General features: G+C 39.1%; 1 non-coding gene and 1 pseudogene across 1 annotated transcript; both read left to right on the top strand.

Moving 5' to 3' along the window:
• Window positions 1-10028: 10028 nt before the first annotated feature.
• On the top strand, window positions 10029-10102 carry TRNAI-GAU (transfer RNA isoleucine (anticodon GAU)). Its single transcript has one exon. It is a non-coding gene; the product is annotated as a tRNA-Ile (tRNA).
• A 19321-nt stretch (window positions 10103-29423) lies between these two features.
• On the top strand, window positions 29424-30006 carry LOC134381788 (divergent paired-related homeobox-like; annotated as a pseudogene).
• The last annotated feature ends 31885 nt before the right edge of the window (window positions 30007-61891 follow it).

Raw genomic sequence — 61891 nt, 5'->3', positions numbered from 1 at the left:
TATGAATCTCCAGAATTTGATGTTTTCCTCTCCACACCAAGACTTCCATGTAAATGCCCTCTGATCCCCTCTTTTGTTCTGCTTCTCTTCACTTTCCCCACAAGCCTTTGAGTAACATGTCTGGCTTCTCCCTAACCTTTAATCTCATTTCTGAATGTCCATAAGTCTCTGGGTCATGAGGCTCTAGTGGCTGACTTCAGGAAAGCCCTTCTGATTACTCTAAGTGGCGTGGTGGCCCAGGGGCAGCAGAATTGTAGTGGACGAAGGTCGACCGCAGATCTTCTCCATCCAGAGATTTGACACAGAGTAAGTACAGGGAAAAGGGACTAAGCAGGTTGAGGGTCGAGAGTAGGGAAGCTGCCTGGAGCTGCAGCTATAAGGTGCTTTAGTGGTGCAACTTTCTCTTAGAATGAATTTCTGACAGCAGCTTTTCACTCGATAGAACTTGCAAGATGCCTTGGACTAGGGCGAGCCCAAAGACAGATCTTTCTGAGTGAGTTTCCTTCTGACTCTCTACCCTCCGCAACATCTAACCCACAGAATACACATGCAAGAGCACACGCACAGATATGCATGCACACATTCAATTACACAGAAAGCAGGTCTTACTAATAACTGTGAAATAATATCCCAGAGGTCCCCAAATTGTCTTCACTACCCCTCTCTGACAGTACCCAAAGGTATTTAAACTAGGAACAATTCACTGGGCAATAGAGAGCATTAGTTTAAAGTGCAAAATTTTTTTCAAGGGTGAACAGCGTGACTAATTCTTATTCTAAAGGATAAATAATTAAAATCAGGCTCTTTCCTATTTAGCTAGGGGAAGGGATTAGGAAGTAGAAGACACAAGATATCTCAAGTCTTGATGGAAAGAGACGTAGTCAGAATTTAAAAGACAAATTTTCTCCTACTTAAAAACATGTCAAGAGGGAAGAGAGATGATATCGTGGGGAGATTTATTTCAGCAGGGCGGTGGAACAGAAGCCAGATTACAGACAGTGAAGGGCTGTGAGATGGAAGCAAGCGCCTACTCACTGGAGGAGCATGGCACTGGGAGGGAAGAGAGAAAGGAGGAACGACTGCAGTGCAGATGGGGGCCAAGTAAAGGGTTTTTCAAGAAAAAAATTAGGAATGGCTAACTTTTGGTCATATTCCCATGTCTATTTTACTGGATTTAAATTCCATCTCTTTTGTCAAAGGGTGTTCAGCCCTGTAAGTAACTCTAAAAATATTTTTTATAAATGTGAATTTTCTATACAATGATGCAGTGCCCTACAATAGGAAAAAGAAGTCTTATAAACCAGTTGGCTTTAAAAAAAAAGGTTGAAAAGGTGTGTCCATTTTAGGAGGAGACCTTATAATGAAATGTGTATCAAAATTCCACTTTATCTCAAATCCGGCCCTTGCCAAATATAATTACTGGCAAAGGCCATGTAATCGCCCATGGGACAACTGTGTACTATAGATCTCTGCAAAACAATCTCAGGCAGATTCCCTCGGAAGCAAATCACAAATTTTCAAGTGATGGTCTTTCCCCCTGAAACTGACACGTCATTTGTATTCCAGAATACTTTAGATTGATACACTGTCTTTCCTTGCCCTCATTTCCTTCCTTCTTTCTGTATTGTAGCAAGCTCTGCTGAGAAACACTGAGCTACAAAAAGCACTTCAGCACTTAGCATTTAAATGAGGATTCTAACGGCGAGTAAGCTGGACTCACTTTCCTTGGTCTCTAAGTGAAAGCTGCTAAGGAACAGTTTAAGCCACTATTCTCAGAAAGTCTGGCATCACAGGAACTTCTTCCACAGCCTTTATGGAGGCAGTGAATTTCGTTTTGTTTTCTGATCTTGTTACCTTGGTTTCTGTAGTATAGACTTTAGAAAATGTTCATGTTCTCAATTGCATTGATAGATGCAAACCAGTTTATTTCAATACTTTCAAGAAGGTGGGCGTATATGGTAACCCTGAGAATTCTCCTGTAAAGCAACTATGTGAGCAGGTCAAGACAGAAAAATTGACAGGCTCTGGCACTTTAGTACCACTTACACTACTTAATGGAACTAAATCCAAATGCATGGTACACATTTTCTTTCCCCAATCTGATCCAACTATCAATTTCTGTTGCCTTTCCTAACCAGCCATAGCTCAAACAGAAATAAACTCAAACAAGTATTTGAATGACTTATCTCTTTTTACTAATTTTCTTAATTTTTTCCCCAAGGGCAATCATATTTGTACAATGTTCCCCAAGATTCATTCTAATTACTGGCCCTAGATTTCTCAGACACAAGATAGGAGATTCCTTTTACTATCCCTCTTTTTCCTACTTTGTATGTGGAAGATTCAGACGAAGGGAAATATGTGCAGTTGAAACAGCTACAGAAAGTGTAGATGGAAACTCATCAGGAATTGATAATGGCTGAAGCTGAATTACGAGGGCTCATTATATATGCTGTTCTCTCCATCTTTGTAAAAACAATGAATTTTTTTATAATACAAAATTTAAAAACAAACAAACAGAATGCTCCTGAAGCAATAATCTGTGGAATCCAGGATCCCTGTTTTAAGGTGAAGAAATGCCAGACAGGAAAATGTGGACCATTTATTGCTTTACTGTTTATTATCCTGGACATTGGTATGGAGTGGAAACTTCATAGTCTGATATGGTAAACCTGAAGAGCCCGAGTACAGGAAAAGAACTGAGATTTACAGCAGCAAAAGGTAATTGCAGTTTTGAGTGAAGGAGAAATTCCTCCTTATGCAGGATGGTTTAAGTTTGGCCTGGAGAATATAAGAATTTCATTCATGGAGTTGCATAGGAAGATTGAACAACTGCCCTCTTAATTGGGTCTTACTGGGGCTACTGGAACATAGTCTCATAACGTGCTGGTACCAGAAGATGCTAAAGTTAGGAAAACAAGCTATTTTAAAAAGTAGATTTGGACCGATCAGATAATGATGAACTTAAATGATCCCCTTATGGTCTGAACTTCTCTTGGCCTGGAGAAAACTCTAACCTAAAAAGCATACAGAGAAATGATATGATCAATAACAGGGGCTTACAATAAAGACTGAGAAAAACAAACCATAAAAATTTGGCTCATTATGAGACTGGAGAGTCTGTCCAAAGTGGATGGTAGTTTGTTTCGAGAGGCCCTTGGGTGTAGCTATATTTCTGATAGGAGATATGGGGAGTGTTATTTATGTGAACCAAGTTAGAGTTTCCCCCAACTGTTAACCCAGCCTGATCCTTCACCTAGTAATAAAAATCTGCTTTCTGAAAAATAAGAAGTTATCCTGAGAAAAATTGCCTTGACCTCACTCTCTAAGCTATATAAATTCTCCTCTGCCTTGTGGATGGAAATGGAAAAGAATCGTTGGAGCCCAGGAAAAAAGAATTTTATGAATAGTCCCAAGAGAGAATAGCATTACCCAATATATAGTAGTATTAAACCAATTGTCCCAGCTGGGAAAAAGAAAAAAAAAAGTAATCTCTTTCCATGGAGGAGAGTTTGGATTAAAACTCCTTTTCTTCTGGTCCTTTTTTATGCCCCGTTTCTTTCTATGGAATATCACAAAAAGGAGATCTTTCCTTGTGTCATATATACACGTGCACACACACACACACACAATGAAAATACAACTCAAAGCATCCTACTTATCACTTATACAAACTGATTTCATAAGAAAAGCTGCAAAGTGTCTCTTCCCAGGACTTCATAGTACCTGTTGTTAATAATAACAATAATAATTGTCTTTTGTGACAAGAAATAAGAGATTCTGAAAGGAAAAACATAGGGCTCAAGTAGTTGAGGAAATCAGTGATAAAACTGAGAATTAAATTTCTCTGGTCACGTCTCAAGTCCTCAGACCTTCCTACGGTGCAGCGGCTGATCTAGTCCACCTCAGAGTTACTCCATGAATTCCAAGCTTTTTTAATGGATCATGAACTTTTTTTATGGGAAGCTATTAGATATGTGAATCTTTTATATTGGCATATTATTTCTCAGATCCCAGAGCAGTTCCTCAAACCTTTCTTTTTATTTCTCTAAGTTCAGAGATTTCTAACCTCTCTGAGGATGAGAATCTCTTTCTAATGCGACCAAGTCGAGTGGACCCTCGCCTGATTGTACTTGTTCTTTCTGTATCTCTTAATGAGAAAAATTCAATGTTACGAAAACTTAATATGACAAAAAACTATCATGAATTCAAATATTTTTAAGTGAGCTTGTATTTCATTGTTTGCAATATACTTTTGAAAACAGTAACACATATATGTGGAGAACAGTAATTTTAGATATACACGGTGCTTGGTGAGAATATAGATTCAAAGACCCTTCTGTAGTAACTGATTCCCTCGCTAATCAGGGGTCCCACATGTCATTATCAGATGAAATGTCAAGAGACATAGAAGCATTATTCTAAAAACATAAATGTAGAGAGCCAAAGGATGATGTTTTTCAAAAGCTGCCTTAAAACCCAAAGATTTCAGATAAATTCTCACCCTTCTGCAGAAGAGAAACTGACCTTATTTAAGTCTCTACTGGAGACCTTTGGAAAGAGGGAGAAGTAGTGAGCTCTGTTGAATGAGAGCAGAGTGATCGTTCACCTCTGTGTTCCAGAGCATCTTTCTGATTTGGTGATGGAGATAGGCAAAGAGAGAATGAGAAATGGGCAGAACTGGGCAAGACCCAGTGTCATTATGAGACATCATTTGGAGTAAAATGGAGTCAACAGTTAAGGAACAGCATTTTCTAGGCCTATTTATTCCAGTTAACGTACTGAAAGTGAGAAATTAAATTGTCTCATCTCTGGCCACCATTCCAACCATCAACATCTGCTTGGCTATATCATGCACTCTCTTTTTTGGAGCCATAAGTATTAAGAAAAACACATTAAAAGAAAATATTTTTCTCAAGTTGCTAAAGGATAATTCTCCTCAGAAGTATCCCAACAATAAGAACTGTGGCAAATTCTTCTTAAAAAATTTCTCTTGTACTGATTTACCTAGTGAAACTGCATGTTGTAGGCGAATGTCATCAGTATTTTTTTTTTCAAGCCCAGGAATTTCTGTTGACAGACTCTTTTAGACAGCAATTTCAGGAGGGCCCACAATTGAACAGCCGAGCAGAAATTGTGGTTCTCTATTTGTTAAATACTTTTCAGGTCCTTACATAAAAGGTTGATAATGAACTATTAAGAGAAACATCTCACAGGCTGCAGTTGGTCAAATTTCTCTGCATGGTTCAGAGGGGAAGATGGCCTTATGCAAAACCCTGATAGTTTCATTATAAGAATGATCAAGATTTAATGTTAAATTTAAAAATCACTTTTCAAATGCTACCAAAACCAGACTCTTGGCAAAGCATAAATGTTAAATTCAAACTGGGGCTTATAGGAAAAAGCAATTAAAATCTCATTGCATTGTAAAAGAGATTTGTACACTTTCTCCTCAAAGTCAGGCAAGACGAGAAGGGGTTCTTAAACTCTGTTTTTAAATTAGAACTTTCTTTCACATCTCTTTTTTCTTTTTTCTTTTCGAATCCAGACACTTGAATTTGGACAGACAAGCAACGCAGCCACCTTTCAGTGTGGCTGTGTCAGTATCGGAATGAAATGAACATGACCCCCTCCAGCAGGGAAGGGAACACACAGTAAAGGTATTTTTTTATAGAACAATTCTCCACACTGCCCTGGTGACTAGGGAAAGGAATCTCGTGTTTCTCTTTTGCTGATACTGAATCAGCTGAAGAATACCATGAACATCAGTAGAAATGCTCTGAAATAGTCTCCTCTCCCTTTTGTCTTTTTGTTCTCATGAAGGGGAGAGAAGATTTTTTTTTTTGAATGTTGAAATATTTAATTAAAATGCCAATTAAAAATTGACCAATTATTTGGTGGTTCAGTTTATCATCAGAAATGTTGCAAATTATTACATTAACTTGCAAATAGTTGTTTTAAGTTAGCATACTTCTTATCAACACTCCAATAAAGATGTTTAGACTCATTTATGATAAGAATACACTCTCAATTAGCACACGATGCTTATTTCAGCAAAGAAATTCCTATTCTTGCTTTCTTAATAGTTTATGTAGCAATTGAATTCATATCTCAGTTAAACAGATGGTCAAAATGAGAACTGATAAAGAGAGACTGAGTTTATATGTGAATTGGGGAGAAACTCCAGACACCCTAGCAACCTGCACTTCCCAGGCTGTATTTCTGCATGTAATCGTGTACTTGCTTTCTAACGATTACATGTACAGGTACTTTACATGATGTGATTTCCAAGAGCTAAGTAAGAATGATGCTAATACTATCTATCATTTGTACAATGGTTTACAGTTTACGAAGCACTTCCACCTACTTTATCTTGTTCTCTGAGTGATTTAAAATTTTTGTAAATTTAACAAATCAAATTAAATAAATTTGTAGAGAAGTTTAGATTTCTAAAATATCTGATTTCAAACATGTTTGTTAACCCAATACCAACTGAGTAGTTCAAATAAAATTTTAATCTCTAGGAAATGTCAACATAAGCAGTTCCTTAGAATAGTCTGAAAAAATTAAAGTTAGAAAGTGCAACATAAGATCCTGTTGAATTTCGTCTCCAGCCTTCACCTCAGACCAGATTCAACACACAGTGGAACATGCTTTGAACCACCTCCTCTTCTTCACAATGCTGATATCAGGATTTGGTAAAACGGTTACTGTCCATTTTCCCCCAAACCACTTGGAATATTTGTGGTAGAGCAATTTATAAAAATAGGAAAGTTTTCTCTTTTAGCCCATTCCTTTATTGGTAGGGGTTTTTAAGATTTATTGAAATCAGCCACAAATTTAGGAAGAGCCCTACTCCATAGAATGTTTTTTCCCAGGAGAGACGTCAAGGCTCCCTACATTTCTGGAAATGAAAAAGAGCTGTCTCCAGTATATTACCTACACTTACCTATTCCCAGTTCCAGGTAGGAGTCCAGGTTACTTACCAGGTGTAGCTGAGTTGGAGGACACAGGTGAAAAGAAAGATGCACACAGAAGACTTCCTAAGAAGCATAATCCTCTGGAGCACAGAGAGGGAAAATTCTAAAAAAACTGGGAGACAGAAATAAGATGGGGAAGTATTCTCCTCAGTGACAGGGGGATGGAGTTCTCCTCCAAGCCCAACGTCCTTGGTGTGTAAGCGATCCCAAACAGAGTTAAGGGGAGGTGAAATGGAGCTGCCAAACTTCCAAAGAAGAGATTATCTACTTAATTAAAGTTTTTCTTCCCCCTCTAAGTCCTTCAGCCAATCAGCACTCAAGTGCCAGAGAAAGATTGAGTCGATCAAAAGAACACTCCAGGATCCTCCCAGACAAATGCAGAAGAAGGGGACGAGGAGAAAGAGGACAAAGAAAGAATGGGGGGGGGGGACATAGCAAATCCCCTCCACATAATCACTGCGTGGAGTCTGTCTTTCCTCCCTCTCGCCGATCCCCTCCCACCACACCACAACCTTCCCACCCACGCACACTTGCACACAGACACACGCGCACACACGCACACGCACACAGAGCCTGTCGCCAAAAGGAATTTAGAAGGAACTGTGCTTTCTCGGTTGTCCTTTGTAGTGCTATGAGACTAAATTTGCATTCAGGATAGTTTTTTTCCAGAAAAAAATATACCATGTACAGCTGAACCTCAGGCCCTCTGATCTGACAATGTGGGGATACAGCCCAACCCTCTCACGCATTCTCTCTCTAAGTTAGAAAGAAGGTCAGGAAAGTTCGGGAAGCCTAGTGGTTTCTTCCTTTCAACTTTTCCATCAAACATTGACTTTCTGAATGCCTTTATATTTGCAACCCTACACTAGGCATTATGGAAATTTTTTGAAACCAAAATATGATTTTTGCCCTATAGACATTTACAACCTAGTAAGGTGATAGTGTTAGAATTCAGTTTAATAAAGTATTATACATAGCTACAAATGGACTAGAAATTCTATAGGCTTATTTAGGGGAGGTTTTCTGAAGAAGGTAGAATTGGGTTTCAAAGAAGCGATGAGATTTTAATAGGCAGACAAAAGTGACCTCAAAATCCCTTCCCTCTCAAACTCAGATGGTGGAGCCAGGAGTATGCCCAAGCCCTCGCTCACGCTCTCTGAGTTGCTGTCCCTTCTGCTCGCCTAGGGACGAAGGGTTGCCGCCATCATAGTACAGGTGTTCCTCAAAGGGCCCCAGACTTCCTTCCCTATGGCTGCATCTTCTATTTTAGCATCCATGTCACCATTCTCAAGGGCTCCCCAGAGATAACGGTCTGTCTTTGTTCTTTCTTTATCCACGTTCCTCTTGCTTCAGGACCCTCTCTGACCAGATCTACACTGGCAAACTGAACCAGAAAATAAATAATTATTAAATTATTATGGTCTAGATTATACGAAACAGATGATTTAGGGGTCTTCACCTTAACGTTCTGACTATGTAACTTTGCTGTGTCCACTTGGAATCTTCTAGAGCAGGCCTGTTATTTGGGATGCCCAACCTTCTTGTGAGATGAGTTCAGTTAGTTTTGACCTCCCCACCCCCAAACAACTTCTGTCTTTTCATACAGAAAGGGAGCAGCAGAGTCTATTTCAGACCAGGAGTCAAGTCCTAGGAAGGCCAGGAGCGCTGACTCCTGAACTTTAAACTTGACTTCCCTGGCGACCACAGGGGCAGGGTTCCTGCTAGTTACTTGACTCAGGAATCTCTAGCGGGTAGAAAAACTTGTAGGAGGTAGAGCAGATTTGGGTGCTTTTTGTGTGGAAAGGGAGAGCTAATTTAAAACAAGTTCCTTGAGGCACTGTCCTACCCCCTCAGAATTTCTTCCACAAAGGAAAAATGTAATACTTTCATTGTTTTGTACAAAGTTAAACGTTATAGAAAGTTAAACATGACAGAAATATGGAAAGTAGAGAAGGTGGGTTTCATGACCCTCCCTCTCCCCTCCAGGATAACAACTGTTAAGTCTCGGATGGTCTTTCAGGTTTTTTATTCCATATATGAATATAAGTAGGTATACAAACATTTTTTACAAAAATAAGATTATATAAATTATATTTTGCAAATCGCTTTTCTAATTTAATAATACATTATACAGCTTTCTATGTTAGGGCCTAAAGATCTCTCTCTCTGTTTTCCTAAATAGTGAGATTGTATTAATTGTCGGGTGTGATCTTATTTTGTTGAATATTTGGGTTGCTTTCAGTCTCGTACAGGAATTGAGGGGCTGGCCGTTTAGCTCAGTGGTTAGAGTGTGGCGTTGCAACACCAAGGTCAGTGGTTTGGATCCTGTACTCACCAGCCTCCAAAAAAAATTGGAATTGGCAACTTTTAAATGTATTTCAATTCAGATTTAAGTATCGCTATTTTAATCACTTTGATACTGGAGAATAGAGTCTCTGTCTCACTGTCTCAGGTATGATGGATTACATGTAAAATTATACGTTCTTCCCTACTTTTTCATTGTTTTCAACAGTATAAACTTCTTCTGTTTTTTTAAAACAGTACAACTTTCTTAATTTCCTCTCATTATCTCCAAATCCTAGGTCTGGATTTTCCTCTTGGTGTCTTCAAATCAGGGGTCCCAATTAAAAATTAACTATATTTGTATTATCCCTCTAAAAATGAACTATATGACATTCTTCAATAACTTTCGCTATTATAGATATTTGAAAAGAAGATGTTCTTGGATCACCTAGGATTTTTGCCTGCAGCTGATGTATCTAAGCATTTTACAACCAAATTTCTTTCTCTTTTTTTTTTTTTTTTTGCGGCTGGCCGGTATTGGGCTCCGGACCGTTGAACTTGGTGTTATAACACCACAGTCTAACCAACCGAGCTAACTGGTCAGCTCAAATTTCTTAACCTTTTTCTATCCTAGTTTATCATCTGAAGGTGTTTGCTTGGTAATATTTTTTTAGATCTAAAAATGTGGAAATTAAGGTAGAGGGCAGAAAAGCAATATAGTGAATACTCCTAGTGATATTACTATTTTAAATTATTATTAGGGCTGGCCGGTTAGCTCAGTTGGTCAGAGCATGGTGCTGATAACACCAAGGTCCAGGGTTCGATTCCTGTACTGGCCAGCCACCAAAAACTTTTAAAAAATAGTAGAAGTAATGCCCTGATACTACAATATTGTTTAATCTCTATTTAAAACTTTCACAGTGGCACAGTTGCTTTGTTTACTGAGAAAACATGGAAATATTAATTTGCCTATATATTTAATTGGCCAAACCTTAACAGGCCCTGCTTAAGACCCTGACAGAGGAGGCTGCCACCACACTTTTGGTCTTCTGCAAGAACAGACTAGTAAATACTGGAAAGTGCCAAGGAGGAGACATGCACAGAGCCCTATGGGGGTATGGATGTAGTATACCTAAAGGAGCAGGGGAGAGAGGCAGAAGGCTTCCTACGAGATGCAAAGCCTTAGTAGAGTCTGAAAAAAATTGAATAAGAGTTCAGTAGTGAATAAGAGGAAGGGGGTTCCACGTAGAGGGAATATCAAAAGGTATCACAAATCTGTGAAGCAATAGGGTACTTCTGGAGAATTATAATTAGTCCATTGTGGCTGTAATGTGAGTGACATAGAGATAGAAGGAAGGCGAGAGAAATTAGGTAGGATGCAGATGGGGAAGGGCCTTGAGCTAAAGAATTTGGATTTTATCATCATGTAGGCAACTGGAAACCATAAAAGGGTTTAAGCAGATGTGTAACATAAAATTTGTATATCAGAAGTCTTATTTTAGGGCCAGCCCGTGGCTCATTCGGGAGAGTGTGGTGCTGCTAACACCAAGGCCATGGGTTCGGATCCTATATAAGGATGGCTGGTTGGCTCACTGGGTGAGTATGGTGCTGACAACACCAAGTCAAGGGTTAAGACCCCCTCACTGGTCATCTTTAAAAAAAAAAAAAAAGAAGGGCTGGCCAATTAGCTCAGTTGGTTAGAGCATGGTGTTGATAACACCAAGGTCCAGAGTTCGAGCCCTGTTACCTGCTAGCTGCCAAAAAGAAAAAAGAAAAAAAAAAATTAGTCATCTTCGGGCCGAGCCTGTGGCGCACTCGGGAGAGTGCGGCGCTTGGGAGCGCAGCGACTCTACCACCGCGGGTTCGGATCCTATATAGTAATGGCCGGTGCACTCACTGGCTGAGTGCCGGTCACGAAAAAGACAAAAAAAAAAAAAAAAAAGAAGTCTTATTTTTTGGCAGTGAAGAAAGATGGCTTAGGTGACAATGAGACCAGAGGCAGAGACAATTTAGGGTTAGTTCCAGAAATCCAGGTGAGAAAAGACGAAGGCTGAACTATGGTAATGAATAGAAGAATATGGAATTAGATAGCTAATTAGCTAATGGAGCTGCTATGACTGAATGTTTGCTTGGCACTTCATACTCACTAAGGAGTCAAGATTCATTTGTTAATATTTAATCTATTGTTCTCTAGAGTATTTTTTAAAGTCTGTAACTAAAATTGATCTGAGGACAATTAATATCCCAGTAAAAGCATCATTGTAAATTTAACTAAGCATCAAAAAAAAAAAAAAACCTTATAAAAAAATAGAAAGACTAATAGAAATAGTAATATTTTCAATATATATGTTATATGTTAAAAGTTAAATATCTTTAATATATAAAGAGCTATTACAAACCATTAGAATGTAAAAAAAGTCCAATTTAAAAATGGCAATTCCAAAAAATTAAAAAAAAAAAAATAACACCAAGGTCAAGGGTTCAGATCCCCAATACTGGCCAGCTGCCAAAAAAAAAAAAAAAGGTAATAAGTCCCTTAAACTTAAGGGCTGTGAATTTTTCATCTTTGTATTATAGCACCTATCACAATTCTAGGTGTATAACAGCCTCAAAGTTGTTTATTAAATGAAGTTGAATCCAAAAAAATAATAATAATAAAAATGGCAATTCCATATGGATAGACTGTTCAAAAATGCAGAAATAAAGATATCCAAGAAATGGATGAAAATATTTAGCTTTATTGATTATAAAAGAAAAGACAGTTTAAGACAATGAGACATTACCTTTACTTATCAAATTGGCAAAGGTTTAAAAAAATGAGGCCCAATATTGACAAAGGTATTGTGCTTTGTCAAATGATCATTTTCTATACTTCTGGTAGGAGTGCGAATTAATCCCATGCTTTTGAGATGAATTTGATAACATGAATTTAAAACTTTAAGCATATTAATACACTTTGACCCAATAATTCCACCTTTAGGAATTTATCCTAAGGAGGTAATCATGTAATGTTTATCAGGATGTATATACAAGGTTATTCAGTGAATTCTTATCAACAAATTGCTTTAGTAGAGCACCTCTGGAGTATCTACCCAGCTCTTACTGACCACTTTTATGGGCTATCTTACTCCCAGTGGGGGGCCTCCAGCAGTGACTTTGTACCATTTGACAGCCTTCCCTCACCCCCAGAGCAAGTGGTTATAACTAAGTGGGTACTCATTACATCTAAGCCAATCAGGTTTCCTTCCCTGGGAATTTAGAGAGAGTGACAAAGAGGAAAATACTATCTCTGTCAAGCTGAGCATTTCAGTGTCTCCTGAATATTCCATGTATTTTCCTTTCCAAAAGGAGAAGAATGCTGAGAACAGAGAGGAGAAGCTTGAGATAGCCAGGTGCTTTCTAAAATAGACGACAAAGGAGAGAAAGACTTAGAGAATCTAGAAGCCCTGTAATAGTGGATGGAAAGGGTCAAAGCTGAGCATAGGACTTTGCAAAACCAAAAGGAATGCATCAACGTCAATAACTGATACCTGGCTTGGACAGTTTAAGGTCGAATAACATAACTTGCAGCAATGATCCTCTTTCACAGTAAGTGACCACTACTCAGAAGTCCCTCTCTTTGTGAGGAAAGTCTAGGCGGAAGTAAACAGTGACTGAGGGGTCCTAGTTAACCTATTCCTCTTAACTTTAATGTTCCAGTTCCACAGGCTTTTCAAGGATGCCGAGATTGGAAAAAATATGCCAAGACTGAGAAAACAATTGATATAGAAAAACTAATTTGTTTGGTGTATTAGTTTCCTGGGGCTGCTATAACAAAGTACCACAAACTGGGAGGCTTAAAACAACAGAAATGTATTCTCTCACAGTTCAGAAAGCAGAAGTTCAAAACTAAGGTGTCACAGGATTGGTTCCCTCTCAGGGGCTCACAGGAAGAATCTGTTCCAAGACTTTCTCTTGGCTTCTGGTGTTGCTGGCAATGCTTGGCATTCCTTGGCTTGTAGACACATCACTCTAATCTCTGCCTCTGTTGTCACATGGTGTTTAGCCTGTGTTTCTGTGTCTCTGTGTTTCTTTTCCTCCTACAAGGACACCAGTCATATTGGATTAAGAGCCCACCCTGCTCCAGCATGATCTCACCTTAACTTGACTAATTATATCTGTAACAACTCTATTTCCAAATAAGGTCACATGCTGAGGTACTGGGTATTAGGATTTCAATATATTAAGGGTGGGATACACAATTCAACACATGCCATATGGTATAAATAACTTGAAATGTTTAACTTTGACAAACCTTGTACTCATATTCAGATGTTGTATGACCTCAGATTTTATCACTTTGGAGCCTATCACTTAGGTGGTCAAATCCCACATAGCAGATGATGGAAAGTTCTGTGATGCCAGAGTCTGCCTTTTGGGTATTGAGCTCTTTCTCATTGACTCATTTGATTTATTTTGGGGAGAACCCTTTGATTATTTGCAGGAGGGGTAAATGCTTGTCTGATGAAGGGAGAGTGAAATTGATGGATTGACTGTTCTGCAAACAGACTTTTTTTTTTTTTTGGTGGCTGGCCTGGTCGGGGGATCTGAACCTGTGACCTTGTCATTATAACACCGTGCTCTAACTAAGTGAGCTAACCAGCCAGCCCAGACTTTTAATTAATAAGTACCACATCTCACTTGTCACCTCTGTTGTACCTGCTGTTTCCCAGTTAAATACTCCGCCTGGATTCTGTGGACTGACCAATGCCCTTGGCTGTATCACCCTTCACACCTATTTTAATCAGTAACTTCCTCTTCCTGGCTTCATTAATTACCCTTTCTTTGTCCCTACTCTAACTTCAAAAAGTTGATTGAAATCTGCATTTGCTGATGGGTCCCCTCATTATTTTCACAACTGAAAGTTGTATTTTTTTGTTTGTTTGTTATTTATTTGTCATTATTTTAATAGGGTAGGATCTCAGTATTGGGAGAAGAAAACTATGTGTGTTCAATTGGCCATCTAAAACTTAAGGATATCTGTACTTAAAATTTCAATAAAAGGGCCGGCCTGTGGCTCACTTGGGAGAGCGTGGTGCTGATAACACCAAGTCAAGGGTTAAGATCCCCTTACCAGTCTTCTTAAAAATAAAATTAATAAATATCACCAAATTACCTTTCCTTTTCAATATTTATATTTCTCAATTCTTTTCTTCTTTTGTTGCACTGACTAAACTTGAACATGTTGGTAGCAGTAGTGGGCCTCCTAATCTTATCCTATTCTAGTGGAAATGCTTCTAATATTTCATCATTAAATAGATGCTTGTTGTGGAGCAATATTCTTTATGAGGCTGACAAATTTTCTTAATATCTCTACCAAGTTTTTAAAAAATTTGTAATGTTTTTTAATCTTATCAAATTATTTTGGGGTAAGCTTCTGGTCAAGATGTGGAATAGACAGTCCCCAGTGTCACACAGTGTCCCCAGTCTCCCACAAATCAACCAATTTACAACCATAAAAAAGCAACAACAGCCAAGCTGGGGCCACTAGAGCTCAGGGGAAGAGGAGGAGAGACCTACTGAGTGCATGAAGGCAGGAGAAGCCATGATGAGAGAAAGAAAAAATTGCTCTGACCATTTCAAGCCCAGGCCATGTCCAGGCTGGAGCTGCTGAGTGCACAGAGCAGGAGCTGGCAAAAGCCATTGCTGTGCCGTTCAGATGAAGTTGCTTGGTGGCAGCAGGGGAGAAGAGGGCCTTGGTGACCCCCAGGCCAGCAAGGCTACTAATAGGGTTCTCATGGACCCACAGAGGAGTGAGGAGCCAGAACAACTGAAGAAAAAGGAGCCACCAGAGGCCAGTGAGTCAGCGCAAGGGACTGAAGCATGGCCCATCCCACAGGAAGTGTTTGTAGCATGGGTGGTGGGGGAAGACAGGTCCACCAAGGGAACACTGGGGCACAGCAAGGACACCTGATCTGCCCCCCAATCAATGCAGGACCACTCAGTGGAGACTGGTCAGGAATACAGAATTGCAGGGGGAGCAGCTTGATGAAAAGACTTAGGCCCAGACTAGAGTTTCTACACAACACAGGTGCACTGGATCCCATGAGAGCCGGAAGTACCTGTAAAGCCAACCATTAAGCCCTGAGCTGCACAAAAAGCCTTCCCTAGGGAATCAGCAGCAAAGCAGCAATTTAGCTCAGCCACAGGGTTCAAGTACTGGTTCCCACGGGAAGTTCCCCCATTTTAGAAGTAAACAAATGACAACAAATTAGTTCCATTGCAGAGTTTAAATGGTGGGAACAGCAAATAATCCAACACAGAAATGAAAGAAAAATCAAAGTACCCATAACCAGAGATGAAGTTTCATATTAACTTGTAAAGGTCTCATTTCAGCAAAGAACACCTAGAACATGTATGTGGGGAAAATAGGATAATTTAGTCAGGCTCCCTCAGCTCAGGTCTGGTTGGGGTCATGTAGCACATTCTAAATTCTTTGTAAACAAGTTGTGTGGGTGGAGTTAGTGCGCATGTGCACCAATGTATCTTTTTCATTAATTGCTATTGTGTGTTCTTTGGTTTGGGAAGCAGAGCTGGCCAGCAGAGCTCAAGTCTAAAAACAGAGCGTGTTTACTCTGCTGGCAGCTGCTCAGTTTTTCTTTGAACTTTGCCAGTAGCAGTTGAGTTTCTGAGTTTCTCTTTGTACTGCTTAGCTATTAGACTTGTGTGTGCTGAATAAAGACTGTTCCTTCTTCAACCAAGGCTCCGAGGGCATTTTTGCCAGTTACCTAGCTCAGGGACCTGTGTGTGAAGGGTTTGTGAAAGGGCTTGAGGGGTCTGTAAATTCCAGACCCAGCCCTAGCTCTACAACCTAGAAGGACTGGAACTCCTCTGGGCTACCAAAACAGAAAGGGGGGAAGGCCGGGGGCCTCAGCAATACCTTCCAACACCCACAACCAATTCCAAGGGTGTAGGAGGAGGGCCTAGGCCATGCCCCCCAACACATGCAGCCAGCCCAGCGACAACCACCACGCCGCAGCAAGAAGGGCCCTGGGTTCCCAAGCTGGGATGGTGGGAGGTGAAGGATTTTGCCACAGCCCCCTGACATCTCCACCCAGCCTGGCAATGACCAAGCCACCACTGGAAGCCCCCCGGTCTCTCCTGTCATGATGTAGTTGTTACTACCTGCACACGTAGGAACTTGGTTGGTAGTCCCCATCTCATTCTTGGACAATTGCAATCCCTTGACATTTCAAACAACCAGCTATTTAAAGGGGGTGTCACAGGCCTCAATCCTGCTCCTCCTCCTTCCTTCTTCTTCCATCCCATTTCCTTCCCCTTTCCCCTCTCCCCCTCCCTCCCAACTGCTCCACAACAACATCCTAGAATGTAAAAAATAATATTAATAAAATTACATTTTCTCTTAAAAAAAATGATTTGGGGGTATGTATTGAAATGATCATGGGTCTTTCCTCTACTATGTTAATGTATTGAATTACATTACTACAGTTCCTTATTTAAAACATTCATGAATTCCTGGAATAAACATGTTTTGGTCCATGATGTGTCACCATTGTACTGCATCACTGATTAGCTTGCTAGCATGTCCTCTCAGATACTTCATCTATGAGTACAGGAAAATTGACCTTCACTTTTTTTTAAAACATTATCCTTGTTTGGTGTTGGCAGCAGGATTATGCTAGACTTTTGGAACAAACTGGATGACTTTCATCTTTTTCTAAGCCCTGATACAGATTATATAACATGTAAATGATCATTTCCTTCAAGATTTAACAGGACTTACACATAAAATTGTCTGAGTCAGGTGCCATTGCCTCGAGGGGTAGAGATTTGGCTTCCTTTTCCATTTCTTCTATAAATATTAGTCTTTTCATATTTTCTACATATTCTTAAGTCACTTAAAAGCATTGTAAAATATTATAAAATATTTATATCATTTAGAACTAAGATATAATAAATACCTGTATCCGTTACCTGATTTCATCAAATCCAAACATTTTGTTTTACTTGCTTAATTTTTTTATAGAACATTCCAGATATATTTCAAGTCCCTGGCATTCTCCCTCCCAACTCTATTCCCATCATTCTCTCCCCAGACATATCACCATCCTTAATTTGATGCTTATAACTCCCATGCATGTTTTATACTCTATATATAAATGTATTCATAAACAATATATAACATTGGCATGTTTTTAAAATTTATACAAATGCAATTATATGCCATATATAGTCTGCATCTTCCTTTTTTCCCCTTCTTTAGATATTTATTTATGCAGAACATGTATTCTAGTTCTTTCATTTAAACTGATGTGTAGTATTCCTTTTATGAATGTAATAAAATGTATTTGTCCATTCTATTTTGGTGGTGTTTAGGTTTTCTTTTATGCAGATATTCTTGTCTCCACAAACTCATGTATCAGAGTTTCTATAGAACATATAACTAGAAATGAAATTGTTAGTCCAAAAAAATGGGCTCTCTATTTTTTAATTTTTTATTTTGGTAGCTGGCCAGTATGGGGATCCTAACTCTGGGCTCTTAAACTTTAACAAATTCAGCCGAATTTTTCTCCAGAGTATTTACAGCAATTTATATTCCCATAAGCAGTGTGAGAGTTCTTGTTTCTCTACATCTTTATCCACATGTGGTATTGCCACACTTTTAATTTCTTCAGTCTAACCATGGAAATGGTCCTTATAAGAGAAAGACAGAGGAAGGTTTGACTGCAGGGACAGAAGGCAAAGGGTGAAGTGACAATGGAGGCAGAGAGAGATTTGAAAATACAGTTCTGCTGGCTTTGAAGATGGAGGAAGTGGCCATGAGCTAGGAATGCATCTCTAGGAGCTGGAAAAGGCAAGGAAACAGATTCTTCCCTAGAGCCTCCAGAGAGAGCAGGGCCCTGCCAACACTTTGGTTTTGGCCTGATGAAACCAATGTTAGATGTGCTATTATTTTACTACATTGCTGATTAATTCTAGCCTTCAGAACTGTAAAAGAATACATGTGTGTTGTTTCAAGCCAACATGTTTGTGATAATTTGTTACAGCAGTCATAGGAAACAAACACAGCATCTCTGATAATTGATGTATCTTACATCCCTGCCAGCCAGGCAACATGTCATGATGTAGTTGTTACTATCTGCACACATAGGAACTTGGTTGGTAGTCCCCATCTTGTTCTTGGACAATTGCAATCTCGTAACATTTCAAACAACCAACTATTTAAAGACTGTATGGTAAAGAACTGTAAGTTCTTTTTTTTGTGACCAGTAAGGGGATCATAACCCTTGGTGTGGTGTCGCCCGCACCATGCCCAGCCAGTGAGCGCACCAACCATCCCTATATAGGATCCGAACCCGCGGCTTCGCGCTCCCAGCACTGCTGCACTCCCAGCGCCACACTCTCCCGAGTGAGCCACAGGGTCGGCCCAAGAACTGTAAGCTCTGATTATTTTCCAAAAACATTCTGTTGACGCTTTTTTGTAAAAACAAGGAAATGTTCAAGCCCAAGACCTTGATGGAAAATATTATAAAAGTTTATAGAAAAATATTATAATATTTTCCATCAAGGTTTTAGATGTATCATGTTAGGTTTATTCCTATGTACTTCATATTTTTATGCTATTGCAAGTGAAATAACTTTTTAAAACTGCACTTTCTAACTGATTGTTCATGGCACAGTCGATGATTTTTATATTGGCTTTTTGTATCCAGAAACATTATTAACCTTAATCCTAATATTTTGTGGTATCTTCTTTTGTACTTCTGTATTGACACATATGCTCTGAAAACACTGACTGTTTCTTCATTTCTTTTTCTTGTTTTACTGAGTCAGCTAAGACCTCTAGTTCAATGTTGAATAGAAGTGGTGATAGTGGCAACTTTTGTCTTGTTAACAAAATTAAAGGGAGTAATGTTAATGTTTCACCATGAAATAAGATATTTGATATGGCATTGTGATAAGCAGTCCACAGAATGGTTCCAAATGATCTTTGCCTAATGATATTCACATCCCAAACCTTGACTGACATCTGTGTTAGGATATGGTGGAAACGAAGCTGTGTGATTTCTGAAGCTAGGCTATAAAAGATATTGCTTTTTCCACCTTGCTCTCTCTTGCTTCACTTGCTTTGGGGGAAGCCAGCTGCTGCATTGGGAGAGCACTCAAGCAGCCCTATGGAAGGGTCAGGATGGCAGGGAGGCCTCCTGCCCCCAGCCAGCATCAACTTGCCAGCTCTGTGAGTGAGCCACCTTGGAAGAGGATTCTCCAGCCCAAGTCAAGTGTTCAGATGACTGCAGTACTGGCCAGCACTCTTGACTGCAAGCTTATGACAAACCCTAAGCTAGAACCACCCAGCTAAGCTGCCCTGAATTTCTGACCCAACTGTGTGAAATCATAAATGCTTTTATTGTGTTAGGCTATTAAGCTTTGGGGTAATTTGTTATACATCAATGGATAACTAATTAGGGAGTTTTGTAGAGCCTTTATTAGGTTAAGGAAGTTTGTGTCTATGTCTAGTTTTATAAGAGATTTTTAAAATAATAAATTGGTGTTGAATTTTATTATATGAATTTTATCTGTGTAGTGAATGAATATATTCTTTCTTTAATATGCAAATATGATGGATTATATTGATTGATTTTTCCAATGTTAAACCTAGCTTGCATTCCTAAGATAAACCCAACTTGGTCATAAGGTATTGTCATTTTTGTAAATTATTAAGTTCAGTTTTATAACACTTTATTAGGATTTTGCATTTATGTTATTGAGTAAATATGACCTATAATTTTCCTTTCTCATAAAGTACTTGTGGAGTTTTGGTATCAGAGTTTTGCTAGCTTTACAAAAGTAGTTGGGAGTGATTTATCCTTTTCGTATTCTGAATTGGTTTATGTAAGTTGGAACCATTTGGCCCTTCAACGTATGTTAGAACTCACTGGTAAAAACACCTGGACCTGATTTCTTTGTAGGCAGATTTTTAACTATTGTTTCAATGCCTTAATGGTTATAGGATTATTTGGGGGTTTTATTTCTTGAGTCAGTCTTACTAAATTGTATTTTTTTCTGGAAAGTGGTTCATTTGATGCAAGTTTGCAAGTTTGTTGGTATACAGTTGTTCATAATATACTCTTATTATCTATTTAATCTCTTCCATATCTATACTGTTCTCATTTTTATATCTATTGCTGTTTGGATCCTCCCCTCCCTTTCTTGATCAGTCTTACCAGAGGCTTGTACATATTAATAGTTTTTTCCCCCTAAAAATCAAAATTTGGTTTCATTAAGCCTTTCTGTTGTGTGATTTTCTTAAGTTAACGAATGCTAAGAATTTTGGTTAGAGCACAGTGTTATAACACCAAGGGCAAAGGTTCGGATCCCATACTGGCCAGCTGCCAATAAATGAATGAATGAATGAATGAATGAATGAATGAATAAATAAATGCTAAGAATTTAGAACAGTACCTGGTACATAGAATGTGCTACGTAAAGTATTATTTTATCTTTATTATTTTATATTTATCTTTATTATTTTATCTTTATTATTTCCTTACTTTTACTTAATTTCTTTGGATTTATTATGTTTTCCTTTTCCCAACTTCTTAAGTTGTATAGCATTTTGTTCTCACTCTTGGATCACTTGTTCTGGGGGAGGTCAACTCCTATGTTGGGAGAACACTTAAGCAGAGCTGTTGTGGCCATCTTTTTTTCAAATTTAAGGTTATAAATTTTCTTCTAGGTACTGCTTTAGCTAGATCACATATATGGTAGATTGATGTCACTCAGCTCTAAGTACTTTTTAATTCTAGAAGACTATATACTTCGTAATTGTTGGGTATCTTCTGGATACGTCTATTAAATCAAACTTGTAAATGATATTGTTTAGAACTGTTCAACCCTCCTGATGAATTAATCTTCTTTATTTCTAATAATGCTTTTTACCATAAAATCTATTTTGTCTGGCATTAATACAGCAAACCCAGTTGTTGTTGTTGTTGGTATTTACCTGGTATATCATTTTCCATCCTTTTATGAGGCTACTTCAGAAAGTTTATGGAAAGATGTGCATTATCTTTGAATTCTGTTTTTTTCATGAACTTTTTGAAGTACACAAATTTTTTGTGTTCTTATGTTTGAAGTGTCTCTTGTAAATTGCATATAGGTGGATTTACTTTTGATTACTCTGTCTTTGCTTTAAATGGGACCATTTAATCCATTTACATTTATCGTGATTACTGACATATTTGGATTTTCACCTACCATTTTTTTTGTGGTTTCTACTTGTCCCAACTTTCCTCCCACCCATGTATCTTTTTCTGTCTTTTCTTGCCTTATTTTTAAATTGATTAAATTCCATTTCATTTTTTATTTTCCTTCAGTAATTTGGAAGTTATACACTCTCTCTATTCTTTTAGTGTTTACCCTTGAAATTTTATTATTCATACTCAATTTTCCAAAGTCCAAGGTTGATTAGTGCCTATACCATACTCCTGACAATAAAGAACTGTAGAAATCTTTTTTTTTTTTTTAAAGGTGACCGGTAAGGGAATCTTAACCCTTGACTTGGTGTTGTCAGCACCACGCTCTCCCAAGTGAGCCACGGGCTGGCCCAAGAACTGTAGAAATATTTAACTCCAATTATCTTCGTCTCAATTTACATGCTTTTATTGTCATGCACTTCAGCTCTATCTTGTTTTATTTAAACCCCACAAGACACTATCATTATTGCTTCATCTACTCATTGCTTGTTTAGGTTCTCCCACATATTTACCACTTTCTTTGCTGATTATTTTATCTTTTGTTTCCAAAAATGGATCACTTTTCTTCTACCCGAAGTACATCCTTTGGAATTTCCATAGTAAACATCTGTTGGTAACAAACTTTCTCAGATTTTGTTTTAAAATGTTTTTTATTTCCTTCTTGTTTCTGAAAGATAGTTTCACTGAATATACAGTTTTAGGTTTATAGATATTTTACTTAAGCATATTGAAGATATTATTACGCTGTTTACTGACTTCCATCATTCCTGTTAAAGTGTTAGTTATAAATATATATATATATATATATATATATATATATATATATATATATATATATATATATATATATATATATATATAAAGAAGAGAAAAAAGAGAAAACAAAACAAAACAAAACAAAACACCAAAGACCAAAAAAGGAAAAAAAAAATGTTAGCTGTAGGTCTAATAGTCCTTCCTTTGAAAGTAGTGGCTTTCTCTGTGACTGCTTTTAAGATGTTCTTTTTGCCTTGAATGTCCTGCAGTTCCATTTTTCTGTTTCTAAAAGTAGTTTTTTGTTAACCTTTTCTACTTAATTTGTAGATTTTCTCAATCTGTGGCTTGATGTTTTTTTAGTTCTAGAAAATTCTCAGCCATTTTCCCTTCACACATTGCATTTACCTCATTATCTCCCTTCTCTTCTTCTATAATTTATGACTGTATCTATATTAACAATTTTTCACTCTATCTTCCCTTACCTCTTTTTTCATCCTTTGCATATCTTTGTTTTCTGTACTGCCTTTTGACTCATTTTTTTTTTTTTGGTGGCTGAGTGGTATGAAGATCCAAACCTGTGACCTTGGTGTTAAAAGACAAGGTTGCTCTCTAACCAACTGAGCTAACATGGCAGCCCCCTGTGTACTGCATTTTGGGTAATTTCTTCACATCTGTCTTACAGTTCACTGGTTCTTTTTTCCTTAGCTTCTAATATGCTATTAAATATATCCATTGAATTTTAAATTTTGATACAGTTTGGAAATGTTGTTCCCCCAAAGCCCATGTTGAAATTCGATCCCTGATGTGGCAATGTTAGGAGGTGTCTGGGTCATGGGTGCAGATCCCTCATGAATAAATTAATGCTATCCCTGGGGGTGGGAGTGTGTGGGTGAATTCTTACTCTATCAGTTCCTGAGAGGACAGGTTGTTAAAAGTAGCCCTGGCATCTCCCCCCTCTCTCTTTCTCTTGCTTTCTCTTGCCATGTAATCTCCTTGCACCTGCTGGCTGACCTGGGGCCAGATGCAGCTGTCCCAGAACTGTGAGCTAAATAAACTTTTTTTTCTTTATGAATTACTCATTCTCACATATTCTGTTATAGCAACACAAAAACAGACTAATACAAATTCCAATCATTATATTTTTCATTTTAGTATGTTTGTGATTATTTTATAATCGTCATTGTAATTTTTATAGACTCTCAAGCCTACTTACATTTTCAATTTCTTTTATTTTTAAGTATATTAAAATATTTATTTTAAATTCTGTGCCAGGTAACCCAAATAGCTAAACGTTTTGTAAATCAATCTCTCATTCTATTTTTTCTTTCTAGCTCTCACTCATGGTGCTTTATTCTCTTATGTGTTTGTGGGTTTTTACTGCGAATTTATACTTCTTGGAACTATATCTTTGAGAAGTCTCTGGGGACTGGTTAAAAGTAAGTCCCCCATAAATAGATTTAATTTTGCTTTTGCCAGATACATGGGAGCACTTTCAACCCAGAGACACTTTTACTTCGGGTTTGTTGGACTACCTGAATAGTGCAAATTCAGACTGCAAACCTATGAAATTTTCAGGAGAATTTTAAAATTTCTCTTTTGAGAAAAAATTTCTTTCAGTCTGAAAAGGGGGGGTTAGTTTTTAGTTCTAGTTAACTTTTACACTGAGAGTATAATCCTTTGGTAGTACCAGCTTTATGAAGGAAGGAGAGGTCTCTTATTAGACTTCCCACCTTAGGAGGCCCTGGTCTATGCATCTTTTCTCAATAACCCCCAAATCCTGAAGAACAAAACTCAGCTTTGCTTAAGTGTAGCAAATGCCTTCGGGGTGAAAGCTGGTTTTATGCTCAACTTACCTTTCTTGGATTTCCTTCCTTCTTTGCTTTTTCCTCGCTTTTTTTTCTTTCCTTTTCTTTCTTTCTTTTTTTTTTTCCTTAGCACTTCCTTACTTTCTGACATTGCAAGATGCTCCGGGCTCATCTTGTATATTTCCTACCCCAGTTCTGGAATCAGCCGTTTTTCCATGCAGATCTGGTTTCTTTCATTGGAGAATATTAGAAATCAAGATCTGACCAGTAGGTATGCTCATTGCTACAGGGTATCATCATTTCTAGGCCCTCTCAGGTCTATGGTCATACTACCCTGAACACACCCAATCAAGTCTAGGCCCTCTTGGCTTACAGAGCAAGGAAATACATGTGTATACACTGACCCATGCATATATATCCACATATCTATAAATATTTCCCAATGTAACCATCTGTATCTATATTAAGCTATACATGAATTTATACTGCTTTTATGTATTTTTAACCTACTTAGTTAAAGTCTTTCATAATGATCATGCAGTCTTTAATTTCTTGTATTTCTATTCCCCTTTTTTTTCTTTATAAATTCTGGTTTTTTATTTGTTTGGCAGCTGACTGGTACAGGGATTGAACCCTGGACCTTGGTGTTATCAGCCCAGCACTCTAACCAACTGAGCTAACCAGCCAGCCCTTTTCCTTTATAAATTTTGAGGCTGTGAGTTAAGTGCATAAAATTTCTTAATGGTCATATCTTCTTAATGATTCAAACTTTTATTAATGTAAAATATCCCTCTTTGTTCCACTTAAAGTTTTTAGCCTTGAAATCTATATTCATCTTGTTAAATTGAATTTGGTCTAAAGGTTTCTTCAGACATAATGAACTTAACCTAACTTGATGTGCAAAAAAACTGTAACCTACTCTTCTAACAACTAGCTGACTCTCAGCCAATTACAGGCAGCCAATTGTTAAAACCAAGTTCAAATAAGACAAACACCAAGCTGTAGCCAATCCAACTGTTTCTGTACCTCACTTCCCTTTTTCTCTCTATAAATCTTAACCAACCACATGACAATGGTGGAGTCTCTATGGTTCTGGTGGCTGCCTGATTCATGAATTGTTCTTTGCTCAATTAAGCTCTATTAAATTTAATTTGCCTAAAGTTTTTCTTTTAACAATCTTATATTAATACATTTAAACTTCTTTCCATAATGATCATATGCTTGGTATATTATTTTATATTTTTGATATAGTAAGAAATATATTTTGTCTTTGTCCCCAGTTCCTGGCACAGAAATCTTAAAGACCTTGAAATTTTGTAAGGGATAGGATGTCTTTTGTTTATAAAAGCCCTGTGATCACACCTGAATTTATGCTAATGAGATGACTTAGGATGGGGCCCCTAGACAGCCTCAGGGTGGCACTGATCACCAGAAAGACCAAGTCTATACTGATCTAACCACCACACATTCTATGCAATTATTGAAAATCAACATTGTACCCCACATGTATGTATAATTAAAAAAAAAAAAAGAAAGAAAGACCAAGTGATTAGAAGGTTGGAACTTTCAGCCCCACCCACCAACCTCTGGGAAGGGGGTGGCTAGAGATTAAGCTCTATAAAAATTCCTGTGTTATAACACCAAGGTCAACGGTTCGGACCCCATATCATCCAGTCACCAAGAAAACAAAAACAAAAACTCCTGAACAACAAGATCTGGTGAGCTTTCAGATTCCCGAATACGGTGGTGCTGGGAGGGCGGTGTGCCCAGAGAGTGATACCAAAAAGCAAGTCCAGCTGCCTGCTGCCAAACAAAAACGAATGACTCAAAAGTCAAATGTTGGCGAAGAAGGAAGTCAATTTATTCAGGAATACTGGTGGCCGAGGGAGATGTTAGGCTGACCCATCTCCCCAGTAAACCAGAAGGAGATGGCCAGACCAAAACCATCTCCTTCTGGTTTTCTAGGGATGACTTTTGAGTGATTTGTTTATGTTTGGCAGCAGGCAGCTGGACTAGGGTTTCAGTAACAAACGTTTTTTGTTGTTGTTGTTCTTTTTAAAGATGACCGGTAAGGGGATCTCAACCCTTGGCTTGGTGCTGTCAGCACCACGCTCAGCCAGTGAGCCAACTGGCCATCCCTGTATAGGATCTGAACCTGTGGCCTTGGTGTTATCAGCACCACACTCTCCAGAGTGAGCCACGGGCCGGCCCTCAGTAACAGATTTTGATGAGCCAAGCCAGGAGCTGAGTGCCCTGGATGGCTTAGGGCCCCCCACTTCCAATGGATGAAGCAATTGGTCGTAGCAGCACACCAAGGCTTACCCATTCATGCTGCAGAAGTGAGGCTGGGTCTACCTGTGGGTGCCAGCTGCCTGTGGCAGGCTGGCCCTGAGGCTGGAATTCTGGGTACTTTTACTCCCTGATTTTCCAGCAGCAGTGCTAGTCACTGATTCCCCACCTTTTGTTTGGTAGGGAAGACAGCATTAGTACGGAGTCAATAGACTCCAAGACTGGGTAAGTCACATTTATGTGCATGCCAGGGCTCTTCTTTCTACAGTGTATGTTTGTTAAAGGTATCATTTTGAGTATTAGAAATGACCCAAGGACTAACCTGCTTTCTCCCCAAAGGAGTTTGTTTGTTTGGGAGTGCTCTGTCTGTTTGGGTTTGAGTAACTGAGTTTGTGTCTTTTGGTCATCAAAGACCTGATGACCAATAATAATTTTTTTTTTAATTTTGCAAAACTGTGTGGCCAATGTATGTGTGAGATTCTAAAGAAAAGATGAGCTATTTTCAGGTTACAGAGCTTATTTAGAAACACTGTTTACAGAACATTCTGAGCTTGTTACTAAAAAATCAAGGCCACTTGGAGACTTCATTTTTCTCATACAATTTAGCCAGTCTTAGCTAAGTGTAAATATTTGAGAATTTAACCCTAACCTCATCTGAAACTGAAGGGGAGAAAAAGTGTAAAAACGTTTTTCTCTGGGGGCCAGCCCGTGGCTCACTCGGGAGAGTGCGGTGCTGATAACACCAAGGCCACGGGTTCGGATCCCATATAGGGATGGCCGGTTTGCTCACTGGGTGAGCGTGGTGCTGACAACACCAGGTCAAGGGTTAAGATCACTGTACTGGTCATCTTTAAAAAAAAAAAAAAAAGTTTTTCTTTGAAAACCAGACTACTATGAAAATTGCTTTACCTAAACTCTGTTCCACAGGCTTTATTAGATTATCTGTCAGGGCAAATAAAGTTTAGCCCTATGAACGGGCCTCATGTTGTCTGAAGTTTAATTTAGATTCAACTGTCTTTTATAAACTGGCGACTTTATATTACTATCTTATGACAAAAACGAAAGCTTAAGGTCTTTGTATGTATGTATATGTGTTTAGATGTGTGTACACATATGTACATGTATTATGCTGTGTGTCGTGCCTTGGCATTTAAAGCAAGCAGTTCCGGTGTGCACACGAGAAATTCCCTTTCTTTGCTATTTGTGCTTTTAGCTGTTTGCTGGTACCTTCTGGTGTGAGTGAAATCGCTGTTGGACTTGCTATCCAGTTTTTTTTTTTTTTTTTTAGTTTTTGTGGAATTCTTTGTTTGGTTTTTGTGGTTGTTTAAATAGTATGCTGAATTTTACAAATGGGATAAATATTCATATGTGGCAGATAATTTAAAATTGTTTGCTTCCTAGGTTTTTACTAAAAATTAAGATTGAGAGTTAAAAGTCTAATAAGTATACATAATTATGTATTCAAAGTGTACCAAAAAATAAGATGTGTTTTTCATGATAAAAATTATATAAGAAAGACATAAAATGTGTTCTTTATTTAAAGGAATAATTTTGTCTAAAGTCAGAGCTTATTAGAGATTGTTTCAAAAGGTAAACTTAGAAGCAAATAGAAACAAGATAGAAAGGAACCAGTAAGTAGGTGATGAGAGTGTGAAGAAAGTTATGGACATGAGGACGTAATTTTGGTTAGGAAGGTTAAAAAGAAGAGAGAATACTTTTATAGAAGAAAGCATCTTGTGCTGTGAACTTTTGTCCTAAACCAAAATGGTTATTTAGAAAGGAGGAAATATAAGACAAAACAGAAAGCCTAAAGAATGTTGTGGAAATGTCTAAGTTGTAATAATGGTTCATGAAGGGTGAATTTATGAAAGAATTTTGTGCGTGATTAAGTTGGCTATAATCAGAAGGGAATTATTTCTAAGTCTTTCTAAAGATTGAGCTTTGACATTAAAAAGATACTGATACGGAAGTAAAATTTCCCCCATGCTGGAACAACAAAGTCTTCTTACAGTACTGATCTGCTGTTAATGAAATTGTAAGAAGTTTTGATTTTTCTCTAAAGGCATCTGCCATCAGATTAATGGAAAAGACTATAACAAGTACTTTTAAACACAGGTTTCAAATAACTTTAAGATTAACAGACAAAATAAAAATTTTTCAGAACTCTAATAAGAAATCTGGTGGGTTTATAAAAGTGCTAATCAAAATCAAGCAAAGCAAAACATTAATTCATGATGTTAAATAACTGATAAAGATAATGCTTTTATGACTTTTACTTAGAACATTGCTGGTTCTTTACTTAAATGTTTTGTTTTCCAGATTTAAAGAAATTATTTTAAGCTATCTATAACTTACAGCAATTCAGTAAAATATACTTTTATGAACAAAGATGGAAGCATGTTTTTCCATACTTGATTCCTACAAAATTTGAAAATTGTTTGTGGGTACCCTTATGATTTTTATGGCAATATGGTTATTTACATAAATTTAATAAGAATTTGCTCTTTATAAAAGATACAATTGGAAACATTGGTTATAAAATAGCATGTCTCTTCTAAATTCCTCACCCCACTTCATTTTGCCCTAATTCGGCTTAACTACTGTTTCATCTTACCCCCACTCCCAACGTAGAACGTGATTACATGGGGATGAACCTTCCCAACACCGAGGGACTTTTCAATCAGGAAGCTGATTATCAATGCTTGCATGAAGAATGTTTTGATCAAATAGGGAGAAATGAGGTCTTGTATCTGACTCAGCTACATAAGCAGTTCTCTAAAATATTCATAGCCTTGAAAGAGGGCCTCATGACTTGGATGAGACATCCTGTTCCTAACAAAGAATTCTTGTAAGTTCTGTTGTTGATGTACCAATTCATGTATAGCTTGCCAACTCTGAGTGATCCACCTGTTGCCAATCAACTGTTAGGACAATAGGTAAACAAATGCCCTTGGTCCCTCCACTACTCCCAAAAGCTATGTCCTCCATCATGTCAAAAAGTTCCATGCAGCTCATCATGGGACCTGAATGTAGGAGTGCATCTAGATGAGACGATGTCGGGCTCAGAGGAACTTCCTAAAGGCAAGCACCAAAAGCGTTCACAAAGGAGACAAACTGTACTCACTGAGAAACAACTGCAAAATTTGAACCTCTTGTTCAATAAGAACCCATATCCAAACCCCAGCCTTAAGAAATAAAAGGCCTCAAAAATGAACACACATCCAGCAGTATTGCAGGTTTGGTTCAAGAAGCACAGAGCAAAACTCAAGAAAGCAAAATGCAAGCCTGTTCAATAACCACAAGAAGCTCAGCCACAAAGATGACCTGAAGATGGAATTAAGACCACTTCCTTCCTAGACAAATATGGACACACCACTCAGATCCCCTAATGGTGCCTATCCCGAAGCCCTAGTTTATACAGATCATCTGGCACCCTCATGCCAACTCAGTTTATGCCTCACTTTTACGGTCCACACAGATCACTCTGGCCACAAAATAGTCCGTTTTGGCTGCTGCCAAGATCCAAACATACACTGCCTCTATTCCATTTTGGAATCCCAAGTTTGTTCTCCAAGCTTTGATTCTGATTCTTTTGGCTCTTCCTCTGTACAAAGTAGAGAGAGAAGCCAGACCTGAGAGGTCACATATTGTAATAATTTGTAATGATTCCCATATAAGAGAATATTTTTTAGCAATAAGGAACAAACTAGAGATATACATGGACTGGCCTATTAGCTCACTTGGGAGAGCATGGTGCTGATAATACCAAGTTCAAGGATTCAGATACCTATACTGGACAGCTGCCAAAATTGATTTTTTTTTATTTTGAAAATTAAAAATAGAGATATGCACAACATGGATGGGTTTTGAAAACATTTAAGTGAAGAAAAAAAGACACAAAAGACTACCAGCTGCATGATCCCATTTATATGAATTCCTAGAGTAGAAAAAACTGTAGTAGCAAAAAGATTAGTGGCTGCCCATGTGGTGGAAAGAACTGAATAGAAAGAGGCACAAAACAAATTTATCGGGGTGATGGAACTGCTTCATGTCTTAATTAGGGTGGCAGTTACCTGGGTATATAAATTCATCAAAACACATAGAACTGCACGTCTAAATTCTGCACATTTTATTTTATATAAATTATATCTCAACAAAAAATATTATATATTTTTAAAGTTTCATTACAGATTAACCTCTACATCATCCTGATTCAGCACAAAGCAGTAAAAATTTTCTTAAAAACACAGTTTTGGGGTTTTTTTAGCACGCATTTCTGAGTTCCCTCTTTCCTTGTGGTTACTTGATATTTTGAACCTTGGCTATTGGGTTATGTACATTATTTACATAAGTGTAAAGCTGTTTTTCGGACCCCGAGAAACCAAGGAAGACATTAATGAGCTAGGCTGACTCCATCCTGAAACAAATCAAAATTCTGCAGGACTAAGGTAACATTAAGTACGAGAACAAGAAGCCAAAGCCTTGGTGGGAATTTGCACCTGGCCCCTTACACGTAGCCCCTGCAGCTGGCGTCTTTCCATTACTCCTTCTTTCCATTCATTTCTTCCTGCTTTCTGTTCCCTCAACTTCCTTCTTAAAAACCTCTCAGTCTGAAGCTTGGGCCCTTCTTACTTAAGGAAATGCTTTTTAGTCAGGGAACCTCCTGCTATTTCCAGGGGAAGAACATGCAGATGTCCTGCCACTGGCCCGCACAGGGGGCCTGGAAATGCTGCGCCTGGGAGCAGGCTCCAGGCTGGACCTGCCCTGTTTTGAAAACAACTCACGTGTTTTCAAAAATTAACAATAAATCATCTCAAAGATGGGGGAAAAAAAAAAAAAAAAACCTCAGTCAATCTGAGTCTTTAAGATGGTTTTGGTGTGGCAATCTCCTTCAGGTTACTGAGGAGATGGCTTAGTTTGCTGTCTCCTCAGGTCTGAATAAAACTGACTTCCTATCCCACTAACATTTGACTTTTGAGTTGTTGTTTTTGTTTGGTAGCAGGCAGCCGGAGTTGGGTTTGGTAACAAGAGGGCATCGAAGTTCCCTACCCCACTCTCCATACCTTGCCCTACACGTGTCTTTCATCTGGCTGTCCCTGAGTTAGTCCTTCAAAATAAACCAGTAAATGTAAATCAAGTGTTTTCCTGAGTTTTGTGAGCTGTTCTAGCAAATTGTCAAGCCCTTGGAGGGGATTGTAGGAACCCGCAATTTATACAGATGCCTGGACTTCAGACTGGCATCTGAAGTGGGGTCAGTCTTATGGGATTGAACCCTTAACTTGTGGGATCTGATGCTAACTCCAGGTAGGCAGTGTCAGAATTTAATTAAATTGTAGGACACCCAGACAGTGTTCGGAGAGTTGGAGAATTTCTTGGTGTGGAAAAGCCCATGTATTTGTTGTCAGAAATGTTGTGTGAATCTAGAAAAAGACTCTGTTTTTTCCAGAATCTCTGTTTTCCTTTTTCCCCCCTCTCATTTTGCTTTATGCATGTATCTTGTAAACACAGTAGTCTCCCCTTATCTGCTGTTTTGCTTTTCATGGTTTCAGTTATCTGCTGTACACTATGTTAAGTAAAAATTATCAGAGGCCGTTGTTTTGGACTAAGTTCCTGCACTAGGTCCCAACAGACCAGACTAAAAACCAAAATGGAGTCACCCCTGCTAAGTTCCACATCACTTAGGTTGTCTTCTGACCTTCCATGAAGTCAGGAGAGAGATAACAGCCAATTTCCCAAACAGGCCAGTTAAGTCTTCAATAATGGCTGGCCAGTTAGCTCAGTTGGTTAGTCATGTTGTTATAATACCAAGATCCCCTACGAGCCAATAATAATAATAATAATAGTAAATCATCAATAGGTATGATAATGAAGTTCCCTCTGCTTTAATCCTTACACAGAAGAGATAGCCTAAAGTAACCTGATGTGAACTAGTTAGTTATTTTTCTACTGTTCTGCCTCCTGGTCCCCACCTTACAAGGAAAGTAACTTTGAAATGACTAATCTGCTTTTTGTTCTTTGTTTCTGTTTTCTTCAGCCTTTTCTATTCTTAAAAGCCTTTGTTATTTGTAATAAACTTTGGAGCACTTCTCTGACTCTGTTGGATGGTGTTTTCCAGGTCGATCCTCTCATTTGGCTCCCGATAAACTTTAAAAAATTATTTCTGCCTCCATAACCTTAACTTTGGTGGACAACTACAATAAGATATTTTGAGAGAGAGAGAGACCACATTCACATAATTTTCATTATAGTATATTGTTATAAATGTTCTGTTTTATTATTAGTTATTGTTGTTAATCTCTTACTGGGCTTAATTCATAAATTAAATTTTATCATAGGTAGGTATGTATAGGAAAAAAACATAGTATATACAGGGTTCAGTACTATTTGCAGTTTCAGGCATCCACTGAAGGTCTAGGAATGTATCCCCCACAGGTGATGGGGGAACAACTAGCATATGGCTGTGAATTAGGATTTATATCTTTAGCCTAATCTGAGAGCCTGAACTTTAATATGGGAATTTAATTGATTCACTTTTTGTGTGGTTACTGATTGATGTCTTCACCTATCTTATTTTATGTTATCCACTTATCATGCACTCTTGTTCCTTCTTCATCACCATCACCTCACTTCTCTCATAAATTGACTCCATGTTTTCTATGTAGTTGTCTTGGGGTTTTTGGGGGGAGGGGGTCAGCTGGCCACTGCGGGGATCTGAAGCCTTGACCTTGGAGTTATTGGCACCATCATCTATCATGTGAGCTAACCAGCCAGCCCCTATCTAGTTGTTTAAAAGTTGTATACCTTAATCCTATTCTTTAAGTGGTTACCTTAAATTTTAAGCTGTATATTTAAGTTGTATTTTTCTATGACATCTAAGGTTAATTGGTGTCTGTGTCCTTTTCCTGAACAAGGTAACAACCTCAGAGTGCTTTTGTTTTCTTCCCCACCCCAACAATCTCCATGTGACTATCTTGACAGCTTTTTATCTTTGCAAATCCCCTAACATGTCTTGTGATACTCTTTCTTGTTTCCTTAGGCTGGTATGGATTTATTCTCCCTCCCCACCTCCCATCACTGCCTGAAATTTTATAAGCATCAGCTTTAATTCTTGCTGAATAAACTGAGATAGCATATAGCTTCAGGTAGGTACTGTTATCTCTCAATAATAAAAAGTTGTGTCCAACTTTTTGTCTTGTTCTTGTTAACTCGGATAGGATGTTTACCTGTTTTGTCATTCTCTTAGCTCCCAGTAGGATTGTCATTTACCGTTAGACCATGAGAAAATTGGCAAACATGTGCCAGAAGATAACAGCATTTTGTTTGCTCTTCATGACTTCTGTTCATCTTTGACCACACTCTGTAACTGATAGTTGTACATACGTTCGTCTACATTCACATAGGGACTTACAAGTACCTATTATACTGAACACTTTTGGTTGCCTTTTTTCTCATCCACAAGTTTCCATGGGCTCGCCGGTTAGCTCACTTTGGAGAGTGTGGTGTTAGTAATACCAAGGTCATGGGTTCAGATCACCTTACCAGCCAGCCACGAAAAATAAAAAACAAACTTGAAATCACATAAATGAATGAATTTAGAGAACATAGAATTCATAGTAGTATCTGGAGGATCTTGGACGTGATCACTGCCATTTTGCACACAATAAACAAAATAGTCGCCAGCCCCTCCCTTTGTAAGAAACCCCATGATTTCTGAGCAACAGAAACGCTTTTGCTTCTGCAAGGGCACAGTTCTCCACCCTGGCCACATAGTTTCCACATGAGCATAATGCCCCTCCTTGATTGTATCAGCCAGCCCTTGGCGCCTAACTTTCTGACAAGTAAAAGTTACTGGGGCTGTCTGGTTAGCTCAGTTGGTTAGAGAGTGGTCCTCATAAAAGTTACTGGATGCTGGGCCAGCCTGTGGCTCACTTGGGAGAGTGTGGTGCTGACAACACCAAGTCAAGGGTTAAGATCCCCTTACCGGTCCAAGGCCATGGGTTCAGATCCCATATAGGGATGGCTGGTTCACTCACTTTGGAGAGTGTGGTGCTGACAACACCAAGTCAAGGGTTAAGATCCCCTTACCGGTCATCTTTAAAAAAAAAAAAAGTTACTGGATGCTGGACTTCATTGCCAGAAAAATGGTGGAATCTTCTCTGGAGATGTTTACAGAGAGAACAAGCTGCTCTCCTTACAAACTGCTTCATTCATTCCTTCAACACATATTTAACAAGTGCTTGGAATGTGCCAGACTCTGTTCTATGCACTAGGAATACAGCTGTGAAGAAGAAAGAAACTAATTCTTGTTGTCATGGAGGTGGGGGGTGGGGGAGACAGACAATGAAAAAAATGGCAAAATAATTTCAGATAATACCTACTTGAAACAAGATAATAGAGAGTGACTCAAAGCCTACTTTAGATATGGTCATAAAAGTCATTTCTGAGGAGGGGATATGTAAGGTGAGACCTGAAAGTTAGGAAGAAGCCACCAAGCACAGATCTAAGGAAGAGCATTCCAAGTGAAAGGAATAGGAAATGCAAAGGTCCAGAGGCAGGAACAAAGTAGGCAGGTTTACAGAGCAGAAAGATCTGTAGGGCTGAAGCACAGTAATCAAAGAGGGAAGAGTCAATGGAGATAAGGTCAGAGAAATTGAATAAACTAGATCAGAAAGCACCTTCAAGATGCTTGGATTTTATTTTAAGAGCAATTGGAAGCCATAGGAGGGTTTTAAGCAGGGTAGTATCATGATATGATGTACACTTCAGAAAAATGTATTCTGGTTGCTGTGTGAAGAATGGATCAGAGAGATAGCAGAATAAAAGCAGGCAGAACCACTGAGGAAGCTAGTGTAGTAGTCCAGGTGAGAGATGATGGTGGTTTGGCTAAGGGGTAACAGTGGACTTATAGAGAGTAGACAGACCAGAAGATATTTCCAGGGGCTGGCCAGTTACCACATTCGGTTAGAGCAAGATAACAGCAAGGTCAAGGGTTTGGATCCCTGTACTGGCCAGCCGCCCCCCTCCCCCCCAAAAAAGAAAAAAATGTCTTTCCAGGGCTGGCTGGTTAGCTCAGCTGATTAGAGCACAGTCTTGTAACACTAAGGTCAAGGGTTCGATTCCCTGTACTGGGTAGCCACCAAAAAAAAAAAAAAAAAGGGAAAATTTTTTTCCAGTACTTTGGTTCCATGATTTTCCAAATGAATTGTGTTTCTATTATTTTCAAAAGAAAAATAATGTAGACAAGCAAGAAACATAAACATTTCACCTTTAGTGCCTGTGATTTCACAATGGCATGTACACATACATTGTTTGGGGGTGGGAAAGGCATTCTTTGAAATGAGAGCACTAATCAAGTCAGTGTCTTACTGGTGTTATGATGTGGTCTTGACAGAGATGTATTCTCTGCTTTGTATATTGGCAATATCTCTTTTCTTCTCATCAGTTCCCTGAAATCTTATTGAAGATAAGGCCAGAGAAATACGTTGGGGCAGATCATGGAGAACTTTGTATGTTAGGCTAAGGACACCATATTTTATTTTGTAGGGGGAGTTATTGAGGGTTTTTTTTTTTTCCTTTTTTCAGGGGGAGAGGCTGTCCAATATGAAGATCTGAACCCCTGACCTTGTTATTATCAACACTACCCTCTAACCAACTGAGCTAACTGGCCAGCCCTGAGGGTTTTTTCCTGAACAGAAGAATAAAATGATCAAAAAAAAAAATTTTTTTTAAGTTAATTTAGTAAAGAATGGATTAAAGGGGAAAGAGCCTGGAGACAGGAAAATCATTTATGAGACTCTTGCAATTGTCTAGGCAAGAAGTAATAAGGATTTATTTGTTTTATATATTTAAAAAATTTTTTTTCTTTTTATATTATATTTTCTAGGAATTGATAAAGATTTAGATTTGGATAGAGATGGGATTGGAAAGGAAGAGACTGATGAAATGAAAGACAGTTTGGAGGCTGATTTACTTACAGGTAAAACTGATTGGAGTTAGTAAGTGGGTTAGAGGTAGTCAAGGATTGATTCTGAGATTCTGAATCTGGATGACTGGGATGCCATTGAGAAAAAGTGGGGTACAGAAAAAGAAGGTTTGGGGCAAGAGGAAACAGGATAGATGTGTTTCACAACAATGCGAATATAATTAGTACTATTGAACTGTGCACTTAAAAATGGTTAAGAAAGATGGTAAATTTCATGTTATGTTTTTTCTAGCACAATAAAAAAAAATAGGATATAGGAAAGAATAATAAAGGCAAGCTATCTGGTGTCGGCAGGCTGGAAAGAAAAAGAATGCCTTAGTTTGGTGAATTGTAAGACAAGTCAAGGAGACAAATTGGAGATAAAGGCACCTGTTCAGCTTAGATTATGAAAAAGTGAAACGTGTCTAGTGACCACATGAACCTGCCCAAAAGCAAGCTCTTGAAGAAACCCTCTGAGATTTTATTGTACTCTTGTCTCTGACGAAATATGTCTGTCTGCTTTCCTTCCATGATTTCATGAACATCAAGTAATATACAAAATTGTCCCCACCCAACTACTTCTAGTGATATAGGAGGTGCCTAGTTTCCCTGGGATTGGGTTTCTGGTCACTCCCCTGGGTCTCAAACCACTCCGCTAGAACTCAAGCCCCTCCTCTGTGTCCTGAGCTATGGTTGCCTGTAGCACCAATCTTCAGTACCAGCACACGGAGACTGAGACCTCAGGAGGCAGATTTGTGTAATACCAGTGGCTGAGCATGCTCAGTAAAAAGGAGTTATCCCTTGAATGACCTCCCACTAGAGGCACTAGAGAGCACCTAGAATATTGTAAGTGTATCCGGTGCATGTGATGAAATTTTACCAATGAGCATGCCACAACTGAGCACGTGCAAGGCTAGGTTATATAATTGGAAGCCACCCCCCCCTTTGTTGAATATTCATTAGATAGCATGATTATGTATAGATAGCCAAGCTATAAAAGTTGAATTCAGGAAGAAGTCAGGGCTGTTGCACTTTCTCTCTGGAGCCAGTCTGCACACTGTCTGCAGTGTGTATTTCTTTCTTTCTTTCTTTCTTTTTTTTTTATAAAGATGACCGGTAAGGGGATCTTAACCCTTGAATTGGTGTTGTCAGCACCACGCTCTCCCAGTGAGTTAAACTGCCATCCCTTATGGGATCTGAACCCGTGGCCTTGGTGTTATCAGCACCACACTCTCCCGAGTGAGCCATGGGCTGGCCCTGTAAACGTGTATTTCTTACTCTTGTTTCAGGCTGGCTGGAAAGCAACTTTATATTTATGTAAATAACATCATCTTGCCCCATAACCAAGGTTTAAAATATTAAATAACCAGGGAAAAGAGGGAACTCAGAGAAATGTATGCCAAGAAAAAAAAAAAAAAAGCTATGTCCTTTTAAAATATTTTAGAGCCCACGCAGTTTTAGGTCCCAACATGGCTTCTGTCCCGCTCACTCTAACAGGACTAGGTAATTCTTAAGGCCGTGTTTCTCAAAGTGCAACATAGGTAGTTTGTTAAAATGCAGATTCCTGGGCTCCACACAGGTTTACTCAGTCAGATTCTTGTGGAGTCACCTAGGAAACTACTTTTTTTATTTTTGACATCTGGCTAGTATCAGATCCAGACCCTCGACCTTGGTGTTATAAACCACACTCTAACCAACTAAGCAAACCAGCCAGCCCTGAAAATTGCATTTTAATACGTGCTCCTGATGATTCTGTTGCTCGCCAAAGTTTAAAAACTCCTGCTAAGGTAAGTTCCAAAGATATCACTCTAACATGTAGATAGAGAGAGGGGTGGGGATAACAAATGAAGGATTGATACATATATTTATTTTATTGACCTGCTACGATTCCGAAAGGGGGAAATCACTTTCTTATTTCTTAATTTTTTTTTTTTTTCGCCCCATGTCTCTTCTCTTTCTGGAAAGTCACTTTCTTTCCTTTCTTTACAGGTTTATTGGAGGCAAAGCCAAGCAGCTCTCCTCAAGGGAGGGCATTAAGACACAAAAAGAATGTATACATAGAGAGTCCTCAGATTACAACAGCATGGGAAAGAAGTTCTAGAGATCAATGTGGCAGAAAAAGTGATAAGGATAATACCACTACTGTCAGTAACTAACACTGAACACCACGTGCCAGGCAGAGTGCTATGGACTTTAAATTATCTCATCTGAGTTTTATAACAGCCTTCAGAGGCAGGTATGATTATCTCCTACTATAGATAAAGGTTCAGAAAGTTAAGTAACTTTTTAAATGTCCTATATTGAATGGATTTTGATTAGGATTCAAACTAAGTTCTGAATGTTGCCAAAGTTAGCCAAATATCCCCTGTTCCCTAACAGGGATACTCCATACATAGGAGGGAGACCGTGGTGTCCAACACTAAGAAATTATGAATCTGTTGGGACACAAAGTCTTTGCCCAAAATGAGCTGGAGAAAACAACACAGATCCATTTAGTAGGTGGGTTCCTAAAGGATATGGATGGGCTTACTCAATAAATTGTGCTCTTATTTCCTAGAGAACTCACTGGCACATAATATTTTCTCAATAAGTTTGTTGTTATTTAATTGAGAAATGGAAGCTGTGTTGACAGAGTCCTGCAAGGACAGATCCACCTTAAAATATTTTTTTCCCTTCCAAATCCTGTATAAAAGATATACTAATGATCTCCTGGAGAGCTTCAGAAAAAAAAAAAAAAAAAAAACGATCAGACCCCTCCCAATATTTCTGAATCAAAATTTCTTGGGACTGTGCTTCTTTCAAAAATTCCCCCGGTAATTTTGTTGGTCAGCTGGGTTTGGGAAGTATTGGATTAAACCATCTCAAAATGAATTACGAACTGGGTATAACTTCTCTAATTGAAATGGGTCAGATTTGGGGTGTTAGGGAAGCCCTGGTTGGCAGAAAGAGCCTGCTAGCTTTCTTCCTAACCTCCCTCTCTCCTCCTACTTCCCTGTCATCCCTGTACCTTCTCATTCTTGCTGTCACCGAGTCTTTCCTACTCTAAGCCGACTATAAAATGACACTCAGAACAGCAGCGCCACACTGTGGAGAGAAGCAATACAGTGCTCCAAAAAGCACAGGGCACTGTCCTAATAGGTCACTGGGGCTGCAGTTACCAGTTTGCTCTGCAGGGTGCACCACGTCCTCACGTTTTTACGTGAGGATGTTTCTGGCCTTACCTACATGATCTCAGTAAACTTCCCTTGGAGAAGGCAGGGAGTGGAGCATCTGTGCCAAATCAGAAATCAAAAACCTCCACGCTGTGAAACTAGAATAAACTGGGGAAGAAACTAAGTGCATAGGCATGACCTAGCTGAGGTTAAAAGCCAATCTCTCTTTTTTGTTGTTTTGCTGTTGTTTTGTTTTTAAAAGCCAATCTCTATGACAGTCAAGGTAAAACTATGGTGGTCCCCAAGTCCACATGTCTATCTGGGATAGTACCCACTGTCAGACATGTCTTGGAGAGAATTCTTTTTTATGTGGTAGACATGAGTCAGGTGTTAATGAATAGATCTGGCCGCTTGTCTGATGATACCTCTACTGAATGACGTGTAGGTTTATGCTGGTGGAGAAGGGTTGGGTCTCTTTGTGTTGTTCCGATTATGCATCTTTTGATTGATTCCCACCTGGCAAAGTCTCTCTCTGTCTCCCCCAGTGTCCCCCATCCCCCCACACTGTTCTGATATTTCCACCTGGACACACCTGTTTCAATGGCATATTTAGTGATTCAGCTACATTAAAACAGCTAGAAAGAAGATGTATTAAAGTTTACGTAAGTCAGCGTGGTGCTAACACCAAGATCACAAGTCAAGGGTTCAATCTCCTTACCAGCCAACTGCCAAAATAAATAAACAAAAAAATAAAGTTTACACAAAGCCAGCAATCTGCCTGGTTGCTTTCTCTTCTTATATTCTTTCTTTTCTTTTTTTTTTTTTGATGGCTGGCTGTTACGGGGATCTGAACCCTTGACCTTGTTGCTATCAGCACCATGCTCTAAGTGAGCTAACCCACCGGCTCCTCACTTGTTATTTTCTAATAGCTGCACTTAGGCCCCAAAGTTGGAGAGGTAGTGCTGAGGAGGACGTATACCTCTGCAGATTTGCATAAGATTTCCTGGCAGATTTGCATAAGATTTCCTGGCAGATGGTTGCATGGCTTTGTTTCTCTACTTTTCTTTTGGTGGCTGGCCAGTACAGGGATCCGAACCCCTGACCTTGGTGTTATGACACCATGTTCTAACCAGCTGAGCTAACCGGCCAGCCGTTGTTTCTCTATTTTGATGCATCTAGCCAATTGATTTTCTGAACTCTAGAGTTACACTGGTAACCAGGGTCACATGGTTTGGTATACTGGTTTCCTCATTGTTTTGTTTTGTTTTTTCCAATATGTTTGCTTTCTCCCTACCTAGACTTAAGGCCTTTGACTGCAGTCTCCAAGACTAGATCTCTTCTATCCCTTGACCACTCACCCCACACATTGCTGGATGTGCAGCACAACCTGCTCAGTACAAGTGTTAAAGTTGATAAAATCTTTTTTTTTTTTTTTTAAAGATGACCGGTGAGGGGATCTTAACCTGTGGCTTGGTGGTGTCAGCACCACGCTCTCCCAAACGAGCTAACCGGTCATCCCTCTATAGGGATCTGAACCCATGGCCTTGGTGTTATCAGCACCACACTCTCCCGAGTGAGCCACGGGCCGGCCCTTAAAGTTGATAAATTGTTAATGTTGGTAAGTTGAATAATGAGGAAAGGTGGTTTTTGTTTGTTTGTTTCTTTTATATTTTGGCGGCGAACCAAACTCTTGACCTTGGTGTAATAACATCATGCTCTAGCCAAATGAGCTAACCCTGCCCTAAGGAAAGGTGTTTTAAAACAGTAAGAAGCTGGACAGTTGCTCAGTTGGTTAAACGCAGTGTCATAACACCAAGGTCAAGGGTTCTGATTCGCTTACCATCCAGCTGCCGGAAAAATAAATAAATAAATAAATAAAGAACCAGGAGAGAGGAAGGAATAAACAATAATGTCTCTAAAAGACTGACAACTAACCAATGAAAGGAAGTAGTTGATAGAAAATGGAAGAGAAGGCCTAATCTAAGCCAATATAAAGGGAGGACGTTGGCGTCTAGTTTTCTCACAAAATAGAAATGCTATTGTGGACAATAATAATTTCTGAGGAGATATTCACGGTCAAAGAAATAAGATTTCCTCACTGACTTAAGGAAAAAAGAATGGCGCGGGGGCATCCTGTGAAAGAAAGTTGTAATTTTAGAATGAGTTCAGATTGATGGATGAGTCTACAGGTTTAATATAACAGGCCAAACCTGAAATTCTCCCTGCATGTTACAATCAAATACTGAATACCAAAACTTCTTTTAAATCTTCCTTTATTATTCTGTAGAGTTGAGCCGATTTAAGTGTCCACTAAAATTTCAAGAAATTCTGTTTAGCTTTAGATTCTTAGAAACAGTGAATAAAAGAGGCCACCCTTTCTGACCCTTGGTCTCATCAGCGAGTACTTTTTCCAGACACCCTTATTTAGCATATTTCAATGCTTATAGATACTTAGAATTTAGAAAGGATTAAGATTTATTGAAATAAAAAGCATCTTGGAAAATAAAGATTTTATTTCTTATTTTTTATTTACTCTTTAATTGTACATATCCTTGGTAGAATACATCTGGAGTGTTTTAAAGCAAAACTCAGAATCATATCTCACTCATGTCTATTTCTTATTTAAGTGATTGTTTTTCTGTCTCTGAAGTGATTTGTTTTGGTGGAAGCATTTCATATTTGAGGAGAAATAATCCGTTGATTTTAGTGGTGTAAATGTGAAATGGCTGGGATCTAGCTCAGTGATTTGGTCATGGTTGTAAAGAAGAATAAATACGTCTAAAAACAGTAAAATCTTGGAATACAATATGCTGGTTAATTGGGTTTCTGATTAACTATGGGTTAATGAGAAAACACTTTTTTGTTTGAAATCTCTCTAAACTGCCTCAGTCCATTTCCTTGCTTTAATAAGTAGTCTAATGAACATAATTAAATCTCATTTTACTGATTCAGCACCCTGCGATGCCTCAGGATTATGACTCTGAGCATAATATATAATTCCATAGTGTACTGTAGCTACAGAAGATATAGGAATTTAGGACAACTCTTAGACATTTCTTTACTTTAAAAAAATAAATCCCTATGATCTGTGTGTTTTATTGTATGTAAATTTACCTTAATTAAGTAAGTAAATATCTATTGCATGTCAAAAAATAATAGACTGCTCAATCTTTCAATCCATAAGGGACTTTTGAGATTATGAAATTCAATGCCATTATTTAACAGATGAGAAAACTAAGAACCAGAAAATAACCAGGAGGATTAGCAGTTAGGACTACGATCAATGTCTCCTGATGGCAAAGCCAGTGGACCTTCAACTACACCTTGCTGCAAGTTTCAAATGATTTGGGGTTCTTGTCATTTGTCTCCCTTCCTATAAAAGTGGAATTCATTTTCAAAATTGGTTATTTCAGATTTTTGGTTAAATGAATGGAAGCTTCACTAAAATGTTAGCTCCCGAAGGGCAGGGACTTTTGTCTGTTTTGTTCAGTGATGTATTTTCAACACAGTACCTGTGTTGAACAGTGCCTGTCCCTTAGAAGGCCTTCAGTAAATATTTGTTGAATAAAAGAATGAAATTAAGGCTGGCCAGTTAGCTCAGTTGGTCAGAGTGTGGTGCTGATTACACCAAGGTTCAGGATTCGATCCCTGTACCAGCCATCCAAAAAAGATCATGAACAAACAAACAAAAGAGAATTAAATGAAAATTAAATATTTATTATATACAAGATAACTTTATTTTGAGCTTATAGGCTTTACATAGTTCTAAATTAATCTCCTTGGCATTCATTGAGACAGAAAGTATACAGATTACTGGTTAGAATCATTACAGTCAAAACTTTGAGTACAGGGCCGACCCCGTGGCGCACTCAGGAGAGTGCAGCGCTTGGGAGCGCAGCGACGGGTTCGGATCCCATATAGGACTGGCTAGTGCACTCACTGGCTGAGTGCCGGTCACAAAAAAGACAAAAAAAAAAAAAAAAAAATTTGAGTACATAATTAGAAAATGAAAGAAAAACAATAAATATTAAATAATCATTGTGGTAAAACACCTTGAACTTTTGTCTTATTTTTGGCTGTATCTCAGTTTCAAACACCAAGCATTTGCTGTTAAGAGCCCAGATATTAAACTCTAAAATCACTCTGCAGGCTGGCAGGTTAGCTCAGTTAGAGAGTGGTGCTGATAATACCCAGGTCCAGGGTTCGATCCCTGTACAGGCCAGCTGCCCACCAAAAACCAAAAACCCAACAAATAAAAAAACTACTCTTCAGATAGTCAAATGAATCAACAAAATAGAAAATGTCAAAGCTCAGTTTTTTAAAAAAAATTTTTTATTGAATCAAAATTGATTATACATATTTTGGGGGTTCAACATTGAGATATGTTGATCGAATCAATATTACTAGCATATATATTGTTACAAATCATAATTATTCTTTATGCCCCTTGTCCAATCTCTCACTCTCACCCTCTCCCTCCCCTCTCCCCTCTCTAATTACCCTAGACTTCTTTCCTTCTGAAAGAATAATGGTTACGCTGCTGACTTGTTGCTTAGATGATCTGTCCAATGCTGAGAGATGTGATCAGGTCCCCCAATATTATCACAGAGCAGATGCTTCTTCTGTCACTCTGAAATGGTTTTGTGGAGAGAGACTTCCTCTTCTTTTCTTTATCTCTACTGGTGACTCTCCTTGTGTGAATGTACTCCATTTGCTGGTGGACCATCAGCGTGGAGGTAGTGGCATCTAGCCATTTCCATGGCAGCCATGGTTATTGTGGTGGCTGTGGTGGGCCACCCACATGAAGGTGATGTTTTTGGCATGCTCCTTGGTGCTGGTGGTGTGCCTGGCTGTGGGGAATGTCTGGTCCCTGGCTCCATGCCTGGAGTCCCTGGGCAGGCCCCGAGGTGGTGACACAGTGTGCCTGGTTGTGGGAGGGGTGTGTGGTCCACTTCTCCATGCTTTCGGTCCCCAGGTGGGCCCTGAGGCACTGGCGCAGTGTGCCTGGTTGTGGGAGGGGGGGTCTGGTACCCGGCTTCATGCTGCAGGTCACCAGGCAGGCCCCAAGGTGCTGGCTCAGTGTGCCTAGTTGTGGGAGGGGGGTCCAGTTCCCTTTTCCAGCCTCTAGTCCCCGGGTGAGTCCCAAGGAGTCAAAACTCAGTTTTGCAAAGCTATTTTTAAATATGAATTCTACATAATAAGTAAACACACATCTCTTTAAATATGGTAAACAAAGCCATCAAAACTATGAAGAACAGAAAATTTTTGGACACTGTACCCTGTGCATATTATCAGATATGCCCTTTGACTCTCAAAATTGGTGAGTGTGCATAAATCATCTGGAAAGTCCTTTCATGTTAAGAAATACCTCAGAACAAACCCAAGAATGAATGAATTGCAAAAGGCCTCTATTAAGGACCAGTTTAAAATTTAACAGTGTAAACATCTAAGGTTATATGTCTACACAGGTGTATTTGGACTCAGAGTCTGGTTTCAATAATACAAATCAGAAGATGATACTTATCTACAAACGTGAACCTATGTGTTACCACCTTTATATTCTAGAAAATGCTTTAGATTTCCAGAATTCTTTGAATTTCTTTTCTCTTTAATCACCACTAAAACAAGTTCTTTGAAGTCAGGGATCATATCTAATTCACTCACATTTGTGTCTGCTGTGTTTGGCACAATGCTGGAAAATAAAAGGAACTTAATAAGTATTCGTTGAGTGAATGACTTTTAGGAACAGACTTAAATGTTAACAGAAAGGAATTTATGGTGTCCTGAAAAACTTAACTGGAGTAGAAAAGATGGGTAAAGATTAAGGAAAATGAAGATTTATCTTTTTGGAGCTCCAATCTTGGGTATTTTTGAGCTTGCCTCTAAATCCCTTAATCCTCATTATCACAAATGTCCATTCGTCACAGAGCTTTGTGAGAAACACACACAAAAACATGTTGGCAGTTACCAAAGTACATTGAAAGGACAGCTTTCCTATTATGTCTTTATTCCTTAACTCTGCCTGATTTCTGAACTAACATGTTAATAAGAGTCTTGTATGTGCCATGGAAATTTTGTTTTCTGGGGTAGAAATCTGGCTTTCTGGACTCTTGAGCTCAGATTTCTAGTCATAATCAACTTTAACTTCTGAACCAGAAGAGGAGACTCTTCCCCACCCACTTAAACTAGGAAGATATGGCCTCCAGAAAGCCAAGGAGCTGTGAACTGGCTAGCCAGGCAAAGTAGACGGAGTGTGCAGGCTTCTGACTGCAGAGCTATTAGGATCCAAGGTCACCTGGATGTCAGTTTGAGACCTCAGAAGTCAGAGATGTTGTGAGAGTCTAGTTTTCTGTACGAAAGGCTGGCAAAGACATTTTTCATGCCAATTTTTCCTATAATTTTAGACATTTTGAGACAGGGACAGAATCTGTACTGTATCATTCCATTTTCCAAAGCCTAGTTAGCAATGGGCTGAATGTATAAACCTCCAGTGGTTAATGTTTAATTCATTAACCCTTAGGAAAGGAAGTATCACCTTGTATTTTCATCGACTTTAAGGTTTAAAGCATTTCACACAGGGCCATCCCGTGGCTCACTCGGGAGAGTGCGATGCTGATAACACCAAGGCCTCAGGTTCGGATCCTATACAGGGACAGCCGGTTGGCTCACTGGTTGAGCGTGGTGCTGACAACACCAAGTCAAGGGTTAAGATCCCCTTACCGGTCATCTTATTTAAAAAAAATAAATAAATAAAATAAAGCATTTCACACACATGGTTTTATTAGTTCTCTCATTTCTATAACTAGATAAGGGAAAAGAAGGATGATACACTGAAAAAGTATAATGCAAATAGGAAAAAAAGAAAGAATTATGATATACAACAAATCACAGCCCTGAACCAAAAAAAAAAAAAAAAAAAGAAAGAAAAGAAATTAACTATTAATCCAAACTTCTCAGCTAAGAGAAGATTTTTGTTGTTGTTTGGGGTTTTTTTGTGGCTGGCCGGTACTGGTGTTATATCACTGCACTCTACTCGTGTTATTTTTTGATATTCTTTGCTGTCTCCATTAAATAGTGTCCCTGCAGAGGAGAGGTTGAGAAACTTAGAGAAATGTCATAAAATTTTCTTCTTGCTATTTGGGGAAGGTCCTGGACAATACCTCTCTGTGAGAAGTGGAGTTCCATTGGTTAACTAAGTCCTGACAGTAAATCCTTTGACCTTCTTTGAAGGTAGGGATTAAGGCTAACCTAAGGCAAAATGATGAAATAATCAAAGTTATCTACACCGCTCCCCTCCCACTTTTAGGTCCTCACACGAAAACCTCCTCCTTGGCCCTATTTCTCCTCATCAAGGGCTTGACGACTGTCACATTCTGTTCTTTCTCTTTTTTAAAAATTCAAGTTCTTCATTTTATCCTCCCTGAATAGAGCCTTTAAAGATGACAATTGGCTGATCTGATAGATTAATTAACAAGCTGCTTACATTTGCTAAATCCATTTCTCTCCTTTCCACTTTCACCTTAATTCACTCTGGCTTTTGCCAGAGTGTTGAAACTGGTTATTAATTACCTCCATTGTCTGAGTTCCTACAAGCATCGGACACTGTTGATTCCTCCTTGCCTCTTAAACTTTTTCCCCTTAAACCTCATGACTTCATCTTCTCCTTGTTTCCCTCCAACCCGGAACACTCTGGCCACCCCTTCTCCGTCTCCTTTGTTGGCTGCTACTCCGCTCCATGATCCTTAAATATGACTTTCTCAGAGTGCTCTCCTAGGGTCTCTTTTCTTATTCTAACTTTAATTAGACTACCTCACATACTCCGTGGCTTTGACTGCTTCTCCATGTTCACGACTCCCACATCCACCCAGCCCATGTCTCTCTCCTGAGGTTTAGAGTTATATTTCTTATTGCTTCTAGGACCTTCCCACTGGGCTGTCTCACGAGTACCTGCAATTCAGCTTGATCAAAACTGAATTCACCCCCCAAACTTCTCCTTCCCCCTTCATGTCCCTAATGCAGTGAACGATGACATCATAAACCCAGTTGCTCATCACCAAAAATGTAAGGTAACCAACAAATAGTTTTATTTATTTATTTATTTATTTATTTATTTATTTATTTATTTTTCTAAAAGATGACCAGTAAGGGGATCTTAACCCATGACTTGGTGTCAGCACCACACTCACCCAGTGAGCTAACTGGCCATCCCTATATGGGATCCAAACCCACGGCCTTGGTGTTATCAGCACCACACTCTCCCGAGTGAGCCACAGGCCGGCCCCAAAAAGTAGTTTTAAATACCACTGTGTGCCACACCCTCTGCTAGAGCATGACATAAGGTGTTTAAGATGGGTCCCTGTCCTCAGGGTGTTTATAATCTTGTGGGAAAGGACATTAAACAAATAATTGCACAAATAACTACAGCCATAATTATTTTTTGTTTGTTTTGGTGTTTATTTATTGATTTATTTTTATAAAAATTATAATTGTTATAAGTGATACCAAGGAAAAGACAAGCAGCCCTCTTTGACTCTTCCTCCTTCTTACATTGAGTCACCAAGTCCTGTCAATTCTAACTCCTAAATATCTCTTCACTTTATCTTCTCTCCATCCACTGCCATTGTGAAGAAAAATATAACTTTAACATGCTTAATTTGCTTCTGTATTTAATGCTTGCTAAAAATGAGAAAACATAACTAATGTCATTTTAAGTAAGGCAGGCCCAGACACATTAAATTCCAGGAAGGGAGTAAAACACCACCCGGTTCTAGGAACTGACTGACCAGTTCCTTATCTAAAAGCCACCTGTAAGATAAACGATTGGGAAGTGCACTGTTCCTTATCGGGGTACCAGCTCGCTAAAGCCCACCAATAAATCCAAAGGTCATCTCTGATAACCTGTAAACAGTAAACAACTCATCCTATTGTGAAAGTCTGTCTAAAAAACTGTATAAAAAGCTCGGGGTTGCTTTTGTCTTGAATGCTGAGTGACCCCAGCATGCTGGAAATAAACTCCTCTTGCTTGATTGCATCGGTCTCTGTCTCATGGTCTTTGTGAGGTGAGCCATCCCGACGTGTAGGGTTTGTGCACGGTGCACAGATCTTACACCATCAGCATCTCTCGCCCAGACGATGGAAATAGCTTCTTAGCTGGTTTCCTGGTGTCTACCCTTGCCCCAGCAGTCTATTTACCACACTATATCCATAGTGATCTTAAAATGCAAATCTGTCTCCCTGCTTAAAACACTTCACTGGCTTTCTATTGCCCTTGTGATAAAGTCGCTACTTCTCACTGTGTAAACACAAGGCCCTCTGTGACTTGGCCCCTTCTTGTTTCCATCTTAACCTGATCTCTGCCCACTCTTCCTCCTTGTTCTCATTCTGCTTTTAGAGCCTTAGTATATTCCTTTTCCTCTACCTGGAGTGCTCTACTGTCCCCCTCCCTTCCACAACCATTCACTTAGTTAATTCCTATTTTCTCCAGAAAGTTTGCCAGGTTATCTCCCCATATTACACCTCACCAAGCCCCCTGTGATTTCTGTTTTTGTAATATTCATCATATTTGTACTTTGATGCTCCATGAGACAATGACAGTATCTGTCTAGTTCACTGACGTCTCCCAGCAGTACCTGGCCCAGTTCCTAGGCATATTCAGTAAGTACCTGTTAATTGAACTTGTTGCATAAATCCTAAATAGAAGATGTTTAAAGGACTCTCTCTTTAAAGCCTGCTGTCTTTCAGACAATAGATGTACATTTAAATAAAGACTTATTGGAAGCTGTATCCCAGTGGGGTTTTTTGTTTGTTTTACTTCCCAAAATGTGTGAAAAGTCATGAATTTTAGAGCATGCAAAAGGGGAAAGTGGTGATATGACAGGTCAATGGGGAATATTTTTTCCAGCAGATATTTGGGACCTAGCAGTAGCCCTCAAATCACACAGTATAGACACTAACTCTACCTATAATTTTAAACAAAAGGCAGGAGCTAGCCAGGCAAAGGTAGTAGAGACAAGATGGTAATAGACTTGACCCTGCAAATGTTTCATTCCAGCGCAGCAAATCATTTGCCATATGACCTAGAGAAATCCCTTTCTCAGTTTTTCCATGTTAAATAAACATGAGCTTATCTTACCCACAAAGAAAAAAAAATAATAATTAAAAGTGTAAGAAGTAGGGCTGGCCTGTGGCTCACTCGGGAGAGTGCGGTGCTGACAACACCAAGTCAAGGGTTAAGATCCCCCCACCAAAAAAAAAAAAAAAGATCCCCCCACCAGTCATCTTTATCTTTATTTATTTATTTATTTTAAAAGATGACCGGTAAGGGGATCTTAACCCTTGACTTGGTGTTGTCAGCACCACACTCACCCAGTGAGTTAACCGGCCATCCCTATATGGGATCCGAACCCGTGGCCTTGGTGTCATCAGCACCACACTCTCCCGAGTGAGCCACAGGCAGGCCCCTACCAGTCATCTTTAAAAAACAAACAAAAAAAAGTGTAAAAAGTAAGCCCCTATTGTTTTCAGTGCAAAAAAATGTTTTCTAATGTTAAATTAACATTAATTCAGATTATTCCCGTATTCTCCATAATGAAAGTAAATCAAATTGCTCTATCTCTTCCTTTTCCTCTACCTTTTCACTCCCCTCACCTTCCTGCTCTCGCATCCCCTCCCCTCTTCTCCTCTTCTCTTCCCTTCCCTTCCTTTCCTTCATAAGCAATTTTAATCCAAAAGCCATTAGGTAAGCAAGGTAGGTGTCTTCATGGTGGGAGTAGCTGGGGAAGAGTGGTGCCTGGAATGGGGTGCTGGAGTCTAAGCAGGTGAGGGGACATCCATGAAGGGGGCTGCCTGGCACTAGGGGCTGGAGCCTGAGCGTGGTAAAGACAGCATCCATGTGGAGGGATTAGCCTGTTGTGCAGTGCTGGATCCCAAATGCTGTGAGGAAGGCTTCCAATTGCTGACTTGCTGAAGAATGGGATATTTGATAATCTCCAAATAACTTCCCATGAAATAATTATCAAAAACCCTTCCTTCACCACCTTGATCAAGTGACCAAAATTAATATCCCCATTGGTGGGACAAATCTAACTCATGTGCCACTTAATAAGGTGCAATGAGAATATAACATCAGCACATTTGTGATACTCCTGCTGAAAGTGCATAACCCAAATCTCATCATGAGGAAGTATGAGACAAACCCAAAATTGAGGGACATTCCAAAAAATAAGCAGCCTTTAATCTCCCAAAGTGTCAAGATCATGAAAGTCAAGAAAAGACTGTTCTAGGAGCTGGCTGGTTAAGTTAGAGCACAGTGTTTATAACACCAACGTCAAGGATTCAGATCCTCATACTGGCCAGCTACCAAAAAAAAAAAAGAAAGAAAGAAAGAAAAGGCTATTCTAGATAGAAGGAAACAAAAGAGACACAATAACTATATGCAATGCATGATTCCAAATTGGGTTCTTGGGAATGGGCGACTTTGGCACAAGCGCAGACCTACGCTGGCTCTGGGTGGCCGGTTTCTCCTTTGTGGATTGATGTGCGCAGACCCAGGTGCCGGCGATTCTCTCCTTCCGTGGCCTTCAGCTCACAGCCTATCCCCAGTCACCTTGTCAGCCCTCTTGAGCCGTATTGAAAGTTTGGCAAGAGTAAAGTAATGAGGGCGCCTCAGTTTCAACAGGGCAGCCACGGAACGGTACTTTAAAATTTCAGGGAAACACCTTCCCAAGCCACCGCCTGCAGGGAGGATGCCGCTGAGAGCCGGGAGCGGGGCCGAGCATGATGGACTTCCCAGCCTCTGAAACTGAAACTGCCCAACATCTGATATTGGAACCGGCGGCAGCAGCAGCAGCGGAGGAGCCAGCGGCAGTGGCGGCAGCGGCGTAAGTGGCACCAGCGGTACCGGTGTCAGCAGCAGCAGCAGGGGAAGCGGCACCAGCGGTAGCAGCACCAGCGGTGGGAGCGGGGGAAGTGGCGGCAGCGGAGCCGGCGGCAGTGGTGCCAGCAGCAGCGGTGTGAGCGGCAGCAGAGGCAGGAGCGACACCCTGTGGTACCGCCCCATCACCCAGCAGCCCGGCAGAGTCCAAGCTGACCAGAGAGGTGGCTCCCCGGAGAGGCCCAAGACCCAAGGCAACCACACATGCAAGGCACTAGTGGCCAACTGAGTAGTCACTGAGGTAGCCATACCAAATTGGCAACCACAGCAACATCTTATTCAGTCAATAGTGTCAAACCTATGGACTGTGAAACCCCCTGCCACAATGAATAAACATCCAAGAAAGGATACCAGAAATATGAAAAATCAAGAAAGTACACCACCCAAAGATAATAAATCTCAAGCTTTAGATCCTATAGAACAAGAAGCCCTTGAAATGACTGACAAGGAATTTCGAGTGATAATTCTAAGGAAACTGAATGAGATACAAGAAAACTCAGCTAGACATAATGATGAAATTAGGAAAAGTATACAGGACCTGAAAGAGGAAATGTACAAGGAAATCAATGCCCTTAAAAAAAAATGTAGCAGAACTTGCTGAACTGAAGAAGTTATTCAGCGAAATAAAAAACACAATGGAGAGTTTAACCAGCAGGCTTGTGGAATTTGAAGAGAGAACCTCGGAACTTGAAGACGGGCTGTTTGAAATAACACAAGCAGACAGAAAAAAAGAAAAAAAGAATCAAAGGCATTGAAGAAAATCTGAGAGAGATATAAGACAACCTCAAGCGCTCAAATATCTGAGTCATGGGTATTCCAGAAGGGGAGGAAAATGGAGATTGCATTGAAAACATATTCAACAAAATAGTGGCAGAAAATTTCCCAGGTATAGGAAACATCAAAGATCTTCAGATCCAGGAAGCTCAACAATCTCCAAACGTATTCAACCCAAAAAGGTCTTCTCCAAGACATGTTATAGTCAAATTGGCAAAACTCAGAGACAAAGAGAGAATCTTAAAAGCTGCCCGAGAGAAGCGTCAAATCACCTATAAGGGAGCCCCAATCAGGCTAACATCAGACTTTTCATCACAAACCCTAAAAGCCAGAAAGGAATGGGATGATATATTCAAAATACTAAAAGACAGAGATTGCCAGCCAAGAATACTCTACCCTGCAAGGCTATCCTTCCAAAATGAAGGGCAAATAGTACATTTCTCAGACAAACAAAAACTGCGGGAGTTCACCACCACACGACCACCTTTACAAGAAACTCTCAAGGGAGTACTGGGTTTGGTTCCTGAAAAATAACTACCACTGCCATAAAAACCCAAGAAAAATCTAAACCCACTAGTATAATAAAAATGGCATTCATGAAGAGAAAACAAACAAACAAAAAGGCTATCTACAACCTAAGGAACCAACAAACACAGAAAACAAACAGTAAATCAGAAAGCAAGGAACAGAAGACACCTAAGACAACCAAACAACAATCAATATAATGTTAGGAATAAATCAACATTTTTCAATAACAACTCTTAATGTAAAAGGCTTAAATTCCCCAATCAAAAGACACAGACTGGCTGACTGGATTAAAAAGGAGGACCCAAGTTTATGATGTCTTCAAGAGACCCACCTCACCCATGAAGACTCACATAGACTAAGAGTGAAAGGATGGAAAAAGATTTACCATGCAAACAGAAAAGAAAAATGAGCTGGAGTAGCTATTCTTATATCTGACAAAGTAGACTTTAAACTAAAAACCATAAAAAGAGACAATGAGGGACACTACATAATGATAAAAGGACTGATCCATCAAGAAGACATAACAATCATAAATATGTACACACCCAATGTTGGAGCTGCCAGATTTATAAAACAAACTCTATTAGACCTAAAGAAGGAAATAGACACTAATACCATAATAGCAGGGGACCTGAACACCCCACTGTCAATATTAGACAGATCATCTAGGCAAAGAATCAGTAGAGAAACACAAGATCTAAACAATACTCCAGACCAATTGGACTTGGCAGATATCTACAGAACATTCCATCCAACAAGCTCAGAATATTCATTCTTCTCATCAGCACATGGACCATTCTCCAGGATAGAACACATATTAGGTCACAAATCAAGTCTCAACAAATTCAAAAAAATTGGAATTATCCCATGTATTTTCTCAGACCACAATGGACTACAACAAGAAATCAATAACAAACGAAACTCTGGAAACTATAAAAACACATGGAAATTAAACAGCATTCTACTTAATGACATATGGGTCCAAGAAGAAATCAAGCAGGAAATCAAAAAATTTATTGAAACTAATGAAAATAATGATACATCATACCAAAACCTGTGGGATACTGCAAAAGCAGTATTAAGGGGGAAATTTATTGCATTAAATGCTCACTTCAGAAGAATGGAAAGATGGCAAGTGAACAACCTAACACTTCACCTTAAAGATCTAGAAAACAAGAACAATCCAAACCTAAAGTTAGCAGACGGAAAGAAATCATTAAGATCAGAGCAGAACTGAATGAAATTGAAACCCAAACAACAATACAAAAGATCAATGAATCAAAAAGTTGGTTTTTTGAAAAGATAAATAAAATTGACAAACCATTAGCATGGTTAACAAAAAAAAAGAAGAGAGAATATTCAAATAACAAAAATTAGAAATGAAAAAGGTGATATTACAACCGATTCAGCTGAAATACAAGGAATCATTCGAGACTACTATAATCAACTATACACCAACAAGTTTGAAAATCTGGAGGAAATGGATAAATTTCTGGACACACACAAGCTCCCAAAACTGAGTCATGAAGATGTAGAAAATCTGAACAGACCAATAACAATAAAGGAGATTGAAGCTGTTATCAGAAAGCTCCCAACAAAGAAAAGCCCAGGACCAGATGGATTCACAGCAGAATTTTACCAAACATTCAAAGAGGAATTGACACCGATTCTTTACAAACTATTCCAAAAGACTGAAACAGACACAAATCTCCCAAACTCATTCTTTGAAGCAAACATCATCCTGATACCAAAACCAGGTAAAGATATAACCAAAAAAGAAAACTGCAGGCCGATATCCTTGATGAATACAGATGCAAAAATCCTCACTAAAATACTAGCAAACAGAATACAGCAACACATATTTAAAATTATTCACCACGATCAAGTGGGATTCATCCCAGGGATGCAAGGTTGGTTCAACATACGCAAATCAATAAATGTAATACACCATATTAATAAAATCAAACACAAGGACCATATGATCATCTCTATAGATGCTGAAAAACCAGTTGATAAAATTCAACACTCATTCATGACAAAGACCCTCTATAAGTTAGGTGTAGACAGAAAGTATCTCAACATAATCAAAGCCATATATGATAAACCCACTGCCAACATCATGCTGAATGGGGAAAAGCTGAAAGCTTTTCCTTTAAGAACAGGAACTAGACAAGGATGCCCACTCTCACCACTCCTATTCAACATAATTTTGGAAGTACTAGCCAGAGCAATCAGAGAAGAGAAGGAAATAAAGGGCATCCAGATTGGAAAAGATGAAGTCAAACTGTCCCTGTTTGCAGATGACATGATCCTATGTATTGAACAGCCTAAAGCCTCTACAAAAAAAACTCTTGGAGGTGATAAATGATTTCAGTACAGTAGTAGGATAAAAAATCAACACACAAAAATCAGTAGCATTTCTATTCTCCAATAGTGAACATGCAGAAAGAGAAATCAAGGAAGCCTGCCCATTTACAATAGCCACCAAAAAAAATAAAATACTTAGGAATTGAGTTAACCAAGGATGTGAAAAATCTCTATAATGAGAACTACAAACCACTGCTGAGAGAAATTAGAGAGGATACAAGAAGATGGAAAGATATCCCATGCTCTTGGATTGGAAGGATCAATATAGTGAAAATGTCCATACTATCCAAAGTGATATACAAATTCAATGCAATCCCCATCAAAATTCCAAAGACATTTTTCTCAGAAATGGAAAGAACTATCCAGACATTTATATGGAATAATAAAAGACCACGCATAACCAAAGCAATGCTGAGCAAAAAAATAAAGCTGGAGGCATAACACTACCCAACTTTAAGCTATACTATAAAGCTATCATAACCAAAACAGTATGGTACTGGCATAAAAACAGACACACTGATCAATGGAATAGAATAGACAATCCAGAAATCAACCCACACACTTACTGCCATCTGATCTTCGACAAAGGCACCAAGCCTATTCACTGGGTAAGGGACTGCCTCTTCAGCAAATGGTGCTGGGATAACTGGATATCCATAGGCAGGAGAATGAAACTAGACCCATACCTCTCATTTTATACTAAAATCAACTGAAAATGGATTAAGGATTTAAATATACACCCTGAAACAATAAAAGTTCTTAAAGAAAACATAGGAGAAACACTTCAGGAAATAGGACTGGACACAGACTTCATGAATACGACCCCAAAAGCACGGGCAACCAAAGGAAAAATAAACAAATGGGATTATATCAAACTAAAGAGCTTCTATACAGCAAAAGAAACAATTAGCAGAGTTAAAAGACAACCAACAGAGTGGGAGAAAATATTTGCAAAATATACATCTGGCAAAGGATTAATATCCAGAATATACAAGGAACTCAAACAACTTTACAAGAAAAAGCAAGCAACCCAATTAAAAAGTGGGCAAAAGAGCTAAGTAGGCATTTCTCTAAGGAAGATATACAAATGGCCAACAGACATATGAAAAAATGCTCAACATCACTCAGCATCCGGGAAGTGCAAATCAAAACTACACTGAGATACCATCTCACCCCAGTTAGGATGGCTAAAATCCAAAAGACTCTGAGCGATAAATGCTGGTGAGGTTGCGGAGAAAAAGGAACTCTCATACATTGTTGGTGGGACTGCAAAATGGTGCAGCCTCTATGGAAAATGGTATGGAGGTTCCTCAAACAATTGCAGATAGATCTGCCATACGACCCAGCTATCCCACTGCTGGGAATATACCCAGAGGAATGGAAATCATCAAGTCAAAGGTATACCTGTTCCCCAATGTTCATCGCAGCACTCTTTACAATAGCCAAGAGTTGGAACCAGCCCAAATGTCCATCATCGGATGAGTGGATACGGAAAATGTGGTACATCTACACAATGGAATACTACTCAGCTATAAAAACGAATGAAATACTGCCATTTGCAACAACATGGATGGACCTTGAGAGAATTATATTAAGTGAAAGACATCAGGCACAGAAAGAGAAATACCACATGTTCTCACTTATTGGTGGGAGGTAAAAATAAATAAATAAATTCACATACACACACAAAAAAAAACCTGGGGGGGGGCGTGAAGAAGACATAACAACTACAATTCCTTGAAGTTGATACGACAAGCAAACAAAAAGGACACTGTTGGGTGGGAGGGGGGAGAGGGAGGAGGGAGGGCGGTTTTGGTAATGGGCCACAATAATCAACCACATTGTATATCGACAAAATAAAATTAAGAAAAAAAAAATTGGATTCTTCTGCTAAATATGACCTTTTTGGGGACAACTGAATGGGATCTGAGGTTTAATGATTTCAATGTCGTTATATGGGAGAACGCCCTTGTTAGAAATCCACACTAAGGAATACAAGGGTGAGGAGGCAGCAAAACAGCAACCTGCTTTCAAATAGTTCAGGAAAAGAAAAAGTTCTTTGTACCATACTTGCAACTTTTCTAAAGTTTGAGATTGTTTACTAAAAGAAAAGATAATATCTAAAGTTGACAAAGTAATACATAGAGGTAAAAACATAATCTAGGGTTATTGAGGTAAATGCTACAAGAGCTGATAATTTAAAGAAATTGCCTCTGGGGCCAGCTGGATAGCTCAGCTGATTAGAGGACGGTGCTAGTAACACCAAGGTGGGGGGTTCGAACCCCATGCCAGCCAGCTGCAAAGAAAGAAAGAAAGAAATTGCCTCTGAGGAGTGGTTGCAAAGAAGGGAGGGAGGGTTTACTTCTCATTATAAACTCATCTTTACTATTTGATCTGCGTTATCTACTTGTCCTGCTTCAATAAAAATAAACAAAAAAATTTGAAAGTTGAGCACTTGGATCCAGGCAAAAAGAGCCTCTGCCTCGAGACCCAGGCTTTAGGGCTACTTTTGTCCTTCCGTCATGTGGCGGCATCCCAGGGACCACCCTGAATCTGTATTCACCCCCTTCTAGACTAGAGACTTGGAACCCCCAAATATCTTGCCCAAATGTCCCCAAGCCCAGTTCCAGACCCTGCGTGGACCTCTTCCCTGGGTCTATCCTCCCAAGGGTGGACTGCACCTCCAGTGCACACCTTGCTAGACCCAAGGGCATGGCAGTTTGAAGGGTGTGTGACTGGAACTGAAGCATGTGAGCTACAGAGTTCATGTGAGTGAGAATCAGAATGCTTCCAGTGTGGCCAGAGCTGGGGCAGGGAGGGGAGAGGGTGAGGGTGGGTGCTGGGTACACATTCTTCCCACACCCTCACTTCCTGGTGCGGACCCCTGAGGAGCCTGAGAATTCTAAATTCAAATCCAGGCGTCTAGGTTACGAAGGCATATGTGTCAAGGTAAAAGGAAAGACTTTAATCTTTATTCTATTTTACTTAACAGTTTGTTAGCTTAATTTGTAAATTTTAAATATTTAAACACATGTATGTGGGCCTTCATTGGTTGTCTTGCCCTGGCTTGCAAACGTTAGGGTCAGGCCAGTTGAAAATCCTCTGGTAAACTTTGTTTTCCACTTTATCATTCTAAAAAGAAAAATTGAGAAAGTGTAATGTAAAAAGCCCTCTGAACCTGTTTGTGCCTTTTGTCACAATATTTTAAACTGCTTTGGTAAACATTTCATAAGCCAAGTTGGCACAGGAATGATTTAGCTAAGGGAACACCCAGCGTGTGCCAAGCAGTCACCTTAGAGAGCCAAAGGTCAGAGACTGGAGATGGCATGACCTGGTCAGACGCGACACAACTCCCTTTAACATTTGAGCATGGGCATGTCGCTGTTTTAACTTGTCCACATTGAACCTAATGTCTCTTTTTGTACATCATCTCCCCAGTGATTCACCTTGTTCCACAAAAACAAAGTTATCATGTTCAATTTACTGAAAGTTCATATTTTCAAACTGGCCAAAGTTTGTATTTTGGTGAAAAGTTTGGATTTGCAACTACTCTGATTCTTTCTCTCCTTTCCTTCCTTCCTTTCCTTTTCTCCTCTCTTCCCTCTTTCCTTCAGGATACATCGACCTTTGTTCCCAGAAAAAGAAAGTGACTGTGAATTTCTTTTGTCCTCAAAAATAAATAAGTTTTTATAGGAAAAAAGCAGACTAATTTATGGACCCAGAGTCCAGGACTTGTGCTTGTCACCCCATGTCTAAGCAGGCACCACTGTGCTCTTAAGCAAGTTCTGCAGCTTCTTCATGCCTCTTTTTCTTGATCTTTAGCCAGGCAGAGCTGACACTTCTCTTACTGCCCCGAGGAAGTGGCTATCTGCAGAAACTGAATAAAGAAAGAAAAGTACAAAATGTCATGTGAATATGTTTTATTCATGAGGAACAGTATGAAAGCAGTGTACTTCAGTTCACAGTGAAGAAAGAACTATTGGTCACAGAGGGTATTTTTTTTTTCCAGCCACACCCACATACTGATAACAATCTCAACCAGCAGTGTCCTCTCTAATTACAGAGAAGTAACACAAAAAATTCTTGCTGCACCAGAGTCCCACTTCATACTGGTGGCAAGACTCATGGGTAGCAAGACTGAGGGATAGTCACAAGGACAAAGGTCCCTTCCAGTTCCAAGATTCTAGAATTTTAATTTGGGTGAAGTTCAGGGGTAGGGATGCTCATCTGAATAGAAGAACCATTCCACTTTTATCTGTGTCGAAATTCTGGCATAGCCCAGTCTGGCTGAGGTTGAATTTAACACCTCATCTTAATCTGGGCTTAAATCAATTGTGGTCACACAGACAACAAAAACAGGATTTTTAAAGATGTATCAGCTTTCTTTGGATGAATACAAAAGATTGGAAAGTGTGCCTTTTACCAACATCCAAAAAAGCTTGACCAATACCTTTTTCATTTATTGAATTGTTCATTTGATTACCAGGCTGGGGAGAAAGAAGTATAGATTTTCAAAATCAAAGATAAGTACAGGTAAATCCTTCAGTGTTATTCCAAGAACAGGATGATGAGGAGTCTGGGGTCTATTTCTTCCTAGACAGAGGATGGGTGGGATGAATATACGGAGCACTGACTGAGAAATTTATGTGTCACAAAATGGAAAGGCAGAGCTGCCAACAGGAGCAGAGGCAGCTTCCATTCATTCCTGCTATAAGTTGTCATTCTGCATCCCCTACCTTCCAAAGAGTAGATATGTATAAAAAGCTATGGAAACAAACAGACAAACAAACAAACAAGACCTATTTCATAGAGACCTGTAGTTAATAGTTAGTATATACTTCTCACAAAACCCTGGAACAGAATCAAATGACCTGTTTCAATATGGGGTGGGATCTAATTTTGGAAGTTGTCGGACATATGATAGGCATTCAATAATTATCCACTGAATATTAAATAAATTGTCTATTCCATGTTCTACTGCTAACCCCTATATTGGTTTCTGTACAATCAATAGTACTCCCAAAGTCTATGACAATTTTCCTATGATTCTTTTTTTTTTTTTTGGCAGCTGGCCGGTTCAATCCCTGTTACCGGCCAGCTGCCAAAAAGAAAAAAAGAATCATAACAGGGATTGAACCCTGGACCTTGGTGTTATCAGCACCATGCTCTAACCAACCAAGACAGCCCTAGTTTCCCTATAATTCTAAGTAACTTGAGTTCATTTACTAAAATCTTAAATTTAAAAAAAAAAAACTTATTGTATATGTTAAAAAGCTCAAAGCAGATAGCATTTTATTACCCTCTACTATTAGAAAGATGAAGATTCACTATATAGAGAGTATATAAGCCACCAGCTTCCAAGTCCCAAATTACTTCCTATCTCATTTCCTCATTGCTATTCCAGACAGATATGCAATGTTTTTCATTCTGCTGATGGGTACAGTGGTAACAAATTGATATTGGCAAGATCTTTCCTTTACTTATTTATTTGGCAGCTGATAGGTACCGGGATCTGAACCCCTGACCTTGCTGTTACAGTACTGTGCTCTCACCAGCTGAACTAACTGGCCAACCCAATCTAGGTAAGATTTTTGAAATGAGAATGTAGAGTCTATTAAATACTAGAGCAAGTCCTCGGGATTGACCAGACTTTGTTACATAACATGTTTTTTTGCACCAGATGAACGGGGTATATGACTTTTAAAAGAGTTGTTTTTTTTTTAAAAAAAAGTTTCCTGTAATTTCAGCAATAGTAAATAGCAGCCCAATTTAGCAATTACTTAAAATGTTTGGAGAGTGGAGCATCTGGGAGAATGAGCATCAATAATGTAGCCCCTGCTCCTTTGTTTTAACTTTTCACTCAACAAGCATTTACTGAATAATAGCCTGTGTGTCAGCAGTATTCTAGGCTGTATGGGAAATACGAATTTAAGAGGGCAATATCTTCCATTAAGGAGTTGATAATTTTGTAGAGGATGTAAGATATACATATACAAGTCTCTATAAAATGTAAAATAGGCTATAAGAAAAGTGCAAAGTCCTTTCCTGAAGCGACTGGGGCGTTATGTGACGAGCTAGTGTGTCAAGCTGGCCTGTGAGCTGGCCACGAAGAGGACAAGATGGGACGGAAAGGATCTTCCAGCAGAGGGATCGCATGGGTGAAAGAACAATCCAACCCCCTCCTCTGCAAAGTCTTCTCGGACCCTCTCCCCACTCCCTCTACCCCCTGTACCCCAAAAGGAGGTAGACTCCCTGTTCCTTTGCCTTCCTGCAGAACGTACTTTGAACATACTTTCCTTGTAACAGTTATCTTGTAACTTTTGTTTGCAAGTCTGTCTCTCCAGTAAACTATAAACTCCCATAGGGTAGAAACCATGTCCTTTCATCTTTTTTTTTTTTTTGGCAGCTGTCCTGTACCGGATCTGAACTCTTGACCTTGGTGTTATCAGCACCCTGCTCTAATAAAGTGAGCTAACCTGCCAGACTGTTCATCTTCGTTTTCCTATCAATAAATCCTTTAGGGAGAAGGGAAGTCAGTTCCAGGACACATTCAGGGATCAGTGGGTATTATCATTTACATGGAATCAAAGATTCATGAAGGAGAGCAGTGGGAATTAAAGCTACAAGTAGGTTGGAAATAGGTATCATAATATCAAGCGCTGGTGAGGATGTGGTGCTCTTACACATTGCTGGTGAGACTGCAAGTTGGTACAACCATTTTGGAAAGCAATTTATCAATGTTTAATAAAGTCAAAGATGTTCATATCCTGTGAGCCAGAAATTCCAACTCTAAAGAAACTCTTGAAA

Source organism: Cynocephalus volans, chromosome 7, assembly GCF_027409185.1.
Source record: "Cynocephalus volans isolate mCynVol1 chromosome 7, mCynVol1.pri, whole genome shotgun sequence".
NCBI classification, from domain to species: Eukaryota; Metazoa; Chordata; class Mammalia; order Dermoptera; family Cynocephalidae; genus Cynocephalus; species Cynocephalus volans.
The sequence above is the reverse complement of the archived record's forward strand: the minus strand, read 5'-3'. Positions and strand labels throughout refer to the sequence as shown.